This window comes from Coffea eugenioides, chromosome 9 (assembly GCF_003713205.1).
Source record: "Coffea eugenioides isolate CCC68of chromosome 9, Ceug_1.0, whole genome shotgun sequence".
NCBI classification, from domain to species: Eukaryota; Viridiplantae; Streptophyta; class Magnoliopsida; order Gentianales; family Rubiaceae; genus Coffea; species Coffea eugenioides.
Genome location: NC_040043.1, coordinates 1,275,612 through 1,347,700, shown reverse-complemented (window position 1 = coordinate 1,347,700; position 72,089 = coordinate 1,275,612). Strand labels below are relative to the sequence as shown.

The 72,089-nt window shown below is 36.0% G+C and overlaps 2 protein-coding genes, 2 non-coding genes and 1 pseudogene across 4 annotated transcripts in view; 2 read left to right on the top strand and 3 right to left on the bottom strand.

The window, feature by feature from the left end:
* LOC113783232 (probable LRR receptor-like serine/threonine-protein kinase At3g47570) overlaps window positions 1-4,142 on the top strand; it is a 6,630-nt gene extending 2,488 nt beyond the window's left edge. Inside the window, exons 2-6 of the mRNA XM_027329307.1 lie at window positions 174-959; window positions 1,242-1,535; window positions 2,079-2,150; window positions 2,226-4,078; window positions 4,125-4,142. Coding sequence (XP_027185108.1) covers window positions 174-959; window positions 1,242-1,535; window positions 2,079-2,150; window positions 2,226-4,078; window positions 4,125-4,142 — 3,023 coding nt within the window. The remainder of the gene's footprint in view (window positions 1-173; window positions 960-1,241; window positions 1,536-2,078; window positions 2,151-2,225; window positions 4,079-4,124) is intronic.
* A 17,746-nt stretch (window positions 4,143-21,888) lies between these two features.
* Window positions 21,889-26,592, top strand: LOC113783229 (probable LRR receptor-like serine/threonine-protein kinase At3g47570). Its single transcript, XM_027329303.1, has 4 exons — window positions 21,889-22,003; window positions 22,486-23,271; window positions 23,958-25,961; window positions 26,082-26,592. The coding sequence occupies exons 1-4, from the start codon at window positions 21,889-21,891 to the stop codon at window positions 26,438-26,440; spliced, it is 3,264 nt and encodes a 1,087-aa protein (XP_027185104.1). The 3' UTR covers window positions 26,441-26,592.
* Window positions 26,593-28,824: 2,232 nt separating this feature from the next.
* On the bottom strand, window positions 28,825-42,386 carry LOC113783285 (annotated as a pseudogene).
* LOC113748472 lies at window positions 33,844-33,950 on the bottom strand. The gene has a single exon (XR_003464330.1). It is a non-coding gene; the product is annotated as a small nucleolar RNA R71 (small nucleolar RNA).
* Window positions 42,387-57,588: 15,202 nt separating the features above from the next.
* Window positions 57,589-57,705, bottom strand: LOC113748513. Its single transcript, XR_003464368.1, has one exon. It is a non-coding gene; the product is annotated as a U5 spliceosomal RNA (small nuclear RNA).
* Window positions 57,706-72,089: the final 14,384 nt, after the last annotated feature.

Genomic DNA, 72,089 nt, shown 5'->3' with positions numbered 1-72,089 from the left:
TTACATCACTTAATCTGAAAACAGAAATCAAATTAACAAACATTATCCATAATATTACTGAGACTGCTATATATAATGCGACTCCTCACCCATCATATAGCAATCATTAGCCATGGAGAAATTTCACAACCTTTTCCCACTTGGACTACTTGTGTTGCTATGCTTTCTTTCAGCTTCCTTCGCCATGTTCCCGACCAATATTACCACTGATCAGTCATCTCTTCTTGCCTTCAGAGCTCACATTTCGGTTGACCCTCTACAAATCTTGGCCAAAAACTGGTCTGTCAGCTCTTCGGTCTGCGATTGGATTGGAGTCTCTTGTGGCTCTCGGCATCGTAGAGTGACTGCCTTGGACATTTCAAATATGAATCTTTCCGGCACCTTACCTCCACAACTGGGAAATCTATCATTTCTCGTCTCTCTTAACATGAGTATGAACAATTTCCATGGAGAGATGCCGCATGAAATTGCTCGTTTGCGCCGATTGAAAGTACTTATTTTGGCCATCAACAATCTCAAAGGAGAGTTACCCTGGTGGATTGGTTCATTTCATCAGCTTCGTCACTTGAATCTTAGAAACAATAGTTTCACTGGTCTAATCCCTTCTTCCATCTCGAACATGTCAAACCTACAGTATATAGTTCTTTCTAACAACCATCTGCTAGGAGACATTCCCACAGGGATTTTCAATATTTCCTCGCTTCAATTCATTGACCTTAGAAATAATGGCCTGTCTGGAGTTCTTCCAAGTGACATGTGTTACCATCTTCCTGGACTGAGTATCCTTTCCCTATCATTTAACAAGTTATATGGTGAATTACCATCAAGTAATTTAGCTCAATGTTCAGAACTTCGGGTGCTGTCTTTGTCTTACAACGAATTTGGAGGTTCCATACCAAAAGAAATTGGAGCACTGAAGAAGCTTGAGGAGCTATACTTGGGTTACAACTATTTAGAAGGTAAGACCCTTGTTAATTTGTAGTTAATTTGTGCAGATCCAGATCCAGAAGTTGGTTTGCTCTAAAAAAAAAATATAGCACTTGTCTTGTACAATTTTTTTCCGAATTCCAACTGAAACGGCAAAAGATACATGAAAAATTTTAGAGCTAAAGATTGTTTCTGGTGGATTGGTTCATTTCCTCAACTTCATCTCTTGTCTCTCAGTAACAATAGTTTCACATCTTCCATCTCTAACATGTCAAAGCTAGAGGAGATAAGTCTTTCGTACAACTATCTGGCAGGAAACATTCCTATAGGGATTTTCAACATTTCCTCGCTGCAAATCATTGACCTTACAAATAATGGCCTGTTCGGAGTTCTTCCAAGTGATATGTGTTACCATCTTCCTGGACTGAGTTTTGTTGGCCTATCAAATAACAAGTTAAATGGTCAATTACCATCAAGTAATTTAGCTCAATGTTCAGAACTTCGGGTGCTGTCTTTGTCTTACAACGAATTTGGAGGTTCCATACCAAAAGAAATTGGAGCACTGAAGAAGCTTGAGGAGCTGTACTTGGGTCACAACTATTTAGAAGGTAAGACCCTTGCTAATTAATTCTTTCACCATATATGGACAAAGCCAAATAGCACATGTCTTGCACAATTTTTACTCTATCTTTCCAGATTCCAACTCAAACGGCAAAAGATAAAAGAAAAATTTAGAGCTGAAGATTGTTTTCTGCTGAATGAATTCTCAAAATGCTGCCTCAAGGAAAGAATTGTTACCAAAGATTTTCAGAATTTTGGTTCCTTTACAGCTAGGAAGACAAGGGATATATGCAGTAGATAAGAATATGGTCCTGATAGACAAGTTAATGGCGAAAACATATTCATATTTTCTTAGGGCTCTACATAATAGCAAAAAAAAAAAAAAAAATTTGAAAAAAAAATTAATTTTGACATGCATTTAATTTAAAATATCTTTTTGATTCCGAAACGAGCCAATTTCAAAATGTTGAGGGGTGCCGGGATGTGGCCAATTTCTAGCTTTTGGCCCATTAATTTTTTCATTTACTTTTCTTCAGAACATCCATCAAAGATCTCAACTTGTTGATATTTATTCCATTTCATTTTTGCAGGTCAAATTCCAAAAGAGATTAGTAATTCAACTATGATTAAATGGCAACATTTTGGACACAACAACTTAACAGGTACCACAATTTTCTCAATGACAGAAATTAGACACTTATATGGTTTAATATATGTGCTCAATATTATTTTGGCAGGTGTCATACCAAGAGAGATTGGTAACTGGTACTTTCTCCAACAACTCAACTTACAATTCAATAGCTTAACTGGTTCCATACCAATGGAGATCTTCAACCTCTCAAAGTTGAGCGCGATGTCACTTTTACAAAATCAACTATCAGGCAATCTTCCATCAACATTCGGTTATAGGCTTCCCAGTTTAGAATACCTTGATCTCGGCATTAATCACCTTTCTGGAGCATTACCTAGTTCAATCTCAAATTCTTCTAATCTCCGTCGCATAGAATTGGGTGATAACAAGTTCACGGGTCCAATTCCCACTTCCGTGGGAGACCTGAGGTTACTTGAACTGCTGGAGCTAAGTGTCAACCTTTTAGGGAGCGACTCCTCATCTCCAGAGTTGAGCTTCATCACTTCACTGACAAAATGCAAATATTTGTCAATATTGGTCTTGGGTGGCAATCCATTGAATGGGATCATTCCAAACTCGGTCAGTAATCTTTCAACTTCCCTTGAACAACTAAATGCAACGAATTGTAAAATAAAGGGTAGCATTCCTGATGGAATAGGAAACTTGACAAGTTTGATCCTATTAGATCTATCAAACAATGACTTAACTGGGTCTTTGCCAGCTACAATAAAAGATTTGCAAAAGCTTCAATACATGGATCTCAGTATGAACAAACTAATTAGCAGAGTTCCCCTGCATTTTCTTTGTGCTCTCCACAACTTGGATACAATGAACCTTGGACAAAATCAATTTATGGCCTCAATTCCAAAGTGCTTCGGAAATCTTACTTCCCTAAGGCATCTTGACCTAAGTTACAACAAACTACATTCTGCTCCACCAGAGGAAATATGGAACCTAAAAGATCTCTTGATGCTTGACCTCTCCTCAAATCTGCTGAGTGGATCTTTGCCGTATGTTGTTACGAATATGAAGATGGCAAATTGGGTAGATTTCTCAACCAATCAGTTCTCAGGTGGCATTCCTGACTCAATTGGAGATATGCAGAACCTGCAAAATCTTTCTTTAGCACACAACAGATTGCAAGGATCAATCCCACAATCGATTGGTAAGGTGTTCAGCTTGGAATCATTGGATCTATCACATAACTTTCTCTCCGGATCAATTCCAATGTCGATGGAGAACCTTCGGTATCTTATATATATCAATCTCTCTTTTAACAATTTGAGTGGTGAAATTCCATCCAAAGGGCCATTTAAAAACTGCACTGCCGAATCCTTCACTTCAAATCAAGCCCTCTGTGGAGCTCGAAGGTTGCTTGTGCCTCCATGCCCAATTATTTCAGCTCACAGATCAAGAACAAAAAGAGTGCATCGAACCATTTTTATTTCACTCGGGGTAATAATAGCAGTGGGAGCCTTGTCCTTTGGATTTGTTTACCTGAGATATCGAAAGAAAGATGAATTTTCCAGTGGAGCAGATTTATCCTTAGTTGCAATGCCAGAAAGAATTTCATATTTTGAACTACTACAAGCAACTAATGGGTACAATGAAAGCAATTTGTTGGGTGCTGGAAGCTTTGGATCTGTTTATAGAGGTACTCTTGATAATGGAAGGGCTGTGGCTGTTAAAGTGTTCAATTTACAAGTCGATGGAGCATTCAAGAGTTTTGATGTAGAATGTGAGGTGTTGCGCAATCTTCGCCATCGAAACCTCACAAGAGTCATTAGTAGCTGCTCTACCCCTGAATTTAAGGCATTAGTGCTTGAGTTCATGCCGAATGGGAGTCTTGAGAAGTGGTTGTATTCGCACAACTATTTTCTGGATCTGATGCAGAGATTGGACATATTGATTGATGTGGCATGTGCATTGCAATATCTCCACTGTGAGTATTCAACTCCAGTAATTCACTGTGATTTGAAACCAAGTAATGTGCTGCTGGATCAAGACATGGTTGCCCTTCTAAGTGATTTTGGCCTTACAAAGTTGTTGGGCGAGGAGAACAGCATAACATACACCGAAACACTAGCCACACTTGGCTATCTCGCACCAGGTGAAGAATTTTCTCGTATAACTAAAGTACTATTTCCTCAGTTGTTTGCTGTTGCAAATTCCAAACTAAAAATATACAATCAATTTAAGAAGATATGATGAATTTATATGTGTTTTGCAGAGTATGGGTTGGAAGGATTGGTATCAGCAAAATGCGACATCTACAGTTTTGGAATTATGATGATGGAAGTCTTCACAAGAACAAATCCCAACAGTGAAATGTTTGGTGAAAAATTGAGCCTGAAGAGCTGGGTGGCTAATTCAATACCTGATGGATTAGCTAATGTCATCGATGCTAATTTGCTAAAGGAAAGTGATGAATACTTTGTTGAAAAGCTAAGCTGCATAGCCTCAATCATGAAAGTGGCTCTAGGCTGCACGATGGAGCCTCCAAGAGAGAGAAGCAGCATACAAGATGTTCTTGTTGCGCTGAAAAAGATCAAGCTTCAGTACATGAGTCCTCTTTGTTCAGGGACATAATGGTGCATGCATTTTCTCTAAGCAAGATTGCAACCTTCTTGATTGTCTCAGTTATAAATTTGCAGGGCGGAGAAAAATCTCAACACGATTAGGCCAAGTAAGAATAGCATTTAACCAGTAGACTAGGCAATTATGCCCTATATAATAATAGATTTGTTTAACTGGTGCCTATGGACACTCGTTAAGATGTATTTCGGGTATTATATTTAAAAATATATAAGATTAATTAAAAAAAGTGTATAAATGCAAGGAGATTAATTAGAGAAAGTGTATAAATACAAGAGAAAGTAGTAATTATTAGTGTGTGTATATACATAGTAAGTTGGATGAAATGTAAGTGTCTTAACGAGTGCCCATAGGACATCTGTTAAAAAAATCCTATAATAATTGTTTTCTTATTTCTTTTCTTTGCATCTGATTGATCGGCCTTAATTTGTAATAATAAAGTTATCTCACAATATTCACCAATCCCATTATGGGTACCTAAGGACTTGTAATCCTTTTCATAGTGAGTCATTACTGAATCCATGTCATGCACAATAAAACTACTTTTGAGCCATAGATGGAAAAAGAAATAATAAATAGTGTGTCAAAAAAGTTGCAATTAGTAGGTAAAGGGATAGGTTGCAATTAGGGCCATTCCTTTTTCCAAATTTTGAAACATTTAAATGACCAAGTTTGGGTCAAAAATATAACTCATTTTCATGTTTGGCTCAAAAGGGTAAACTAAGGTTGCAAACGAATCGAGTCACTTGTGATCGGAGTCTAAGTTCGACTCGAGCTCGGTCAACATCGAGGTCGAGTTGATCAAGTCGAATTCAAACTCAAACTCGAGTTCAAAAATATTAAACTTGTTAACTCACCAGCGGCTCGAACTCGATTATATATATTTTTTATTTTTTATTTTAATAATAAAATTACGTATATATCCCTAATATTTTATTATTTGTTAAAAAAATTATTATTTTATTTATTTTTTAAAAAATAAAATAATTATTTTTTTATTTTTTTAAACTCTAGCTCGAGCTTTATATTTTGAGGTCGTCGAGCTCGAGCTCGAGTTCAAATTTCATAAACTTAGGTTGAGGCTCGACTCAATTGAATCAAAACTCGATTCGATTCGACTCATTTACACCCTTAGAATAAACTATGAATATTTTGATATCACGTATCTATATTTCCCACGACCTTTTAGGCTTTGTTTAGGACTATAGTACTTTTGGTAAAAAGTATTTTTAGGTACTAAAAGTACTTTTAAAGTGTTTGGAAAATATCATCTCATAAAATTAGGAATAGAGCTTTTGGTGTTCAAAACACTTTTAGTAAAAACTCAAATTTGGTGCTTTTAGAGTAATTTTGTGATTTAAAAAATAAAACATCAAATTTAATCATCTTATCCTATATTATGAACCAAATAAAGAGATAAACACTTTTAAAAATTTTCAAATTACACATTATCTAATACAATAAGTACTTATTGAATTATGTCTCCAACAATATGTTTAAAAGCACTTAAGCAGTTGATAAATACTTTTATTAAAGCTCCAATACGAAAGTACTTTTCAATAAACTACAGTAACCCCAAACGGGCCTTTAATATCACTTATTGTGATAGAGGTTTACATTATTACAGCACTCAAAACATAAGAGGTGCTACGCAAAATTGTCAGAAACCTAAAGGGAGGTTTATAAAATTATCCCAACTACAAATTTTGCAACTTGGATTATGCACTATAACAGAAGTTGAAAATGTGCCAGATACAATATCATAGATTATATTACCACTTAATTAAGAGAATCTTCTTTAGAAGAAAAAAAATACAAACGGAGCAATTAGCCTCTTTTAGCATCTTGGATGACTTTATGATGTTTCCTAAGCCACAAAAAGGCCCTCCACAATCATCGATATGGTGACGCACCTGTTGCGGAAGCTCTACCATATTAAGGTATAACGAGTAAACTATTGTACCTAAAATTGCAAAATGGTAATTCCCAGGAAATATTTGGTGAGGCACACTGGCCTGCTTAAGTACCAATTTCCTAGACATAATCACCTATATATATGCAATTAATTGCACAATAACTCACTACAAATATACCTACAAATATAGCTACTAAATAGACAATAAATAGAACACCAGAATTTAACGAGGTTCGGCTAATTTGCCTACGTCCTCGGACACTACCGACAATTTAATATTTCACTAGAAGAAATATTACAAAGATAGAGAAGAAAGCAAGTTATTAGCTCTTGCTTGGTGTGATTTAATATGGGTTGTTTGAGGGCTATTTATAGCCTCAAACATCCTCTCAAATGCTAGGCTTACCGATGTGGGATTTAGAAACTTAGGCCAAAGTTTTCAAAGTCCACAATTTTGGCTTGGAGAAGTCATAAATTGCAGCTTTGAATTCAACAAATCTCCACCTTGGCATAATTTCTAATTCCACTAAAAAATACAAATCTTCTCCCAACAATATTCGGTGGTGTCTTCAAATGCGTTGTTAAGCGCCAATCTTCAAGTTGTGCACAACATTTATCAAATTCAAACAATGTTGGAATTTGATAGTTGTCACAACCTTCGTAAGCATATCAGCAGGATTTTCCTTGGTCTGAATCTTTTGAAGTAGTATCGTACTATCTTCCAAAATTTTCCTCACAAAATGATACCGTACATCAATATGCTTCGTCCTTGCATGATAAACCTGGTTCTTTGCTAAATGAATAGCACTTTGACTATCACAATGAACTTTGATAGACTTTTGTCCGATTCCCAATTCATCAAGCAATCCATGAAGCCAAATTGCTTCCTTAACAGCATCCGTAACTGCCATATACTCTGCCTCTGTAGTAGACAAAGCAACCGTTGACTGTAAGGTAGACCTCCAACTGACTGGTGCCTTAGCAAGTGTAAACACATACCCAGTCGTTGATCGACGTTTATCTTGATCACCTGCGTAGTCGGAATCACAATATCCAACTGTGTCTTGACCAATCTTCTCATCCTGCTCAAATACTAATCCAACATCTACGGTATTCAAAATGTACCGTAAAATCCATTTCACAGCTTGCCAATGCTCCTTTCCAGGATCATGCATGTACCTGCTCACAACTCCAACTGCTTGTGAAATGTCGGGTCTTGTACACACCATAGCATACATCAAACTACCCACAACATTTGCATATGGTACATTTGCCATGTATTCTCGTTCTGCATCATTCTTTGGAGATAACGATGCACTGAGTTTGAAATGAGGAGCAAGTGGAGTACTAACAGGTTTGGTCTTTTCATTCATGCCAAACCTCTTTAATACTTTACTAAGATACTCCTTTTGAGTCAAATAAAGCCTCCCCAGTCTTCTATCTCTGCGTATCTCCATACCAAGAATCTTCTTGGCTTCGCCGAGATCCTTCATTTCAAACTCCCGACTCAAATGAGATTTCAATTTTTCAATCTCACTTTGATCCTTGGAAGCTATCAACATATCATCAACATAAAAAAGAAGATATATATAGGATCCATCACGTAACTTGCGCAAATATACACAGTCATCATATTTGCTTCTCGTGTACCTCTGCTCCATCATAAACTTGTCAAATCGCTTGTACCACTGTCTTGGAGACTGCTTCAGTCCATACAATGATTTGTCAAGCTTGCACACCATCTTTTCTTTACCAGCAACTTTGAATCCTTCTGGCTGAGTCATATAGATTTCCTCTTCTAAGTCACCATGTAAAAACGCAGTTTTTACATCTAATTGGACAAGTTCCAGATCCAATTGTGCTACCAAAGCTAGTAAAATCCGGATGGAGGAATGTTTCACGACTGGAGAAAATACTTCATTATAATCAATTCCCTCCTTCTGAGCGTAGCCTTTAGCCACCAATCTTGCTTTGTAGCGAACACTGGACTTGTCAGAAAATCCTTCTTTCTTTGCATATACCCACTTGCACCCAATTGCCTTCTTTCCCTTTGACAGATTGACAAGTTGCCAAGTCTGATTTTTATAAAGGGACTGCATTTCTTCTTCCATGGCTGTCCTCCATTTCTCTTTCTCTGAACTTTGGACAGCTTCAAGATAAGTGGTAGGAACTTCATCTTTTATGGTTGGGGATGCATAAGCCACTATATCAGCAAAACGAGCAGGTTTTCTGATTGTCCTCTTTGGCCTACTGGTTGCAATTGATTCATGTTGCTGTGAAAATTTTTCAACTGGAACATCTTCTTCAGTTGATTCTTCTTCTATCATAGGAGTCCTTTCATCTGCTCCTATATCCACTGCTGGTCTGATAATGCTTCTTTCAAACTCCACCTGCTTAGGAGTGCTCTCCACCTGTTCCGGAGTACCATCATTCTGTTGTACATCTACCTTTGTTAACATGGTAGATTCATCAAAAGTGACATCCCTGCTAAAAACTATCTTCTTCGTCTCGGGACACCAAAGGCGATAACCTTTAATGCCTGTCGTGATCCCCATAAAGAGTGCCTTCTTCGCCCTTGGATCCAACTTTGATTCTTTAACATGATAATATGCAGTAGAACCAAACACATGTAAAGAATCATAATCTGTAGCAGGTTTTCCCGACCATTTCTCTAATGGCGTTTTGCCGCCAATAGCAGTTGATGGTAAGCGATTAACGAGGTGATTTGCATATGCTAAAGCCTCAGCCCAAAATTGTCTGCCCAACCCAGCATTGGACAACATACACCGAACTTTCTCCACCAATGTTCGGTTCATACGCTCTGCCACCCCGTTCTGCTGTGGTGTATCTCTGACTGTGAAGTGTCGAACAATACCTTCATTCTCACAGATCTCCATGAACGGATCACTAGTGTATTCACCTCCGTTGTCTGTTCGAAGGCGTTTGATTTTTCTTTCTGTTTGAGTTTCCACCATCTTTTTCCACTTGATGAAAATTTCCAATACTTCACTTTTTGCCTTCATAGTATACACCCATACTCTTCGAGAGAAATCATCGACAAAGGTAACAAAATAACTTTTGCCTCCCAGAGAAGTTGTTTTGGAAGGTTCCCACACATCAGAGTGCACATAATCCAAAATACCCTTGGTATCGTGGATTGCAGTGCCAAATTTTACCCTTGTCTGTTTCCCTTTGACACAATGCTCGCAAAAATCTAACTTGCAAACACTGGCTCCCTTCAATAGTCCTTGATTCATTAGAAGATTCAAGGATTTTTCTCCGGCATGCCCTAAGCGCATATGCCATAATCTGGTTATTTTCAATTCTCGATCATCACTAGAAGCCACTGCCGCTACTCCAATAACTGCATTACCTTGATAGTAATACAAGTTATTATTTTTTCGGATTCCTTTTACCAGCACCAATGCACCTGAAATGATTTTCATCACTCCATTATATGCCGACACCTTGTAGCCCATTGATTCTAGTACTCCCACAGAAATGAGGTTCTTTTTTTAATTCTGGCACATATCGGACATCAGTTAGAATCCTAATTGATCCATCCTGATTCCTCAGCCGAATTGAACCAACCCCATTTGTTGCTAATGTGGTCTCATCTGCCGTGTAGACAACTCCACCTTCTTGTTCCTTGAAGTCAAAGAACCATTCTCTATTGGACGTCATATGATGACTACAACCTGAATCCAATAACCATGTACTAGAATGACCAGTAGGCATGACAGCTAATGAAAAGTCTGAGTCTTGATCAATGCACTCAGTTATATTTGAATCCGCAACAGCTTTTCCCTTATCAGGTCTACCCTTCAGTTTTGGGCAGTCCTTCTTCCAGTGCCCTTTCTCTCTACAAAAGGCACACTCATCTTTGCTTAGTCTAGCTCTTGACTTGGATCTACCTCTTGTCCCCTTTCTCTGGTTTTGTGAGCGTCCTCTAGTTACCAGAGCTTCTGCTGCTCCATCTCTGCTACTTTGCTTGTCTTTTCTTCTGAGCTCGTAACTATACAGGGCAGAGCTAACTTCACTGAGGGACACCTCTGCTTTCCCATGGAGTAGAGTTGTTTCGAGATGCTCAAACTCCTCAGGAAGAGATCCCAACAACATGAGAGCCAAATCTTCATCTTCAAATGTCACATCTAAATTCATCAGATCAGTGATTAACTGATTGAAATTAGTGATGTGATCACTTAGAGTTGTGCCGGGAACATAAGTGAAGCGAAATAAACGCTTCTTCATATTGAGCCTGTTCTGACAATTTTTCTTCAAGAACTTCTCCTCCAATCCAGTCCACAATTTATTTGCAGAAGTTTCTTTTGAGAACACATATTTTTGTTCTCTTGAAAGACACGATCGAATTGTACCACACGCTAAACGATTTAGCGTCTTCCATTCCTTCTCTTCAATCTCTTCTGGTTTCTCTTTTTCGATGGCAATGTCTAGACCTTGATTAAAGAGCGCGTCTAGAATCTCACTTTGCCACATACCGAAATGACCGGTACCATTGAATGTCTCCACATTTATTTTTGCATTCATCATATCATTTCTCGCCATAATAGATGATGACGAGCTTGTTGATGCTTGCATTGTAGACGAAGATCTACTTTCGGCCATTTCTACAAATTATATTTAGTAGCTCCTAAATGTAGAGTAACAATAGCCCAAGAATTCTTTTCTGATGTGGAAGATCAGACTATGCTGCAACCACAGAGCATACTAAGAAACCTCGAGCTCTGATACCAATTGTTGCGGAAGCTCTACCATATTAAGGTATAACGAGTAAACTATTGTACCTAAAATTGCAAAATGGTAATTCCCAGGAAATATTTGGTGAGGCACACTGGCCTGCTTAAGTACCAATTTCCTAGACATAATCACCTATATATATGCAATTAATTGCACAATAACTCACTACAAATATACCTACAAATATAGCTACTAAATAGACAATAAATAGAACACCAGAATTTAACGAGGTTCGGCTAATTTGCCTACGTCCTCGGACACTACCGACAATTTAATATTTCACTAGAAGAAATATTACAAAGATAGAGAAGAAAGCAAGTTATTAGCTCTTGCTTGGTGTGATTTAATATGGGTTGTTTGAGGGCTATTTATAGCCTCAAACATCCTCTCAAATGCTAGGCTTACCGATGTGGGATTTAGAAACTTAGGCCAAAGTTTTCAAAGTCCACAATTTTGGCTTGGAGAAGTCATAAATTGCAGCTTTGAATTCAACAGCACCAAGCAGTGAGTCCAGGCCAGACAACTGACATTGAAGAAAACTGTAAACTGACTCAGTCAAACAATTTGTACAAATGCTAAATTTGCCTGACTTGATAATGACGATGCAGAGATGGAATTTTCACTACATCAACGTCAGAATAGAAATTTCAGAAGCATCTTACAGAAATATGTTACTGCAGTTTAAAAAATCTTTCTTTTACAATAAGTGCCCTCCATTCAAGGACGTCTTAAAGGTGCACGTTCTCTGTGAGATTTGTAGTTTTCCCAACTCTCCTAGCTTCTACTTAGTTGTCTTCTTCTTTTTTTTTTTTTTTTTTTTTTGCTCAAAAGCGGTAGCATTTCATTGATTAAAAATAGTCAAACATACAACTTATGGCAACTGCTCTTCAATATCAGTCTTCCAAACAGCTAAACTTAGTTGTTGAATACTATCTTTTATTATGCTGCAAATTTGAGCATCCTCCGCAGTTTCCTCGCCAAGTTTGTCAACCACCACTTTGCAATCTGTCTCGAATTCCACATTTCTCCAGCCTTCAATCCTTGCTCAAACCATTGCTGCTCTTAGTGCTAATGCTTCCTCCACTTTTGCTTTGCTGCATACTTTTGACGGGCATGCCCATGACCCAATCAGTTTGCCTTTCTTATCTCTTGCAATGATATATCCTCCAACCTGCTTTGTTCTGGTTGGGTAATTATTTTGTATTGGTGCCGTATCTGGTAGGCTTGGCTGGAACCGGGCCTTTCGGTCCAAGAAATTATGGGGTTTGAATTTCCTATGTGTTGGGCTGGGTTTGGGTTTCAAAATAGGTTCATTGTGATCATGCATCGAGTTGGGACAACACTAAAAGGGCTACAACTGGTATAATTACATGTAAGACCATATCTATACGGTAATCAATATTTATATCACTATTGTATTACATGCTACTTATTGTCTAAAAAATTATTATTGTCTAAGATGTTTGTGATACTAATTATAATTTCGTTACTTAAAATTTGATTTTGCAATTAACATATTATATCTTTGGTGAAGTATCACAGTCAGAAGTAAGAAAGGTAAAACATTTTAACTCTGATCCTTAACCATTTCAAGTCGAAAAGCTCAATTGCGCAAAATCACAAAAAAATTTGACCGTCATTTTTCTCTTAGCATTCTGTTGCCATGTTTACTCGCAGCTAAGTCCTTCCATTTCCAATTTTGCATTAAAAAACAGTAGCAATAACCAATGTGTGCTTCTTGCCTTGAGAGTTCACATTGCCAAAGACCCTCCACAAATCTTGGCCAAAAACTAGTTTGTTGATTCTTTTGTTTGGGCATTGCTCGGAGTCAGATGTAAACATGACTCTTACCAACAGTTTACAAACACCGGCGTGCAAGAGTAAAAATTGGTAAAAACAATGTGATGTAAAATTTGCTTCTTATTATTGTGTAGCAATAACAAAAATTTAAAAAAAATACTTTTACTTTGTGATTGATTGCAAAAGAGAAGGTGTCATGTTTGCAGTAAGTTAGCCTCTGAATGTACTAGCCTCACTTCAGATTTTAAAAATTCCACTAACCTCCCTTGAGATTTATTATCTTGTAACATTTGGGTCCAAACAACAATTAAAAAGTGATGTTAGGAGAGAGAAGATACTATGATTCCACCATTACTCCTCATCTGCTAAATTGTTTAATTAATTTAATACCAGCCCAAATATTAAATAAAATACTAGAATTTGCTGTTTATCATCATCAGGGATTAAATCACATATGCCATAAAAAATAGTATATCATTCTATATATTTTCACTTAGTATAAGATTCAAAATTACTCTTTTCAGTTACAAACTCATTGTCAAACACAATTAACAATAAATAATCAAAAAAATCTGTAACCAAAATACTATAAAGAGCAAACTTTAATACCATAAAAATCTTGGCAACTAACCTTAATGTGGTGACAAGAATATTTATGATATTAATGTTTGTTTTCTGTAATATTTTGGTTGCAAATTTTTTGACTATTTGTTGTTGATCGTGTTTGACAATAGATATGTAACTGAAAAAGGTAATTTGAATCTTATATTAAGTGAAAAACATAAAATGATATATATTTTTTGATGTTATATATGATTTAATTTCTAATGATAAACAATAAATTTTAGTGTTTTTCTTTAATGTGTGGGTTAGTATTAAATTTATTAAATAATGTAGCAGATGAGGGACAATGATGAAATCATATTATTTTGTTTCTCCTAATATAACTTTTTAATTATTGATTGGGTCTAAATGTTACAAGATAATTAACCTCAAGGGTTGTTAGTGTAATTTTCAAAACTTAGAGGGAGACCAGTAAAATAGTTAGAAACCTCATAGGAGGTTTCTGAAATTATCCCATGTATTATTTGTAAAGACAGAGCCTTGGTTAAGTGTTAAGCTGATCAATTTCCTCAACCAAACAAATAATAAAAAAAAAGTGTTCAGCTGATTAATGATACATATGCATGCCTCCCAATAACAAGTTGGCAAGGCTACTCTATTGGATTAAGGGTACGCTCATCATATTGCATATGAGCCCGTAATTGCCAACTATTTGAGGAACTGCCACATTCATTTTAATTGTAGTAATTTTGCCTTAACATTAACTTGAGCGTGGGAGTGGTTGAGGACAGAAACCCTGGAAAGTCATTTCAGTACTCAATGTCCACGAGTTCCCCCAACAATGAAAGATTTCGTGTTAGTTGCAGGTACTGCAGTTGGTTTCTTGACAGAATTATTATGGCATCAATTTTCCATGGCCCGCTAAGTCTACGATAAACCAAAGAAGACAAGGCATTATAAGAAAAATCAAATGCTTTGACAAACAAGTAGTGGAATTATGGTAATAAAACTAATGCGTTTGGTACCCCATAGAATTGGGGTTTAGAATTAGAATTGGAACCCCAATTCCAATTCTTGTGTTTGGATGCTGCCTTTTCCATAGAATTAGCATTGAATTCTAATTCCAAGAGGTTTCAATTCCATGAGTTGAATTCCTTATCAGACCAAAAGAATTCTGATTCCAATTCCACATCTAAACCCTAAAAAACGGGTCTACACGCGGATCCAATGTGGGTAAAAAATAAAAATCGGGTCTAGGTTATTCGTGTCCCTCTCTCTGTCTAATTCATCGCTTTTGCTTGGCACAATGGCTCTTGCTCTCCACCGCCCCTTCCATCTCAACTTTAACATTTTGCCTCTCGCACCACCATTACCCCCATTGCCCTTCGCTCCTCCGACCATCCCTCTACCCTTCACCACTCCTGCCACCCCTCCGAGTGCTTTCTTCTTTGGAGATTCGTATATTTTGGGGAGGTGAAAGCGAATTCATCCGCTTTTCTCCGTTTGAGCTTGAATTTTGTGACGGAATTGTGGTCGAACTTGACTATGATACTGGCAAATTGGCCACCAAATTTGTTCAAAGACGGAGAGTTTATTGTCATGCGTGGATAAAGTTGGTTTCAGTTTCCTTTTCTTCTTCTTCTTTTTTCTTTTTCCCCTCTTGTTATTTTTACTATCATTGTGTCTATATTTCGGGTTTTACTTGGTGTAGATACTGGATTCCTGATTTCGGGATTAAAGAGAGGATTGATCATATCCTTTCAGCTCTGGTAAGAATTTCTTCTTTTTCTCCATTAGCTCATTTTTTGTATTATTTTAATTTGACCGACTCCTTGTTACTTGGTTAATGGGGTTAATTTACTTGATTTCAGTTCCTTGTATCTCTGTTTCTTGATTTCTCTTTAATTTGATCAATGAACTCATGATAAACCTTTTCTTCAATTCAAGGTAATGAATAGTTTCTGATGTTAGAATCATATGTTTATGGATGAGTTCGTTATCTCAGTGCTCCACAATTTACTTAGTTTCTGCAAAGTTGTTTGTGGAATTATGATGTGTAGTTGATTGTGGAAGATGAATTCTATTAACTGATGAGTGATGACCGCTGTTTTATTACTTCCTTAACTTGGATTTGCTCCTGGATGATTATTCTTTTTGGTGATTTTAGTACAATTGCTTAAGTTTGCAGGTGGCTGTTGAGCGTGTCCTTGTTCTGCATACTGTGAGATCCAAGCTGCCTTTCGTAGTTACTACTACAGATGATGCCAAAGAATTTGTAAAGGAGGAAATTCGCTTGAGGTGAAAACTTTCTGAAATTTTTTGACCATGGGCTTATGTTTTGCTTATCTCTGCAGATTGCTGTTAGTTATCTTGATAATTGATATTTTGACCTTTCTGGTCAAGTTGTGCATTTCTTAATGATTGAAGGTCTGCTTTTGTTTCTGCTTCCTCTCACTAATTTGTGGTGCTGTGAATGGAGTGGGTTTGAGTTCAATTATTTAAATCAAAAGCCTGTGGTATGCTACATAATTTTCTTTAGAATTGCATAAGTTAACTACTTGAGATAATTGATGTTACATTTTTTTTCACCCCTCTTTTTTGACATCGAAGTCCAATTAACCATAGAATGAGAAGATGAATTTGACCATGAAGTTCAGTCGCTGAACCATATAGTCAAATCTAGCTGAAAATTTGTGTATAGCCTCAGTAAATGTCATCACAAGTTCTGGTGTGAACCCTTGATGGAAAGCAAGTTAACTTGGTTTCAACTGATGTTCATTATTTTATTTTCGTGCAGAATGAGTCTCAGGACCATATAAAGAGGTAGCAGCTTCATGAACTAGCCATGCTAAACTCAAATGTTAGAGAAGAGAGTCCAAGACCAAGTGGCAGCGTGTCACCTTTCAATACTAGTGGAATGAAACGTCCCAAAACTGGGCAGTGAAATGTTGTATCTGCTACTTCATTGAAGTAATTTCTCTTGACCTTTGATCTGCAGAGTTATGCCTGAACATAAACAATTCGTGGCTATCAACTCTCCTTACGGCTCAATGCGCAGCTACCTAAGTGAAGAATTGATATGAACAGACAAAGGGGTATTTGGAGATATGCGTTTTTGGCTGGATTTTTTTTTTGTTTTTAAGTTTCTATTTATTTAGTGAAGAACATAAAACAGAGACAGAAGCAGGACGAGGCGGTTGGAGTAGGGGTGGAAACGGGAGAAACAGAAATTGGTTTATACAGTTGGCCTCTTGAGTTAGGATTTATTTGTAACTGATAGTTTTTAGCTTTTTGGTTTATACACTTGAAGCGTTTGATCAAGTGTTTTTGTTACATATGTAGGATTTATTCGTAACTGATTGTTTTCTTATCTTTTTTTTCATGAAATATTGCTTCTTGATTTTGTAGTTATTGTCACATGAGTGAAAAATTGCTTCAAACTTTTCCTCTCTTATAGTTTTATCATGCCATTGGTACTTAATGGAGGAGTTTGAGTTTTAGTTGTGCATAGCTATTATGATTGATGAAATCTTTTTTGAATTTTGCTTAAGTATTAGAAATAAGAAAGAATTTTGCTTTATTATAATATATCAAAACACAGTTGAAAATACCACGGCTGAGATGGGGAAATATTTCTTCACAAAAAGGGGTAATGGATCAAAACATGCTAAAGGAAATGCTCACCAAAGAAATTGATATGAGAGTGAGAAAAAATAAATTATTAAAGGCACAAATTGGTTTTTTCTTTTAAATCTTTAGTAAAAATTAGCTAAATGTAAGAAAAAAAGAAATTATTATATAGAAAAAAGAAAAAAGAAAAATTTTATGTAAGCAAATTTTCTTGAAAACAATTCTAATTCCTAATGAATTCTTCTCTCATGCAAACAAAGAATTTGGAATTCTAAATAAATTCCGTATCAATTCTATGTATTTCCCAAACGAAAGAATTGGAATGACTTGGAATTCCAATTCATAGAATTCCAATTCTATAGAATTTCGATTCTAATTCAATTCTAATTCTATAGAAGCAAACGCACCCTAAAGCATTCAACGACAATGAGAGGGACGGAAGGTGACTAAAAGCTAATCAATCATCATACCGATTTATTAATTTACTCAAGAGGCAGCAAGGGCGAAAAGGACAAATCAATTTGCTAATTTCCTTTCTAAGAAACTATTAAAGCATCGTTCCAAATCAACATTATACCGAAAATTCAATTTTTGCATCAACTTCCAAATCATTTTGTTAGAAAAATAAATTCTTGCCTAGTATAATGGTAAACAGGTAAGACTACAGATAATTATACTTTTGTACTCAGCATTACTGTTAAATGTTATTCTGTTTGAATAGTTTGAGCGAGACAACATTTACCACCCAAAAAGAAACAAGAGCAAAATACTAGGAAACTGCAAATTTTTTCAAATTAATAAACAGTTGATCTAACGAAATGGGCACTTGTTACTAACCAGTGCCCACTGTATACCTGTTAGAAATATCCATTCATAGAAGATGTTATTTATGTAAATTCACTAATCATTATATGGATTCTTCTATTAAAATGCTTTGTAGACATATTTGTCATCTATTAATTGCAAATTGACGTGGATGAGTAGAAGTCCAGTTCCGTTGCTCGGTAGTATTGATTGTACTGACTTTTTCTTTCGTGGTAGCACCAACATTATTAATCACAAATTCGATTATTCTTCCATTTGTGGGGCTGGAGCGTCATTGATTTTCTAGCTTTTCCTGCACGATAAGATGAAGTTCTATATCACAAATGTCTATACAAAGTCACCGTTCAGAATAGACAAGGAACAATCACTTTAGTTTCTTGCATAATCACCATGACCTTTAGTATTTGAAGGTGACAAATAACTTTGTCCTCGAAAAGTTTCAATCATGTGCACCACTTATTGGGTCTTCCTATTTGTTAGAAATTATGTACTCTTCAAGATTGCTCAACTTCCAAATCATCGATGGGATAAAAATAATTATTTTGCAGAGTTGGACTTCATATATTTATAATATTCGGATCAAGATGAAAGTTTCTAAAATTTTTTGCACGGACATAAGGTTTAATTTGTAACTAAAGTGTTTAAAATCTTTCCAAATTTCGAAGGGAGAAAAACATGAATTTTGAAGACTTTGGAATGGTGGTTCCTAACCCCCATTTTCGTCCTTGTTCTAGGTTTAACTTTCTTGACTTCTTGAAGTACTAACTAATTCTTTATTTATGACTCTTGAACTATAGAAACAACCTTTTTGCCAATGTTTTTCTAAAACAACCTTTGCTAATTACTGAGAACTTGCAGGTTTTCCAAATTCATAGAAGATGCTACTTGTATAATTTCCAGACGTATCGCTCATCTATTAATTGCAAAATTAATGTGGACGAGTAGAAGTCACGTCTATTGCTCGGTAGTACTGATGTTACTTGTTTTCTGGTTCCCTACTTTTGTGAACCTCACCAACGTTATTAACCTCGAATCCCATCACAAATTTTTTTGTCCAAAGTCGTCGTTCAGAATAGTTGAGGAACAATCAGTTTTGCCTCTCTGGCATAATGACCAAGACTTCGTATTTGCAGGTCACCTCGCTGTATTCCAGTATGGAATCTAGGAGGAATTTTGATTATTAGATCAATGTCTTATTAGCGACAAATAAAGTTAATTACTAGAAAACAATGGAATTAAAAATTTTAGAGGAAAAAGAAACAACTTTTAGATTGACAGGTTGTCAGCCTGTGTAATAATAAAACCTGCTCAAATTAAAAGTAATTTCTGTAGATAGCGGTGAGCAGGGTCGAATCCACAGGGATTGGGAGTAATTGTTTCTTTTCAAATTCACAGTGACAAGGGGGTGTTTTTATATCAGGGGTGGCAATTTAAGCAATTCAACTAAAAATAAAATAATAAAAATAAAACAGCCAACTAGAAATTAAATAACAATTTACTAAAATCAAATGAATGATAATTAAGGATCTAGCCAAGAAATAACTTCAGCAATGGTTCACCCAATTGATCATCGATGCACAAGCAATTCCAATTATTTATTATAACTGCCAAACAAGCGATGACAGTCAACCCCTCCTTACTGTGTCGGTGATTAAGGAACGCCCGTTAACTACTACTCTAATTGAGAAATAACCTTAGGTACGCCCGTAAGATTTAATTCCCCAATTGCCTTACATATTAGAGGAGCCCTATTCTAACCAAATAACGCACTACCAGGGTTATTTCAGATTAGCTCGCGTATCCCCCTGACACGAATCTAATCGTGCCAGTTGTCACTATTTCAAGGCAATTAAACAATTATGGATTTAATGCCTTAATTGACAATAGATTATCAAGTTAACTAATTATCCGAATCCAAGACAATCAATTAATTAAATAATCATGAACACTGCAATCAAGGGATATGCGAATACCAATAAATAAAAGAAAAAGATAAAATTAAATCAATCTCACAAGTTTAGACGAACCAAAGCCTCCGTTGCTCCTTGACTAGAGTGGAGAAATTAGTTCATGTTTAATGAGAACAAAACATACGAAACTGAAGCAAAAGCTGCGGCCATCTTCTGTGTTTGGGGGAAAAGCCACGGGAAAATCATTCAATTATACCTAATTGCTCCTGACATCCCAGGAGACAAAAACTACTAAGAAGCCTCCAAGGAAAACATTAAAAACTAAGCTTCAGTAGTGCCCAAAAGAAAAGTCAAAACTGAAACTACTAAGCAGTCCTGCCATGCGTGAGAAAGAAAAACCAAAGGAACACTAAAGCCTTGTTTGGATTGCTTGTTTCCGTCGGAAAATATTGTCGTTTTCCGTGATCACATTTCCTTATCACCTTTTTCTCTCACATCTATCAAATCGCTACAGTATGCAATCCAAACACAACCTAAGCTAATGGAGATAATGATCCCCCGCTACTCAATCCAATTCCTATCTAATGGTCTTCCTTTGTACGGCGGCTCCCAGGAAAAGAAGACTTCGGCCAAATGACCAAAAAGGGCTTGCGTCTTTTTGTTCCAAAAATGCCCCTGCAAGCGTTCTATTTGAATTCTTTCCGATGACTGTCAAATTGGCATTGATTGTGGTGCTTTCGATCTACTCCCTGAAATAACTGTAAATTATGAAAAGTGAGTAGAATCCAATAATAAATCCACATCAGGTCAAGTAATAGGAAAAATTAATAATAAAATAAATGATAAAATCGCACATAATATAAAAAATTACCATTTACTCCATGGAGAGAGGAGTTTCGACTCTAGTCGTTGTCCCATACAAACTTTTTATTTTCTTGCTGTTTATCATAATGTAACGGGCGAAGAGAACAATAATGGCCAAGTTTCCCAAGAAGTAACAAGAGAAGATTTTTTTTTTATTATTATTGATTTTGACAAACTTTTCTTTCTTCGTTTTGACAATTTTTTTTTTGTTCAATATGGAGGACATGAACAAGAAAGCTAAATAATAAATAAGTAAAATTAAAACTAGTACTAATTTGCATGAAAGATTTGCCAAATTTCCAAGTTTACTTTTCTTTGTTTCTTAAGGTAAAACTAATTCTTTACTAATGACTCTTGAACTATAAAAGCAACTTTCGCCATTGTTTTTGAAAAAATAACATGGTTACTTATCCAGGCAAATTCACTGCATAGAAGCAACATTTGTAAACACGTAGTTAATCGGTGTAAATGCCATTGGACAACCACATAAAAAGGAAAAGCTATATCGAGCAAAGACTGATTATCTTAACTTTCGATTTGGATAATGTGCTCAATGCACTCATCATGAGGGGTTTAGGTGTAAAATTTTCAAATAGCGTACTTAATCTGGGAAAGTGTCTAAATTGCAAGCAGTGCAAAAATTGTAATTAATGCTTGTATTTACAAGATATATTTTAGGAGTGCTAATGAATACTCCTTGGGCACACCTTGGAAAAATCCCTCAACAACTTTACCAATCATCTGGGCAAAGATCGATACATATCATTTTTTCTGCTAATAAAGATTGATACATACCAGTCAAAGTTTACTGCTAGTAATATATATAAACTATGTGATTGGTTGGTTTGTATTTTCCTAAAGTTTACTAAGTTTTGTGAGGAACATTTATTTTTAGAGTTTCTTTCATAATGCCCAAGTCTTTAGTAATTGAAGGTCAACTCACCGGAGTCCAGGCATGGAATCTTGGAGGTGTTTCTCCAGCCTTCCCACGCATGAAGAGGCCCAATCTTGAGTACTACTTGGGTAGTTCTTCTTTTTGTTAGAAAGCTTACACTTTTTACTTCCGTAAAAACCACGCTCAATTCCTTGTTCAAAGCATCCGCATTTGTAGAATTCAAGTTAGGATTGGTACTTGTAATATATATTATGTGGTTAACTAATTATATTGCATTACTGCCAACAATGAACATTATCAAATGCAGTTTCGTCAACGCAACGTAAATTCTACTCTTTACATAAAGCAAATGGTGACATGACTTGACTGTAAAATTCCCTAGAATAGTAGTCAAAAGAATTCCAATCAGCATCACAATTACATCACTGGTCAATGTCATCAATTGGAACTTAATCTGAAAACAGAAATCAAATTAACAAACATTAGCCATAATATTACTGAGACCAATATATAATGCAATCCCTCTCCCTCCTTCATGTAGCAACATTGGCCATGGAGAAATTTCACCACCTTTCCCCACTTGGACTTGTGTTGCTATGTTTTCTTTCAGCTTCCTTCGCCATGTTCCCGACCAATATTACCACTGATAAGTCATCTCTTCTTGCCTTGAGAGCTCACATTTCAGTTGACCCTCTACAAATCTTGGCCAAAAACTGGTCCGTTGGCTCCTCTGTCTGTGATTGGATTGGAGTCTCTTGTGGCTCTCGTCATCGCAGAGTGACTGCCTTGGACATTTCAAACATGGGCCTTACCGGCATCATCCCTCCACAACTGGGAAATCTATCATTTCTTGTTTCTCTTGACATGAGTGCGAATAACTTCCATGGAGAACTACCACATGAGTTTGTTGGATTGCGCCGATTAAAGCTACTTAATTTGAGCTTCAACAATCTTGAAGGAGAGTTCCCCTGGTGGATTGGTTCATTTCCTCAACTTCGTCGCCTGTCTCTTAGAAATAATAGTTTCACTGGTCTTATCCCATCTTCCATCTCTAACTTGTCAAAGCTAGAGGAGATAAGTCTTTCGTACAACCTTCTGCAAGGAAACATTCCTATAGGGATTTTCAATATTTCCTCGCTGCAAGTGATTAACCTTAGAAATAATGGCCTGTCCGGAGTTCTTCCAAGTGACATGTGTTACCATCTTCCTGGACTGAGTATACTTAACCTATCAGTTAACAAGTTATATGGTCAATTACCATCAAGTAATTTAGCTCAATGTTCAGAACTTCGGGGGCTGTCTTTGTCTTACAACGAATTTGGAGGGTCCCTACCAAAAGAAATTGGAGCACTGAAGAAGCTTGAGGTGCTATACTTGGGTTTCAACCATTTAGAAGGTAAGACCCTTTCTAATTAATTCTTTCACCATATATGGACAAAGCCAAATAGCGCATGTCTTGCACAATTTTTACTCTATCTTTCCAGATTCCAACTCAAACGGCAAAAGATAAAAGAAAAATTTAGAGCTGAAGATTGTTTTCTGCCGAATGAATTCTCAAAATGCTGCCTCAAGGAAAGAATTGTTACCAAAGATTTTCAGAATTTTTGGTTCCTTTACAGCTAGGAAGACAAGGGATATATGCAGTAGATAAGAATATGGTCCTGATAGACAAGTTAATGGCGAAAACATATTCATATTTTCTTAGGGCTCTACATAATAGCAAAAAAAAAATTGAAAACAAAATTAATTTTCACATGCATTTAATTTAGAATGTCTTTTTTTAATTCCGAAACAAGCCAATTTCAAAATATTGAGAGGTGCTAGGTTGTGGCCAATTTTCTGCTTTTGACCCATCAATTTTCTCATTCGCTTTTCTTCAAAATGCCCATCAAAGATCTCAACTTCTTGATATTTATTCCATTTCATATTTAGCAGGTCAAATTCCAAAAGAGATTGGTAATTCAACTATGATTAAAATCCAAAATTTTGAATCCAACAATTTAATAGGTATGACAATTTTCTCAATGGCAGAAATTAGAGATATATATGGTTTAATATATATACTCAATATTATTCTGGCAGGTGTAATACCACGAGAGATTGGTAACTGGTACTTTCTCCAAAAACTCGACTTACAATTCAATAGCTTAACTGGTTCCATACCAATAGAGATCTTCAACCTCTCAAAGTTGAGTGTTATGTCAGTTACACAAAATCAACTTTCAGGCAATCTTCCATCAACATTCGGTTATAGGCTTCCCAATTTAGAATACCTTTATCTCGGCGCTAATTACTTTTCTGGAGCATTACCTAGTTCAATCTCAAATTCTTCTAAACTTCGTAAGGTAGATTTTAGTAATAACAAGTTCACGGGTCCAATTCCTATTTCCCTGGGGGACCTAAGTCTCCTAGAACTGCTGAATCTATCTGACAACAATTTAACGAGCGAATCCTCATCTCAAGAGTTGAGTTTCATCACTTCATTGACAAAATGCCAAAATTTGTCAGTATTGGACTTGAGTGACAATCCATTGAATGGGATAATTCCAAACTCGATTAGTAATCTTTCAACTTCCCTTAAAAGATTATATGCAGCAGGTTGCAAAATCAAGGGCAGCATTCCAGATGGAATTGGAAACTTTAGTAGTTTGTTCCTCTTAGATCTATCCAACAATGAGCTAAGTGGGTCGTTGCCAGCTAGGATAACAGATTTGCAAAAGCTTCAAAGAATGGATCTTAGTATGAACAAACTAATTAGCAGAGTCCCCCTGCATTTGCTTTGTGCTCTCCACAACTTGGATACAATGAACCTTGGACAAAATCAATTTATGGCCTCAATTCCAAAGTGCTTCGGAAATCTTACTTCCCTGAGGCATCTCAACCTAAGTCACAACAGACTATATTCTGCTCCACCTGAGGAAATATGGAACCTAAAAGATCTCTTGGAGCTTGACCTCTCCTCAAATCTGCTGAGTGGATCTTTGCCGTATGCTATTACGAATATGAAGATGGCAAATTGGGTAGATTTGTCAACCAATCAGTTCTCAGGTGGCATTCCTAACTCAATTGGAGATACGCAGAACCTGCAAAATCTTTCTCTGGCACACAACAAATTGCAAGGATCAATCCCAGAATCGATTGGCAAGATGTTAAGCTTGGAGTCATTGGATCTATCACATAACTTTCTCTCTGGATCAATTCCAATGTCAATGGAGAACCTTCGGTATCTTAGACATTTCAATGCCTCTTTTAACAATTTAAGTGGTGAAGTTCCTTCCAGAGGGCCTTTTATCAACTTCACTGCCGAATCCTTCGCTTCAAATCAAGCCCTCTGTGGAGCTCAAAGGTTTCATGTGCCCCCATGTCCAAATAATTCAGCTCACAAATTGAGAACAAAAAAGCTGCATCGAACAATTTTTATTGTACTGGGGGTGATAATAGCAGCGGGAGCCTTGTCCTTTGGATTTGTTTACCTAAGATGTCGAAAGAAAGATACACTTTCCAGTGGAGCAAATTTATCCTTAGTTGCAATGCCAGAAAGAATTTCATATTTTGAACTTCTACGAGCAACTAACGGGTTCAATGAAAGCAATTTGCTGGGGGCTGGAAGCTTTGGATATGTTTATAGAGGTACTCTTGATGATGGCAGGGTTGTGGCTGTTAAAGTGTTCAATTTACAAGTCGATGGAGCGTTCAAGAGTTTTGACGTAGAATGTGAGGTGTTGTGCAATCTTCGCCATCGAAACCTCACACGAGTCATTAGTAGCTGCTCTACCCCTGAATTTAAGGCATTAGTGCTTGAGTTCATGCCTAATGGGAGTCTTGAGAAGTGGTTGTATTCGCACAACTATTTTCTGGATCTGATGCAGAGATTGGACATATTGATTGATGTGGCAGGTGCATTGCAATATCTCCACTGTGAATATGCAACCCCAGTAATTCACTGTGATCTGAAGCCAAGTAATGTGCTGCTGGATCAAGACATGGTTCCCCATCTAAGTGATTTTGGCCTTACAAAGTTGTTGGGCGAGGAGAACAGCATCACATACACCGAAACACTAGCCACACTTGGCTATCTCGCACCAGGTGAAGAATTTTCTCGTACAACTAAAGTACTATTTCCTCAGTTGTTTGCTGTTGCAAATTCCAAACTAAAAAAATACAATCAATTTACGAACATATGATGAATTTATATGCGTCTTGCAGAGTATGGGTTGGAAGGATTGGTATCAGCAAAATGCGACATCTACAGTTTTGGAATTATGATGATGGAAGTCTTCACGAGAACAAATCCCAACAGTGAAATGTTTGGTGAAAAATTGAGCCTGAAGAGCTGGGTTGCTAATTCAATACCTGATGGATTAGCTAATGTCATCGATGCTAATTTGCTAAAGGAAAGTGATGAATACTTTGTTGAAAAGCTAAGCTGCATAGCCTCAATCATGAAAGTGGCTCTGGGCTGCACGATGGAGTCTCCAAGAGAAAGAAGCAGCATACAAGATGTTCTTGTTGCACTGAAAAAGATCAAGCTTCAGTACACGAGTCCCCCGTGTTCGGGGACTTAGTGGTGCATGCATGTTCTCTAAGCAAGATTGCAACCTTCTTCTTGATTGTCTCATTAGGTTATAAATTTGTAGTGGTATTCATAGAGTACATGTTAGAAAAACCCTATAATAATTAACAGTGTAAGTTGATTATCTCACTCTGTCTTTTCTTATTTCTTTTCTTTGCACCTGTTTAATCGCCCTTAATTTGTAATAATAAAGTTATCTCACAATATTCACCAATCCCATTTTGGGTACCTAAGGACCTATAATCCTTTTCATAGTGAGTCTTTACTGAATCCATGTGATGCATAATAAAACTACTTTTGAGCCATAGATGGAAAAAGAAAATAATAAATAGTGTGTCAAAAAAGTTGCAATTAGTAGGTAAATGGATAGGTTGTGGAGGTGGGCAATGATTTGGATAAATTAATTAAGATTATTTATCTAGCAAACTGTGATTTGGGTTTCTAAAAATCCTCAAATCAGAATAGTTCTCAGGTACTATCAAGTTTAACCCACCACACCTTGTAAATCCTAGAGTTTTGAATTAAAATTCATGCACATAAAATTTTAAACATCACCTTTTTAAGGGCTTCTTTTTTTCTTTTTTTTTTTGAAGAGGGGGGCTCACAGAATAAGTATACGAAAAGAGTGAAGGTGACCCACAACAAAAATTTTAATATTATTACCAATATTTCAACTTTAATGGTGAGAATTTGAATTTTTACAGGCAAAATTAAATAAGGCTCAATTCTTATTAATGGCATAAATATAAGATGCCATTAAAATTGATTTTTCTAGTCTCTGACTCCCTGCCCTAATGGCTAGATAAAAGGCAGGTTTGGCACATGTTTACAAAGATTGAAAATTTTAATGCTAAGCTATCCACAAGAGGGGTACAAGAGCGTTTGGATAAAATATTATTTGAAATATTATTTGAAATAATTATTATAATACTTTTTACGATATGATGTATGTGAGATAAAAAGATAGTTAAAAATATAAAAATATGGGTAAAAAATTATATTTATAATGCAAGTGAAATATTTTTTAGCAAAACTGAGCTATCCAAATTGTGTTTATCCTGTGCATTTAGAGACTTAATATCTCTTCTAGCTGTTCTTAAAAGACTATTTTTCCTTTGCCTTCTTTACATATTCTTATTTTATGCGTCAACAGTTGCCATTTTGTCTTGTTCTTTCACCAAAAACAAAACAGTGGTCACGTGGGAGCTACCAATCAAATGAACAATTTTAGATCTTTTGCTTTCAAGCTGATGAGGGCCATTCCTTTTTCCAAATTATGAAACATTTAAATGCCCAATTTTGGGTCACAAATATAACTCATTTTCGTGTATGGTTCAAAAGGGTAAACTTGGGCTGCAAATGAAGTTCGAGTCCGAACTCGGTCAACATCGAGTTCGAGCTAACCAAATCGAATTCGAGCTCAAAGTCGAATTCAAAAATATTAAACTCGTTAACTCACAAGCAGCTCGAACTCGATTATATATATATATTTTTTATTTTTTATTTTAATAGTAAAATTATATATATCTCTCTAATATTTTATTATTTGTTAAGAAAAATTATTATTTTATTTATTTTTTTAAGTTCGAGCTCGAGTTTTATATTTTGAGCTCGTCGATTTCAAGCTTCATAAACTTAGATTGAGGCTCAACTCGATCAAGTCAAAACTCGAGTCGACTCGACTCGTTTACACCGCTAGGATAAACTATGAATACTTTGAGATCACTTTCCTACATTTTCCATGACCTTTTAGGCTTCATTTGGGACTGCAATACTTTTGGTAAAAAAGTATTTTTATGTGCTAAAAATACTTTTTTGGTATTTGGTGAACATCATCCTATAAAATTAGGAATAGAGTTTTTGGTGTTAAAAACACTTTTAGTAAAAGCTCAAATTTGGTGTTTTTAGAGTAAATTTTGTGATTTAAAAAAACATCAATTTTAATCATCTTATCCTATATTATGAACTAAATAAAGAAATAAACACTTTTAAAAATTTTCAAATTATACATTATTCAATACAATAAGTACTTATTGAATTATGTCTCCAAATAATATATTTAAAAGCATTTAAACAGTTGATAAGTACTTTTATTAAAAGCTCCACTAAGAAAGTACTTTTCAATAAACCACCGCAACCCCAAACGGGCTCTTAATATCACTTATTGTGATAGGAGTTTACATTATTACAGCACTCAAAACATAAGAGGTGCTTCGCAAAATTGTCAGAAACCTAAAGGGGGGTTTATAAAATTATCCCAACTACAAATTTTGCAATCAGGATTAGGCGCCATAACAGAAGTTGAAAATGTGCCAGATACAATATCATAGATTATATTACCACTTAATTAAGAGAATCTTCTTTAGAGGAAAAAAAATACAAACAGAGCAATTAGCCTCTTTCAGCATCTTGGATGACTTTATGATATTTCCTAAGCCACAAAAAGGCCCTCCACAATCACCGATATGGCGACACACCAAGCAGTGAGTCCAGGCCAGACAACTGACATTGAAGAAAATTGTAAACTGACTCAGTCGTCATTGAAGCAATTCGAACCACAACACCTCTGCCCTGCAGAAAACAAGGAGGAGTTGGCATGTCTTCAAATGAAGAAAGTAACACGTATATTTAGTTAAACAAAATTTGACTTATGAAACAATTTGTACAAATGCTAAAATTTCCCTGACTTGACAATGCAGAGATGGAATTTTCACTACATCAATGTCAGAATAGAGGACGCAGAAATTTCAGAAGCTATGCCAAACATTCTTACAGAAAATGTTACTTCGGTTTAAGAAAAGAAGCATTTTTTACAATAAGGAGTTCAAGAGAAGGCATGACCGCAAGGTGGAAAGCTTGTCAATCTTCAAGTCTAACCCTCTGTGCATGTAATGGAGACAGGCAAAATTTTGGCGAGGCAGATTTAGGCTATACATTAATCAAGCTTCCACAAGGCATACCATGATCCATGAAAGATTAACATATAAAAGGAAAAAAAAAAATACCACAATGCCTAATAGTAAAATCATGTAATATACTTGCTCATGTCGTGTAACCCACTGATTAGCATAAGATTCTCAAAGAGCTATCCAAAGACATTAAAAATTCCATGAGGATCTTCAAGCATATATGACACGACTAGTAGAAGACCCTGACTGCAATTGTAGATGTAAAGCCTTGCAGATTAGTCAATGGTATTAAACAAGCACTAAAATAAAATTTCCTTGCAACAGAACCTATTGAATATTGACTGTAAAAAGAGCCTACCATTACAAGAAAACTAATACCCATGTGAAAAAAATCTACCTTTTGACCAAAGACGCTGCAGGAGGCCAAAAAGCTGGGTCTGGTCAAGAAAGGATTGTCATTGATATCTCCATATCGTCCAGAGCTACCTGAAGGAATACAAAATTGTTGAGACATCAAGTTTTTCACATTTCCCTGAATTTGGTCTTGAATGAACTTCAGCTTTGGCCTAAAATTAAAAAGATTTGTAGTCTCTCAGTTAACCAAAATTAAGTAGTGGAAAGGAAATAATCATATAAAGAATAAAAGTACTGGTAAAATTAATTCATCGAGTCAACGCATACCCCAAAAGTATAACCATCACAATTACTTGATAATCTTGCATCCGTTCAGCAATACTGCTTTACCTTCCCTGCTCTAGCAATATCTGTGATCAAAGTAAAACAATCTGAGCCATTTAAATGAGAAGGATAACCATCATCTAGATACAACAGAGTCAATCTTGTAGAAGGAAAAACTTCAGAGAAGAGAACTGAATTAAAGGTAACCATTCTTGGATCAACATTCTCTAATTAGTTCAGATGTAAAGAAACAAAATGAGTTTGTTTTAGAGTCGGATGTATAGAAAATACTGAAAGCAAGAGTCTCCCAACACAAGGGAGTCAAGAAACCCAAATGCAGAGAGCATTCTGAGACTTCCCCAACAACTAATGATTATTCATGTGTGAAAAAGGAAAACAAAAGATTCCTGATAGAGGAAAAAAATTAGCTAAATGATCTCCATGTTGAAGACAATAGAAGCCTGGGTAACATAACACCTGTCCATGCCAAAGTGCTAGATGATCTTTAAGCAACCCAAAGTTCAAAAAGTGCACCAAAGTTCCAAGTAAATCAGTTTGAAGATCTGAAGCTTATAAATCCATGAGATGTTTGCATTTGATTATTTCAACTAATACCAACATTAATTGCCATGGAGAAACACATTCTCCAGGCTCAGTCCATCAGAATAAAGCAATTTCATCCAAAAGATCTTTTTTTTTTTCTTTTTTGGGAATTCATCTCAAAGATGTTTCCTATCATTAAGGCATCTAATCAACATTTACAATATTCTATTATCCAACATGACATATATTCCCAAGATTAAGGCCTGTATATGCATAAATTAACCAAAAGGACATTAAATATCCACAGGTTGAAAGCTCGAAAGCAATTAAAACAAAAAAAAATACAACATTCTACAAAAATCTAAAGATATTCAAGATTGACATAAATCTATTTCAAGCAATAGTTCAAAAAATAAAAATTTCTTATAAGATTAAAATACTTCAGTTTCACCACTCTCTTCAATATCACACGCTTAGTATACAGTGATGCTAGCATAGTTAAAAAACATGGCTTGAGGATGACAATACCGTGTCAAGAAACAAAGGCTCATCAGCTTCTAGAAAAATGTTTTTAGTGCTCTTATAAAGTTCAAAGTCCCACTTTTCACCTCTTCCATAATGGCCACTAGTTATCCAATCAACATGAGCAAGCTGGAGCTGGGAAAGACTTTGAATACTTGAGTTTCAGAATACTTTGCAGTTGAAAAGCATTAACTGGATCTGGAATCATAGCCAAAAGTGCATCACTTCCAATTCTTGCCTACTGTGCGGCACAAAAAAGCTGCTATTACCAATAGCTTTAAAATTCAGGAAAGATATTGTATAAGTGGGATACTAGATTATACAAACTTGGCTTGAGAAGCTAAAGTACTCTTCCCCAATAACACTATTTTTTTGAAGCAGCAGAATGAAACACCCAGGTTTTTACAACCATAATATCTTTATTTTTTTGGTCCAAAACAAGAACAAGCCAAGATGAAAATTCCGTCACTATGTCAGCACAGACAATTCATAGCCATGCACAGTACCTTTTTTTTTTGGTCTCGGACTGATAGAGCAATTATTTGGCACGTTTTGCATTGTCATCTTGTCCTAATTTTGGCTATTCATGGTGCTAAGAAATGGAATTTCACTCATCTTTGATATTTGTGTGAATTGTAGGTGGTTAGCATTAAAAATGATATCTTGAGGTGAATTTCCAGAAGACTTCTCATTTCAGGGCGTGGCCACGCCTTAAAAGGTAGACGTTACCGAAAGCCGGACTCCGGTCCACGTGAACCGCGAGAAGCATGGGATAAAAACTCCAAAAGGCTAGCTTTGCTTTTTTTTTCAATCAATTGGGTCACGTTTGAGAAGCTCCTGACGGCGGCTATATAAAGAATAAAAAGGGAGATTCAGAGGCATCAATACCTTAGCTTTAGTTTTCTTTTCCCAGATCTGTCAGACGCTTTTTTCCTTTTTCTTTCTTCTCTTCGGTAGCAATTAGAATAGGCCAGACGGCTATTTTCCTTTTGATTTTTACGCTTGCTCTGGACAATTTCGGTTAGCCTTTTGCTTCGTACACTTGTGGCTCCAAAATGAAGACGAAGGCAGGGCCTTTTCTGTTGTTACTGCAATTAATTCCCATTCCCCAATTCTTCAGCAAATAATTGAATGAACTCAATTAAACCACGCGGGACTGACACGATGAGGAGCGACTAATTTTCTCCTCTACCCAAAGGTTGACGCGAAGGCGCGGTCCATAATATCTGTGAGATCTAATCGAATTTTCATTATTTCTCCCAATTTATTGCTATTCGTGCGTTTCCTGAATTAATTGTTCATGGGTATTTTATTAATTGAATATCAACGGCTGGGTATTTGATTTAATTTAATAGTCTACTGCCACGTTAATTAAATAGAATCCGTAATTGTTCATTTAGTTAACATCTCGTGGCAACCACCATAATTGGTTTTATGATGGGAAAACGCAAGATCTATCTTAAATAAACCCTCTTAGCGTGTTTATTGGTTAGGGTTGGGTTCTTCTAACTTTAATGCAATTGGGTAATTAAATTTCTACGATCGTACCTAGGGTTGTTATCTGGTTAGAGAAGCAGTCAATGGTCGTACCTTGACTGTCGAAAAGGTAAGGAAGAACTGGTTGTCAGAGCTTGTTGATAGCTATAACCAACCTAGTGATGAATGGACGAAATATCTTTGCATCGATGATCATTTAACTGGATCGTGCCTGAGCAGTTGATCCTTTGGGTAGAACTTTTATTAATTGCTATTCTTAGTGAATTGTGCTTTGTGAGTTAGTTTTGAATTTAGTTCGCTTTATTTTTATTTTACTTTTGTTTTATTTATTTCTCTCCCATTGAGAATCCCCCAATTTTGTTCTACTAATTTGGAAAGAAATAATTTCCTATCCGCTCCCTGCGGAATCGACCCTACTTGCCATTGTATGCAAAATTAATATTTTTATAGATAAATCCGGTATATCGGATCAAGCAAACTCTTCGGGAACAGGGTGAATCAAGTAACCCATTGCACACCTAGGGTCCCTGCTCCAGTACTTGGATTTGCTTTATAATTATTTAATTGAGATGGTAATTAAGACTTTTTAGTAATTATTATTGCACAGGTTCGGCACCTGTCAATTTTTGGCGCCGTTGCCGGGGAGCTGGCGTTTGGATTATTTGTTTCTTTTCAAATTCAGTTTTTATTTTATTTTATTTTATTCTATTCTTCTTGGTATTTTTGCTAGTTTATGCCCCGTTTTTCTCGTACAGGTGAATTGGTATACGATCCTGAGGTTGAGAAGGCAGCACGTAGGCGGAGGCAAGAGACCAAGAGACAAAAAGGAGGGCACTTAGTTGCTACAAACGAGTCAGTGGAAGACGAAATAAGCATGGCCAACACCCAAACATTAAGGGAGTTGGCTGCTCCGGAACTGACTCACCAGCCCTTATGCATCACATTCCCCACTTTGGCTGAGAATACTGCTTTCGAACTGAAGTCGGGGCTGATTCATCTCTTACCTTCTTTCCATGGTTTCTCTGGCGAAGAACCCCACAAGCACGTTAAAGAGTTCGAGGTGGTTTGCTCTAATATGAAACCCCCTGGGGTCACTGAAGAGCAAATTAGACTGAGAGTTTTTCCTTTCTCTCTCAAGGATGCGACTAAAGATTGGCTGTACTACCTACCAGCAGGTAGTATTACCACATGGGCACAGTTGAAAAAGAAGTTTCTGGAAAAATTCTTCCCTGCATCCCGGGCTGCGAGTTTGAGGAAGGAAATCTGCAGCATTAAGCAGCATCCTGGAGAATCCCTATATGATTATTGGGAAAGGTTCAATAAGTTGTGCACTAGATGCCCACAGTATCAAATTAGTGAACAATTATTGATCCAGTACTTCTATGAGGGACTCCAACCGTCAGACAGGAGTATCATAGATGCTGCGAGCGGGGGAGCATTGGCAAATAAGACCCCGAGGGAAGCATGGCTGCTCATTGAGTCGATGGCAGAGAATTCTCAACAGTTTGGTTTCCGTGAGAGTAACCCTACCAGTAGGATCAACGAGGTGGAGACGTCGTCCATTCAGCAGCAGATATCGGAGCTGACATCTTTTGTTCGACAATTAGCTGTGGGGAACATGCATCAAGCGAAAGCTTGTGGAATTCGCACAAATGTGGGCCACCATACTGACTCGTGCCCTTTGTTGCAAGAGGATGGGGCCGAACAAGTGAACATGACTGGAGGCGTGCCCGCGCCTCGTAGACCGTACGACCCATACTCCAACACGTATAATCCGGGTTGGAGAGATCACCCGAATTTCAGCTATGGTAATAGACCGCAAAATGCATTCTCCAATCGTCCACCAGGATTTCAGCAACCGTGGCAACCAAAGGCTCAACCCTCGTCCTCTAACTCAGGAAATTCATTGGAGGAGATTGTCAAGAGTTTGGCCACGATCACTGCTCAACTCCAGCAAGAGACTAGGTCCTTAGTCGCGAGCACCACCCAGTTCCAACAAAATACCAAGGCAGGCATGAAAGACATGGAGACTCGCATGAGTCAAATGGCAACTGCCATAAATCGCCTGGAGTCTCACTTTTATGGAAAATTGCCATCGCAACCTGAGGTAAATCCCAGAAATGTGAGTGCCATGACACTGAGGAGTGGCAAAGAGGTGGAGGGACCTAAGTTGGTAAATTCGAAAGGCAAAAGTGAGGAGGAGATAGAAAAGGAGATTGAAGAGGAAGGGCGCATTCGCGAAGACCCTAAGGTAACATCTATTCTTTCGATCCCTATTAAATCTAATCTAACTCCTTTTTCTTACAGGTTGAAAAAGACAAAGAGGGCTGAAAAGGAAAAAGAAATCCTGGATGTGTTCCGCAAAGTTCAAGTAAACATCCCCCTATTGGACGTGATCAAGCAGGTACCCAAATACGCAAAGTTCTTGAAAGACTTGTGCGTTAACAAAAGAAAGCTAAGGGGTGATGAGAGAGTGATGGTAGGAGAGAATGTATCAGCTGTACTTCAAAGGAAACTCCCACCCAAATGCGGAGATCCAGGTATGTTTACTATCCCCTGTAAGATTGGCCATTCTAGTATCAAAAATGTCATGATAGATTTAGGAGTTTCTATTAATGTGATGCCTAAGTCAATTTATGATTCCCTAAATTTAGGACCTTTAAAAGAAACGGGGATAATAATTCAATTGGCTGATCGTACATGTGCTTATCCGGATGGAATAGTTGAGGATGTTTTAGTGCAAGTAGATGGATTAATTTTTCCTGCTGATTTTTATGTGCTTTACATGGATGATAGAAGTGCCCCAAATCCATCACCCATTATATTACGAAGACCATTTTTGAGTACTGTTCAGACTAAAATTGATGTTAGTAAGGGTACTCTCACGATGGAATTTGATGGAGAAATAGTCCACTTTAATATTTTTGATATAATGAAACATCCTGTTAACTCTCATTCTGTGTTTGTTATGTATACCACTAATCCCTCTGTGCAAGAATTTTCTAAATTTGCTTATAGGGGTAAATTCAAGGTTGCTGCGAACAAGTCCTATAGGATGAAAGCAATTCATGAGGTGAAAATGGAGAGAAAATTTTGGAAAAAGGTTGCACTCAATGGCCACGTGAATCCCGGAGGAGGGCCACCAATTACAAGAAAAATTCAATTACATCCCGACTAAAGAGTGGTGCTATGTCTAGCCAAAGACATTAAAAAAAGGCGCTGTTTGGGAGGCAACCCAAGGATTACAGTATTAGTGGTGATCATTCTTCATTACTCCGCGATTTTTCAGTTTTGATTGTTTTTATAGTGACAGACAGAAGAATAGGTGTTCCAAAACGTGCCCAGGCCTTGAAAAAAAAAAAAACTCTTTTGAGTATCGTTAGGATGCGATGGTCAGAAGACTATGAGCTCCAAGGCGTGCCCGCGCCTTGACAAAAAATTCGTTTGAGTATCCTTAGGATGCGATGGACAGAAGACCAGGTCCTCCAAGGCGTGCCCACGCCTTCCAACCCTTCCGATAGCGAAAGTAAAAAAAAAAAAAATTTGACCAGGACCCTACTTCTTCCACTTTTCCTTCTTCTTTGACCGGTCTTGGCCTCTTTCTTGCAAATTTCTTTTGGCTACGCTTCAACAACTCCTTTTTCCTGTTTTGGTCAAGCCGTCGCCGCTGCCGTCTGCCGCCGCCGCCGTCGTGCACCTCTGCTCTCTTCAGCGCCGCGCAGCCCCCATCTCGCATCGCACCACCACCCGCCTGCGCAGCCCAGCAGAGCGCGAATCTCCTCTCGCACGCCCACCCGTGCGATAGCCGCGCGACCCGCGCCTCTACACCCAGCGTCTGCGCGCACGCCTAGCAGCAGTCCCCGAGCCAGCTGCCTGTGCGCGAGCCCTGCCCTCTTCAGCACGCAGATCCAGTCCGCGCGTCCAGCAGCGCGCGGCCAGAACCTCCAAGATTCCGTTGATGAGCTAGCCACCCAGGTGTCGAGATTAGAAAGCCGTCTTGCGGCGCTACAGGTATTCGCTCGTATTCAAACACAAAATCAAGCAGCTTTCTAGGCTCACATTGGATTCCAGCCGCCACATCCTCCGCCTCCTTATGGTCTCGGCTAGGGGTGCAAACGAGCCGAGCTCGAGTCGAGCTTTGGCTAAACGAGCCGAGCTCGAGTTAATTTTGTGAAGTTCGAGTTCGAGCTCGAGCTCGACGAGCTCAAAATATCAAGCTCGAGCTCGAGCTCGAGTCAAATTCGAGTCGAGTTCGAGCTTAAAAAATAAAAAAATAATAATTATTTTTTTTTAAAAAAAATAAAAAATAAATATTTATTTTTAAAAATGAATAAAATAATAATTTTTTAACAAATAATAAAATATTAGGGATATATATGTAATTTTACTATTAAATAAAAAATAAAAAAATAAAAAATAAATATATAATTGAGCTCGCGAGCCGCTCGCGAGCCAATGAGCTTAATGTTTTTGAGCTCGAGATCGACTTAATTGGCTCGAGCTCGACTCGAACTCGATATTGACGAGCTCGAGTCGAGCTCGTATTCGAGCCGCTCGCGATCGGCTCGCGAGCGGCTCGATTCGCGAAACACCCCTAGTCTCGGCGCACCTCCGGTAGTCAGGGAAGTTTCTCTTCTTTTCTCCTAATATTTCATTTGTCTTTTCTACATTGAGGACAATGTAGGTTTTAGATGTGGGGGAGTGGCTTCCATTATTTCTTTTTGCTTTGTTACTCAAAAAAATAAAAAAAATAAAAAAAACAAAAAAAAATGGAAAAATAAAAAAATGAAAACATTGTAGTTAGTCGGCTTTTTATTTATTTCTATGCTTGTTAATGCTGGAGTATGTTGCTGTGATGAATGACACAATCAAGGTGCATGGGTATGTGGGTAAATATACTAGTTATGCATTTTATTTTCCCTTGGCAGTGTTGTTGAGTGTTGAATACACTGGATTTGACCTATTCTTGAAACTTTTGGGAGCTTTTGAGCCTTGCTTGAGCATATTATTCTTGTTTGCTCTATTTTGTTTGATTGAGTGGGTATCGCACATGGTATGAACATTCTAGAACTTGCTATTTTGTGCATGTCAAGACCACATTCTGTTGAATTGGATGCATGTGAAATGATAAGGGCATTTAGGATTTGACCTCCTTTAGCTTTCGAAAGAAAATCATGCATTCACCTTGTTTTTCAATAGTGAACCAATTTGAGCTTTTATCCTTCATTTTTTTTGTTTGATTAGCCGTGTTTGATAACCCATGACCTTTTTAGACTTTCTTGTTTAACCTTGTGTCGTCAAGAGATGTCTGAATTTCGTTGTTTGTGCAAGGCAAATGAATCTAAGGTGGCAAGTGTTGTCGGAATAGAAGTTGTATGGTGCTCTGTGCATCTGAGAAAAAAAAAGGGGGAAGAAGTCGGCAATGAGCTGGTGGGCAGAAGACTCCAGCCTGCAAGGCGTGCCCACGCCTTGCAAGACATCTGCTCCATTAAAAAAAAAAAAAAAAACTCGTGAGCAGATGACTCCGGCCTACATGGCGTGCCCATGCCTTTCGAGCTGCTTGTTTAAAAAAAAAAAAAGAAAAAAAAAAGAGAAAAGGGGAAGAGTTTCGACACTTGCACAGTGGAAATGGCAAATGAAAATGCCTTGCTCGTGAAATTTCTCTGATGAAGCGTTGTGGTTATGTGGTGGATATCGGACATTCTCTTGACACATTACACCTTATTTTCACCTTCTTATCCCGCCTTTTACCTAAACCCTATTACAACCCTATTAAAGTCCCTTTGATTTGTGTATATAGTTCACTTTTCAGTGGTGGAGATGTGATAAATGTGCAAGCCTATGGTAATGTCATTCCCTGATGTTGATTTGAGCGTTCCTAATATTCATACATTTTCTTGACGGTGACGAGTATTACTGCTTATATTCTTCGGATCACCACTTGTCCAGTGTGTTCTAATTTTGGCGATATTGTCAGGAATATGGGATGCTTGTGTTAGTATAGCTTATTGCATGACCTTTGCTCTTTCGGTTGCACTTCTAAGCTCTGAAATGCTTGAGGGCAAGCATTGTCTAGGTGTGGGGAGATTTGATAGAGCAATTATTTGGCACGTTTTGCATTGTCATCTTGTCCTAATTTTGGCTATTCATGGTGCTAAGAAATGGAATTTCACTTATCTTTGATATTTGTGTGAATTGTAGGTGGTTAGCATTAAAAATGATATCTTGAGGTGAATTTCCAGAAGACTTCTCATTTCAGGGCGTGGCCACGCCTTAAAAGGTAGACGTTACCGAAAGTCAGACTCCGGTCCACGTGAACCGCGAGAAGCATGGGATAAAAACTCCAAAAGGCTAGCTTTGTTTTTTTTTTCAATCAATTGGGTCACGTTTGAGAAGTTCCTGACGGCGGCTATTTAAAGAATAAAAAGGGAGATTCAGAGGCATCAATACCTTAGCTTTAGTTTTCTTTTCCCAGATCTGTCAGACGCTTTTTCCCTTTTTCTTTCTTCTCTTCGGTAGCAATTAGAATAGGCCAGACGGCTATTTTCCTTTTGATTTTTACGCTTGCTCTGGACAATTTCGGTTAGCCTTTTGCTTCGTACACTTGTGGCTCCAAAACGAAGACGAAGGCAGGGCCTTTTCTGTTGTTACTGCAATTAATTCCCATTCCCCAATTCTTCAGCAAATAATTGAATGAACTCAATTAAACCACGCGGGACTGACACGATGAGGAGCGGCTAATTTTCTCCTCTACCCAAAGGTTGACGCGAAGGCGCGGTCCATAATATCTGTGAGATCTAATCGAATCTTCATTATTTCTCCCAATTTATTTCTATTCGTGCGTTTCCTGAATTAATTGTTCATGGGTATTTTATTAATTGAATATCAACGGCCGGGTATTTGATTTAATTTAATAGTCTACTGCCACGTTAATTAAATAGAATTCGTAATTGTTCATTTAGTTAACATCTCGTGGCAACCACCATAATTGGTTTTATGATGGGAAAACGCAAGATCTAGCTTAAATAAACTCTCTTAGCGTGTTTATTGGTTAGGGTTGGGTTCTTCTAACTTTAATGCAATTGGGTAATTAAATTCCTACGGTCGTACCTAGGGTTGTTATCTGGTTAGAGAAGCAGTCAATGGTCGTACCTTGACTGTCGAAAAGGTAAGGAAGAACTGGTTGTCAGAGCTTGTTGATAGCTATAACCAACCTAGTGATGAATGGACGAAATATCTTTGCATCGATGATCATTTAGTTGGACCGTGCCTGAGCAGTTGATCCTTTGGGTAGAACTTTTATTAATTGCTATTCTTAGTGAATTGTGCTTTGTGAGTTAGTTTTGAATTTAGTTCGCTTTATTTTTATTTTACTTTTATTTTATTTATTTCTCTCCCATTGAGAATCCCCCAATTTTGTTCTACTAATTTGGAAAGAAATAATTTCCTACCCGCTCCCTGCGGAATCGACCCTACTTGCCATTGTATGCAAAATTAATATTTTTATAGATAAATCCGGTATATCGGATCAAGCAAACTCTTCGGGAACATGGTGAATCAAGTAACCCATTGCACACCTAGGGTCCCTGCTCCAGTACTTGGATTTGCTTTATAATTATTTAATTGAGATGGTAATTAGGACTTTTTAATAATTATTATTGCACAGGTTTGGCACCTATCACGGACCCATCTTACTTCCACCTGTTGCCTATCAGAAAAATTTGCTTGCATAAAGTAGTAAATTTTTGTATTTCAGATCCAATGGTAAATCCCCGAGGTGATTTAAAGATAACAAGGGGCTATGAGAGTCTATTAAAGGTTCATGAAAAGTAATACAAAGAAAATGAAGGAAGCAGTTTAGAGAATGGTTTTACTACTAACTTTCTATTAGAATTTTGATATTGTTGATCAAATTAAGCTAGGATGAATCTTATTACTTCAGAGTCAGACATCCTCATACTACTTATTTGCAATGAATCTAGATTCCAGATTTCCAGCAGGTAGCTCATTTCATGAGGTGAAGTTTTAGGTGTTCCTTTAGGAATGGTAGAAAAGCGTTGTAGAATAATCTAGCAAGTTTTTGTATCAGGGTCCTTATCTATAGATTAGCTTTTAATAGTTTTAATGCTGTGTGACTCATGTGCTCTTTCAATAACTTGCAAAAGGGATTCATGTGGCCCTTGAATGCTTGACCTAAACTTGTCTTGGAACATAAATGCATCCTAGGATTTCTTCTTATTGACCAACTTCTCTTCTAAACTGTACAGCTCCAATCAAAATCCTTATTCTAGCTGTCTTCTAGCCTGCACGTCCTCTCTTTTCCACAAGTTCAGATTATTCCGTCCCAACCTCTTACACTTCAAAATCAAACCATCCCCTCCATCCCAAGATCTTCCTCGAGTAGATCTACTTCATGATGTCCAAAGAAATAGACCATTCAGGACTGGAAACCTTTTCTGGTGAACAAATCTAATAGGAACTATGAAGTGTATCCCAATAAACAAGTGAGACAACTGGACAACTTGAGTGTGTCCATAATTTCTATAAAAACAAATTGGCCATCTCATGAATCAGGTTTCCCACATCAACATTTTTAAGTAAACATAATATGATTTAAGAAAATAGCACTTTCCCCTCTAGCACTTTATTGATTAAAAAGATGCAAAAGTTGGCTTCAGAATAATGTTGGCAACATAATGCTAGTAACAAATATGTTGGTAACATAATGGTACTAGCAAATTCTCAAAAGAAAATCAAGTGCACATAAAACTTGTACAATGCTGCAATCATCAGGAACAGCTGAAGAAACTTTGAAGGCAATCAAAAGCAAACACCATCTGGCAAAGCATTTCATGTACAAGATCATTGAAAACGTTTCTTGATAATTACTGCCTTTAATTAGGTGACAGACATGTTCAACTCCAATCCCAAATTAACATGTCAAATGCAGCCTAGGTCCAATTTTCCTTTACACTTTTTGACCAATCTAGACTCCACGGGGTGACAGACAAATCACTGTCGCGGGGAAACTGTTAAAAGTTGTACCAGACATTATCAAACACAAACACCAATAAATGCTGAATTAGCTTATTCATCAAGCAAAATGGTGATTACCTCCAGGACTTGTTCAGAGCACTTTGATTCCACAGATTTGTAGACCTATATACCAATAGTGTATACCAAATTAACCAAGCATCATAAAAAACGAACAAAAAATAAAGCATTACAGAGTCGAACAATACTTAATAGCAAATGCAAAACAAAAACAATAAGATGGAACATAGCATCAAAGATTTGACCTTTGTTGAAGCTTGAGTGGTTAACACTGTGGTGCACCCATCACCAACTGAAATATCACACTTTATAGAATCACCCTATTTATACATACAACAAATTTAATCACTCAAACCAAAACATAGAACTATTGCAGATTATTCAAGTATTAACAAAAAATAGAAATGCACAAAAACCATACACATCTCTTTATGCAGGGAAATGGAGAGTGTGCATACCGACACAATTCCACCACCATAAGTGATAGTGTAAATCCAAATAGCGTCAGTTTGAGAAGGACCCACCTGCCAAAACCACCATAAAAATGAAAACCCATATCAAGAATTAAACGTTCTTTCTTGTATGCCAATATAATTACTTCAGAATGTTGGTTTCCGCCATAGGCATGAATGGAACCTTATTGGGGATGATGAATTTAAGAGGATACTTTGAGTAGCAGTGATTAGCAGTTGACTTTCCCCCACCTCTCTCCACTACCACCTTTCCTGTTTCCATCTCTGTCCCGGATTCTGTCAAAGGCTCAAAGTCCAATTCCTATTGGGAATTTTAAGGTGGACTTTTTGCAATTTCTTTCTTGTAATTTTAAGGTGGGAAAGAATTGGTTAATTTAAACTGCATCCCCTTTATTTTTCGAAGAACTATCCTTAGACCCTAAAAGTTTCGAAGAAAATCTGCTGTACACCATTGATTTGACATTTCTAACTATTGGACAACATAGCCCCCTGAGTTTAAGGGCTCATTTTGTTCAATGGAATCATGTTTGGATTGCTAATTTAATGTCCATGTAAAATAGTTATCCAGTGACTACGGGAGAATCTTTGAACCATATAATAAAGGATTAATTTTTTACATACCTATAATATATTTGCATTACTTTTGTTGGATGTATGATACTTGATCAAAATTTAAATTTTGTATAATATACTATACATCTAACCATGACTCTGTATACACTGTCACTATAATATAAAATTAACTCTATAATAAAATTCCAATTAAAACTCACTTACACTGTCAATATGTATAAAATTAACTCTATAATAAAACTTCAATTACAACTCACTTATTTTTGTATTGACAATGTCAGCCCACTGATTAATTCTACTATGAAATAAGCTTCCACAAGGCCTCAATTAACTCAAATCTACTCTACCTATCTTTACTTCCTTATCCACCACAATGTTGGATCTTTACTCTACCTATCTTTACTTGCTTATCCACCACAATGTTGGATCATTATAAACCAATCCAAACTAAACTCAACACAAGGATGTTTACCTTCTCCAATATATAACTAGGATAAGTGTTTTAAACGAACTTATATCTTTGTACTCTATTTGTGTGTTTGTAAAAACGCAAGGGTGAGGAGGGCTTCTCCGCCTTTGCAGTAGTTTTGAAAATAAATAAAGAAGATGAGGAGGATTCATCTCATTTTCTTGAAGTTGTGAACTTAAAAGTTTAGCTCCATTTAGATTATTATTTTTTAGGATGTTTTAAAAAATTTAACTATAGCTGTGTTTGGTTGCTATTTACGTATTATGAAAGTTTAAATTTTGATGTACGAGTTTTTGATCAAAACATGTTAGAGAAATCAAAACTGAAGTACAAGTTCTAGGCCTCTCTTCATAGAAGAAATCAAGAAGAGGCAATAAACTACACATAGTGGATGTGGACCGTCATAGCTCTACAAGACAAGTTTTATGTACTTCAATTTTCAATTTACTATTAATATCTTATTTTTCTCGTATTATCGCAAAGTAATCACCAAATTCATAATCTATTCGACTTATTTGTTTTGTTGGATTTTTATTTGAAGAAGACCCCATTTCTGTTGAAGTAAATAGTCCTAATCAAGAGGAATAAGGTATATATTCCAGGTAATTATGTTCTGTCTTTTATCTTTACATGTGAATAAAATAATACTAGTGCTATTAGCATACTCTATGGGGATGTGTTACAAAATAGACATGTTATTATTGTAAGTTTTTTTTTCTTTCTTAATGTAATATTTATTATATTAAATGTCAAAATAGAGGATACAAGTATTGCTAAAACTAACAAAAGTGTGTATACACATACACACACATATATAAAACCATTGGGATTAGTCTAGTAGTCTAGAAAGAGTTCTTAGAATCTTATTCACTGTCAGGTTTAAGGTTCAAATCTTGTGCTTGAGAGTTTGGAGGAAAACATGGCTAAGTTGCATAGATTTATTCACGTATAAATGTTTATGCCTTTATTTTCTTGGACTTTATGCAATAAGAAGATGTTATTTTTTTTATTTTTTTTAAATTAAATTTTGGTCTTTTATTGGTAAAGCAAAATAAAACACAGGAGGGGGACATGGACCTTACCTCCAAATAATACCAAGAAGCAAATGCTAGGAAAGGAGTAGGGGAAGTATTCCCTTTACATCATTTGCTCTTACATTTTCTAATTGAAGGCAGACCTATTTTATCTAACCGAAATGCTCCACGAGCTGTAATAGGGAGGTCTAAAAACTGAAGATATGTTGTATCAAAACCTTGATCACACCCCACGTTAGATAAACAATCAGCAACTTGATTAGTTTCTCGAAAGCAATGAGAAATTTCAACAAAATTAGACGATAACCTTAGAAGGTGCTTAACCTCTGTAAGAACACTCCATGGACAACTAGATATCTGTTTTAGGATGTGAACAAGAAGCAAAGAATCCACTTCAATGTGCAAGTTACTATAACCACGAGAAAGACACAGCTTAACTCCAAAGAGAAGAGCGCGCGTCTCAGCTTGAATGCTGGTTCCATTTCCAAAAAATGAGGAAAAAGCGAGCAGAAAATTGCCTTCATCATCACGCAAAATCCCACCACCACCTACCCTCCCTGGGTTACCTCTTGAGCAGCCATCAGTATTAAGCTTAAATACACCCAAAGGTGGCCGACACCACCTTACAATCTTAAATGTAGCTGTCCGATTAAGAGAAGAGAGAGAAGAATAAAACTGCATCCATGTTGAGGAAAGGAAGGGGTGCTCAGGGAATTGCAGCCTAAATAGGTTTTTCACATCTTCAAAAACAAACTCACAAATAGCAACGTGAGAAAGAATTTTCCCTTCAAAACGAGCTAAATTTCTGGATTTCCAAATATTCCAGCAAATCAGAGAAGGTATAATAAATTGTACAAATGCAAGAAAACCATTCCTGCTTGCGCTATACCACCAACCCGCAATATATGCACGAACCGAACAGCCCAAATTCAGCACGCCTGAAGCAGAGCCAAAGAAATTCCAAACATATACCGCTACCTGTCCATTACAAAAAATATGGTCCAGAGATTCAACATTTGCCTGAACACAACAGAAACACTTCGATGGTCCAGAAATACCGAATTTGCATATTGTCGAATCCAGTGGTAAGCGATTTCTCAACAAGCGTAGGAGAAAAACAGACACCTTAAGAGGAATTCATGGATGCCAAATTTTCGTAAACATAAATGACCGTTGCATATGTGATCGCACCAGGTTAAACGCTGAGCATAGTGTGAAAATTCCAGATTGAGAAGGAGCCCAAATCATCAAATCTTCCACTCCATGCTCAATTTGAGGGAAAGAAAGCGTTCGTATCTCATTGATGATTGATAAGAATATATTTTACGTATTTTTTAGTGTGTTTTATTAGTTAATTTTGGTTTGATTATTTAGTTTTATAACTAAAATAACTAAGGTTTTGGTAAAAAACTACATTTTATGTTAAAATGGCTAAACATTGCATTTTATTGATTTTTATGGTAAAAACTTCATATTTTGTAGGTTTAATGATTCAATCATCAAATGAAGTGCATTGAGAAGATATTTAGATGATTGAAGGTGAATTAAGGTGGTGAAAATAAAATATGAAGTGTAAAAGAAGAAATGCAATTTGAATCAAGAAATGTCAGCTTTGACAATTCAGATACATTTTTGTATTTTGACTATATCTGGAGCTATGCATATTGGATTGAGATGATCTTTATACCATTTTGAAGCTAAGAGATAGATCTACATTTGGTATGAAGACATCAAAGTCCAATTTAGCCGTTTTCATAGTCCAAAAATTGAAATACCCAAATTCAACTCTGCTGTCCAAAGTGGAAAACAGAGTTCTGACCAGTCTTTAGTATTTTGGTCATATCTCAGGCTACAAAGCTCCGATTTGGAGGATTTTTAGAGTATTGGAAAGCCAACTCAAAGGTCTACAACTTTGGTGTTTTGCATAAAAGCCAGTTCGGCCTTTATGATAGAGAAAATCGCAGATGAAGTAAGGCCAAAGTGAATACGCGAGTACACAAAACGTGACTTGTAACCGCGTTTTGTATAGGCGCGTTTTCTGGTCGCAATTCTGCAATTTGCTCAGTCAATTCTCTTATGTTCAAACTACTTTCCAGCTACAATCTGCAAGAGAATTCGGTGCACATGCCACAGAAGACAAAAGGGCAATAAAGATGGCTTATTTTCAAGTCAAAAACATTTGTTATTGACTATCTTAACAATTTCAGATTTGAGAATCCTTAGAGCAGCAAATTTGGACTAGAGAGGAGCTTTTCATCAGCTTATATGCAGAGATATTTGGGAGGTCTAAGGACATTGAGGATCATACGGGAGAAGCTTGAAGAGTGCAGAAATGTAGTTCTTCCATTTCCTTAAGTGTAGGATAGTTTAGCTAGTGTAGTTCATCCACTCTTGTATATTGCTAGACTAGGATTAAGATGAAGATGAAGAAGGCAAGGTGATGAGCTCAAGTGACATGGGTTACATTCCTTTCCAACTCTTTATCTTTTGTACTTGATTCCAAATTTAGTTAATATGCAAGTTCTGGATTTTGTGTTCATTATGTGTCTTTAAAGTTTATACCTTGGGTTTGGTTGAACTTTCTATAATTGTTAGTGTTTATTATTTGGTTATTTGATTGCTATGATTTGAGCAAGTTATTTATCACTTTGGCTCTTGAAATCATGATTAATCTGGTACCATTAATTGTGATTATCTAAGGTGTTATTTCTGCAATGGAAATTGAGATTTAACACTAGTTCAAGAAGTGCTAAACATAGGGAGTAAACTCACGAAAGTAGAGGTGCACCTATGTGGTTTTTAGTGATTCATTTCATGTAATTTCACTGGAGAAATGAACTTGTAGCTAATTTCATAACCATGAGAATATGTATGGATTAGTTATAAGTATAATTGATTCACTACGAAAGTAGGATTCAAATGCATAAGAAAATTACACCATAATTAGCCTAGATGTAGTACTAAATGATCCAAATATAGTACTTGCATGAGTAGTTAGGGATACCACAACCTAAGGAGCTTTTATTTGTTATTTTGTATAATTTCAGTTGGTTAAATTTGTTATAATTCATTGATAGTCTAAATAATAGAGAAGTTTTAGTAATACCAGTAATTGTTCACTCTTCTCTGTGGGATCGACCCGATATATACCCTAAACTACTAGTTGACCTGTATACTTGCAGTGAACGGGTGTAATTCGGTATTTTTTAACTTGTACGTATGTAAAATACCCGTCAAGTTTTTGGCGCCGTTGCCGGGAAAGATTTGGCAATATCGATATAAAGAGCAACTTTATTAATTTAGACAATTTTTCTTATTTTTGTTATTTTTGTTGTATCTTATGTGTTTTATGTCATTTTTTTGAGTCAACTTTTATTATTATTTTTTTTCTGTTTTAGTTTGTGTTTTGGAATCTATCCTTCTTAACTAATCTTACTTTTGAGATTGTTTAAAAGTAATTTTAGATAATGAGGAGGGTACGTGAATTGGGAGGACAAAACTTGAGAAATGAAAGATTGGCAATGGATGGTTACCTAGTGCAAAGCTCCTTCAACAGAGGTAACCAAGAAATTACTGAAGGTATGTCTTTTGAAAATGGTTTGAAGTGCTTAAAGGCAAAATTTGATGTAATTATGTTACAAGTTCAAATGGACACAATTATACATGAAATTGATCAAGGGAGGAATGTTAATACTTTTAATTCTTATCATGTGATTTGTGACTTGTGTGGAGATTATCATGCTACTAATACATGTATACAAGTACAAAATGTGGATTATTATGATGAATTAGAGCATTACAATCCTTGTTTTGATCAATATAGTGCTAATTGGAACAATTCTCCTGTGTATGGTTGGGATAATCAATGTACTTATAATAATTCCTCATATTTTTACTATTACCAACTTGAATGTGTCCAATATGAATCAAAATCATCTTGGGAGTTGGCAATTGAAATGGTAGCTAATGATTCTAAGCCATCTTGGGAGTTAGCTTTAGAAAAATTAGCTAATGCAACTTCCGACCGTTTTGATAGGGTTGAAGAAAGAATAGATGAACTGACTTCTCACTTTAGTAGAATACAAGAGAAATTGCATGCATTGTGTGAAGTTATTTCTTCTAATGATATGAATAATGACCCTAGCATAAATGTTAGGAATGTTGTATGTGAAAATGGATTGCATTTGAATGAAAATGATGAATTTCAAGTGTGTCTTAATGAGCAAATATCCATTTCACATGATAATATCTTTGGAACTAACTTTGAGCCTCAAGAGGTGAGTTTTAATGACTCAATTTTCACCCCTCTTGAGGAGTGTATTGAAGGTATAGGTTCTAAGGGTATTGCTGCCCAAGATATTCTAATGGACGTTCCTTTGGTAAGTTTTCAAGTGATACACATTCAAGGTAATTCCTATGAATCACTTGAGATAGGTAAGTCACTTCCATCTCTCACATCATTAGAACATGTGACTTTTACTATAAAGTCACCTTTTAATGATCCACCACGACCTAAAATGGTGGATTATTCTTTAACCAAGCCTCCTTGAAAAATGAGGTTCAATAGTCGAGCCAACGACTATAAATAAAAGCGCTTATTGGGAGGCAACCCAATGTTTTGGTTATTTATGTTATTTTTGTGTGATTTTATGTTTAAAATATGAGTTGAGTTATTTCGTTATTTTTCATTTATAGGTATTGTAAATGAAAGTAAAAGTGACCAAATGAGATGAAAAAGACGAAGTTTGATCAAGGAATTCTACCCCTCGATTTGAGTAATTGTTGTTTTTGATTCGTTAGAAGGGGTTAAAATGCATGTTTTGATCATTTTACATGTGCATGTATTGAGTATTTTAGCAAACAAATGATCTATGATGCATTTTTGGGAAATTGGGGTATCATTTGTAATTATTCAAAAGTTGAATTTCTGCTAAATTTCGCAGCAGAAAACGCATTTTTTAAGGAAACACGCCACTGAATCGCGTTTTCGTAGAAACGCGTTTTCAATTCTGCGCCCATAATGAATAAAACGCGCTTCAAAACGCGACATAAAGTCGCGTTTTCTACCAAGTCGCGTTTTCCAGCCTGTTTAGAAAATAGAAACGCGCCTTCGAATACGCGACCTGAAGTCGCGTTTTCTAAAGTAGTCGCGTTTTCGATCCTGCAAGATTGGTGAAGGAAACGCGACTTGAAAAACGCAGCTTGATGGCGCGTTTTGTTAAGCCACGTTTTCTGAGCACTTTTTTTTTTTTGAAAAAAAAAATGCAGTTTCCTTGATTCTTTTTTTTTCTTCTTTTCCTCATATATTTTCTTGTACCTTGAGTTGCTTATTGTACATTTTCTATAGGTACACCATCAAAACAAAGGATTGAAGTCACGGATCGCCGTTATATGTTTATTAAGCCTTTGTTATCACCTTTGTTTCTCATTTTCCATTTTTAGGTTTATATCACTAATGGTTATCAAATGGAACTCATGAAGTGATGAAGACAGGCGAACAACATATCTTGAAACTTCATATTCAATCACAACAATAGGGAAGTATTAATTTCTTTATCTTGATTTTTCTTTTTACACATTGAGGACAATGTGTATGTTAAGTGTGGGGGGAGAATTGAGATTATATACATTGTATGTGATTGACTTATTAGTTGCAAATATTGGACTTGTGTTAAAATTCAAAATTTTTCTAAAATCTTGTCCAAAATTGCAAACTTGCCCAAAAAATTTTTAAATTTTATCCAAGGGGTAACAAGTTTCATACCATTAGTAGTTCAAATTTCTTCTATATTTGAGATAAATATATGTGATTTGAAAACTTCTTTTCTCATTTAATTTGGAAATGACTATTATGTGATTATAATTTGTGTACTTATAGGAAAATATATCTTGTAAGGTGGAGAAAATTATGCCTATTTTTTTTTTTGCATATTTAATGAAATTTCTTCTCTTTATTTGATTTTAGAAGTTAAGTGATAAATATGGTCACTAAGTGCAATACTTTTCTCATGATTATTCTTTTGAGGAAATTATTATTATCTGTGCTGTTAAAAAAAAAAGGTAAAAAAAAAAAAAAGAAAAAAATGAAAAAAAGAAGAAAAAAGAAAATAAGATTTGTTCTACTCCAATGATTTTTGTACTTAGTAACCGGGGGTCTTCATCTAAAAATGTCGACTTTCGCGTAAAACGGTACTTGAATTAAGAGTATGCAAAACAACTTGAGTATGTGAAGTGTTGAGTAACCGGTGATTTTCATCTAAAAATGTCGATCATCGCGTAAAAAGATACTTTCACAATTTAAGTAATATTTAACTATATTATATGAATAAATTTCTCTTTAAATTTGAATAAGAAATGATCATGAGTTTAGGAAGCATATTATTGACCATATGAGTTACTTGCGTATGAAATTGGGTAAAGATGAGAGATTGACTTGAATTTGTTATAATGGTAGTATAATTGGCTCTCCTTTACTTGATATTATGAGTACTTGAGGATTAATAAAAGATTGCATAATTGTTATTTACCTTGTTTTGAGAAAATGAAGTTGAAATGCTACATATGTTTATTTTCAAATTTTGGATCATTGTTGGTTTGTATTTCTTATTGCTTGAGGACAAGCAATGATTCAAGTGTGGGGGTATTTGATAAGAATATATTTTACGTATTTTTTAGTGTGTTTTATTAGTTAATTTTGGTTTGATTATTTAGTTTTATAACTAAAATAACTAAGGTTTTGGTAAAAAACTACATTTTATATTAAAATGGCTAAACATTGCATTTTATTGATTTTTATGGTAAAAACTTCATATTTTGTAGGTTTAATGATTCAATCATCAAATGAAGTGCATTGAGAAGATATTTGGATGATTGAAGGTGAATTAAGGTGGTGAAAATAAAATATGAAGTGTAAAAGAAGAAATGCAATTTGAATCAAGAAATGTCAGCTTTGACAATTCAGATACATTTTCGTATTTTGACTATATCTGGAGTTATGCATATTGGATTGAGATGATCTTTATACCATTTTGAAGCTAAGAGATAGATCTACATTTGGTATGAAGACATCAAAGTCCAATTCAGCCGTTTTCATAGTCCAAAAGTTGAAATACCGAAATTCAACTCAGCTGTCCAAAGTGGAAAACAGAGTTCTGACCAGTCTTTAGTATTTTGGTCATATCTCAGGCTACAAAGCTCCGATTTGGATGAGTTTTAGAGTATTGGAAAGCCAACTCAAAGGGCTACAACTTTGGTGTTTTGCACAAAAGCCAGTTCGGCCTTTATGATATAGAAAATCGCAGATGAAATAAGGCCAAAGTGAATACGCTAGTACACAAAACGTGACTTGTAACCGCGTTTTGTATAGGCGCGTTTTCTGGCCGCAATTCTGCAATTTGCTCAGTCAATTCTCTTATGTTCAAACTACTTTCCAGCTACAATCTGCAAGAGAATTCGGTGCACATGCCTCAGAAGACAAAAGGGCAATAAAGATGGCTTATTTTCAAGTCAAAAACATTTGTTATTGACTATCTTAACAATTTCAGATTTGAGAATCCTTAGAGCAGCAAATTTGGACTAGAGAGGAGCTTTTCATCAGCTTATATGCAGAGACATTTGGGAGGTCTAAGGACATTGAGGATCATACGGGAGAAGCTTGAAGAGTACAGAAATGTAGTTCTTCCATTTCCTTAAGTGTAGGATAGTTTAGCTAGTGTAGTTCATCCACTCTTGTATATTGCTAGACTAGGATTAAGATGAAGATGAAGAAGGCAAGGTGATGAGCTTAAGTGACATGGGTTACATTCCTTTCCAACTCTTTATCTTTTGTACTTGATTCCAAATTTAGTTAATATGCAAGTTCTGGATTTTGTGTTCATTATGTGTCTTTAAAGTTTATACCTTGGGTTTGGTTGAACTTTCTATAATTGTTAGTGTTTATTATTTGGTTATTTGATTGCTATGATTTGAGCAAGTTATTTATCACTTTGGCTCTTGAAATCATGATTAATCTGGTACCATTAATTGTGATTATCTAAGGTGTTATTTCTGCAATGGAAATTGAGATTTAACACTAGTTCAAGAAGTGCTAAACATAGGGAGTACACTCACGAAAGTAGAGGTGCACCTATGTGGTTTTTAGTGATTCATTTCATGTAATTTCACTAGAGAAATGAACTTGTAGCTAATTTCATAACCATGAGAATAGGTATGGATTAGTTATAAGTATAATTGATTCACTACGAAAGTAGGATTCAAATGCATAAGGAAATTACACCATAATTAGCCTAGATGTAGTACTAAATGATCCAAATATAGCACTTGCATGAGTAGTTAGAGATACCACAACCTAAGGAGCTTTTATTTGTTATTTTGTATAATTTCAGTTGGTTAAATTTGTTATAATTCATTGATAGTCTAAATAATAGAGAAGCTTTAGTAATACCAGTAATTGTTCACTCTTCCCTGTGGGATCGACCCGATATATACCCTAAACTACTAGTTGACCTGTATACTTGCAGTGAACGGGTGTAATTCGGTATTTTTTAACTTGTACGTATGTAAAATACCCGTCAATGATAGATGAAGGGACCCACAAACTCAGTAACCGAAAATTCCACCCACCATCAATTAAAAAATCAGACACTTTATGATCCGAAACACTCCCTAATCGCAAAGCCAGAGGTCCTGATCCTAACCAATTATCGAACTAGAAATTGGAGCTCCCAGAATGAACAATGAAGGTTATATGTTGTTCTCGCACATGTAACATCCTGTGCCACGTATAAGAGGCCCCTGCCGAGTTAACAACCATACTTGGGTGCGCATTTGAACAATATTTGGCCATCATAAAATTAGCCCAAAGAGACGCATTTTGTCGGAACCTCCACCATAACTTAATGGAAAAGGCATGAAAAACATCCTCAAGCGACCAATAAGAAGATGTTAAATGCTGCGCTGTATCAAATTTTTTGTTTTAACTTTTTTACTTGATTAACAAATGGAGAAGAAGAAAAAGAATTCAACCTTACCAAAGAGAATTCGATCATTAAAATTGACAGTTTTGATCCATTATCTATAAAATCACATAACCAATCAAGCTAATTTATTGAATTGTGATTTTATTATGATATATTAACAAACTAATATTGTTTTGTGTTTATCAACGAGTATATAAAATTGGTTTTGAATTATCCAGATGTTACATGAGTTTTTTGTTTGTAGGGTTTTTTACAATCAGAATTTTGGTACATATTCTATACAATACACTATTTATATATTAAAGAGCAAAGGTTTTTGGAAGGTTGTTTTAAAGTTAACCATAAATTATCAACTGCATAAAATTAATGTTTGCCACTTTGTTGATTTAAGTTGGCAATTGTAGTAAACATTCAATATCATGTATGAAGAAATCAAGTAGATACAATCAACACTATATGTCGTATACTCGTATTTTTCTTGCTTGAGTGAAAACAAATTTTGTTCAATGCCTTCGACAAAATAGTGTAAGCCTACAGTACCATGAGTAAAACAATTACCTCAGACAAAATTAAAAACACGTGGTTCAGTAGATTTACCTCTATTCTACCACATACATGAAATCAAGTGTAAAGAAAAACCATGCAATAAATTTGGCATGTTATATTAGATTATCATTTTTTAAAGTACTTTAAGTTTTACTAAGTATATTTCTATTCCCAAATTTGTAGTACATCTCTTAATAGTGTCAATATAATGTGCCTATCATTGAAAAATTGTTGATTTTAAGCTCTAAACTCTCAATTATATTGTAATGTTAAAGGCACTTATATTTATGTTTCCTTTGAACATGATGCAGAAAGCAAAAGAATTATTCCAAGAAAATATATGCAAAGTTGGAGTGCAGCATCAATTCAAAGTCTAAACAGAGAAAAGGAAAAGATATACTGCCAATTGGAAAAAATGGTGCAAAGAAACAAGAAAGGAAGATTACTTAAAGAGACAGCACAACGAAGCAAGTATTGCATTTGAGTTCTATTAACTTTGCTCATGTGTTGAGTATTAAAGCTAGATTATTGACTTGAAGACATATCTCTTATATTGCAATTTCGAATTCTAGATTTACAATTATGTTGATTATTTTGTAAAAATTATTTCCAATTATATATTGTCTTCTTAAATTTCATTTGGTGGTGGTTGTTTACCACATATCTATATTGCAGATTCAGATTTAATGTTTGAATCCTATATTGAACATATTGTTTGCTGGTTAGGATATGCGATATTAAGAAAGGAAAAGTTACATGTACTAGAACAACTATTATACACTTCCACTTTACTACCCTACCTTCATAAATAGCTATCACCATGAATTGTCTTTACTAAAAAAATGTGAAATAAAAAGGAATATTAGTTTATTGTAAGAGTAATTTCTATTGGATTAGTTTATTTTAGCAAGAGATATACTATGACACTATTATTTGCAACAAAAATTTATTTAAACATATTAGTAATTAAATTACTAGTGACACCTTCTACGTAAACTTAAGATTTTTTGTTCTTCGTGTATTATATTATCTACACGTTTCAAATGTATTATTTCATTATCCAATTCATGCTAAATCATCCATTGCTTTATGCATTAATATGTAGAGGAAATGTAGGATATTTTTCTAATTTACCGGTAAAATGAGGATACATAAAGAAGATAGTAACTACTTTTACACCACTTTCCTACAATTTTCCTATTGACAAAAACATTACCAACTATTATTACATAATGTCTTTTTAATCCATGCCTAAACAAGCTTAACATATTATTATACGGTTGTGTATGTAAAATAACATCCAACAAGCTTTAAAAAACTTAATTGGACATCTTAAAATATTTAGCTGGGGCTCATATAATTTATAGATCAATCTTTTATATGTTGTCAGTATATACACTAGTGGACCCAAATGCATGTTATATATGTAAAATTTGAATTTCAAATTAAAACTCAAATTATGATCTAGACATGATTGTATATACATTGACAGTATATAAAAAATTAATCCACATTTTATGATAAATTTTTAATTTAAAGAAATGAAAGGCCTAAGAAAAATGATGGATGAGATTGTATGTAAAAATGTGGCATATAGCTCTAATATGGGAAAGCTGTCATTGGATTATGGATAATATGGAAAAAAGATGAAACTTGTCTCGCTTAGCATAATATTTGAAATTTAGATGTATCAGATTCAACCAATCTAGGATCGATTAAACGAGCCAAATTTAAGCATAATTTCAAACTTTTAGAAAAGACATGTAAGCTTGAATATTAGATTGCTTGATTCAATTAGGCTCATTTTACACCCTTGTTGCTAAATAAGATTTTTTTGAAACTTTTGTGGGGGCAAACGTAAAAATATTTCCAAACAATACCAAATTCTCAAGCTAAGGAAAGAGGCAAATAATTAATATCATAATAATTTCTTAGAAAATTAAAAAAAGGTAATGGCAAGAATAGATATTCATAAGGAGTGTTCAATTTTTACTTAATTTGGTTTCAGGGTATGCGTTATTGTCTATAAATAGGAAATCATTTAAAGATAAATTTACTGCCTATTTTAATTCCAAAATCAAAATACCTAAAAGTTACACCCTACTTATGAAATTCATTTCTTTCCAAGAAAGATTCTAATCGTAGCCCATATGGTCCCAAGAAAGATTCTCGCTATCTTCAGCTCCATACCGTTAGTTCTTTTTTTTTTTTTTTTTTGAGGGACTCCATACCGGTAGTTAATAGCATTTTGTATATGGTTGAAATTTAAAAGGATAGCAAGAGGCTAATCAGAACGTCAAAAGGAAAAGAAGAAAAAGAAAAAAAGAAGAGGAACTAAAGAGCTTATTACCAGCAGAAACATCTTTCTCCTACTCTTAGTTGTAAATAGGCACCCCTAGTTTGCCCATTTTTATTCGTCATTTTTATCAAAGTGACTCCAAAATAGTTGATTCGTATCCTAAATTTGGGATAGACATTCATTTAATAGTATAACTTCTGGAAAAAAAGATTAAACTATTTAAGGGCTACGTACCTAGAAATTAGAAAAGGTCCAATTGGAAATGGCTTTGAAGCGTTGAAAATTACCCAAATCAAAGGCTGCCTAATGGGCATCCTTAATTAATTCATCATAATTGATAAAAGCTCCATGAATCCTTGCCAAACTCTGCACCCACTTGCACACGTTTGTTTGCCAAACTCTATGAATTCATGCCAAACTCTACACTCTACACCCGCTTGTCAAACTCTTATCTGTGTATTAGTCAGACTTTAACGGTTAAATGATCAATGTTATGGCTTCCACTCTTATTAAGCTGATAGAGCCGATTTGATGCAGCAGCAGCACAGGAAGAGAAGATGAAGAAAAGAGCTGAAACAGTGCGAATTGAAGGAGAAAATCGCAGAACACAGAATCATGAATGAGATACTATAGTAAGGGTGTATTTACTGAAATTAATTGGATACAAGTCCCACATTTGTTGTTATTCAGAACCCTGACTCCAGAGAATTAGTCCTCAAGTTCATGCATAACGGGAAGTCTAAATAAACGGTGGTATTTCCTCAATATCAGGCAAAGATTAGACAAATTGAATGATGAACTGATGTGGCATGTGCATTGCAGTATCTCCATGTCGAATATTCGACCGTAGCGATTTATTGTAATATTCGGCTGTAGCGATTCACACGAGTAATTAGTCTTTAACCTAAAATTACTTAAATATGGTAGGAAACGTCGAGAAAGTTATTATGATTCCTAAAGCCCTAGCTATATTACTTTCTTTTCTTCTTACTTTTTTATTCTCTTTTTTTTTTCTTTTATACTACTTTCTTTTTTTTCCGCTTTTTTCTTTTTGCCCTTTTTGTCTTGTCACTATTTCCTCTCTTTCCTTCTCATGCCCTTTTGTATGCCTATAATAATAGTTTAACTTCTACTTATAATTTTATTCTAGTTGTAATTTATTTATTTCTTTATTTTTACTATTGTGAAAAATTACATGACGTGAGAAAACCTATATGATTATCACAATGAAATGCATATATAATCTAGCAACTAATTATTTACACATAAAGACCAACTAAAGTTTATAATTACACATAAAACCCTAGCTATATTATTGTGATCTTATTACTTTACACTTCATTATTAATAGTTGAGTAGTTTTAGGCTGATTAATTTAGATTTAGCTAACACACATACGCCATTATATTGTAGAGCTTTTGATTACTATTACAATTAACACATACAAGAACAAAAAACAAAAAACGACACATATTATTACTTATTTTGAACTATTCAATATAAGACAAAGATACAAAAAATAAGTTTATATTTATTTGTTATAATATTTAAACTTAAAACTGTAGGGCCTTTTTGGCAAAAGCACCCTCCAAAAATAGGCGTATGCTACTTTTTGTGGCGAGCACACGGTATTCTTTAGTAAAAGGCGAAAGAATAGTTCGCTTTGTGCTCACCACGCAGCTCCGTGAGGTTTTTGTGATAGGCCTGCGTCCTTTTATAGCGTTCCCACCTCCTTCACCTTCATCAAATTGGCGATGTGGGACTTCTTATAAGCCCAAGACAGCTTCCAATCAACTTAGCAACTGATGGAGGCATCCATCAACATTGGAGTACCTCTCTTCTTCTTCTTCTTCTTCTTTTTTTTTAATTTTAATCAAAATCTTCTCACCTTTTTCTCAAACATATGTATCTATCACAAAACTATGCTTTCATGAGGTTAGATAGCACCAAAAGCTTGAAGAAATTTCTCTAAACAAAACTATTGCATCTTGCTGCTGCTCTAGTTTTCACTTGCTGAACGTGTCTTTAATTCAAGAAATTATGGGACATTGACTACTAAATCGTCTCGCGAGTTGCAATGGCTGAGAAACTCATTCTAATTCATAATTTTTTGCCCTATTAAATATAGGGTTGATTTACACCAATGTAAGCCTTAGCATCAGTTTTTTCTTTTTCCTTGAAGCATTCAGAGAAATGTTAACCCTGTTTTGGGGTGAACATAAATTCTTCTATTTTGTTTTGTTTGGGGGGGGGGGGCATCAATGTTTATGCATGTTCAAGATTAAATGAATTGAACTATGGATTGATGTGGCGTGTGCAATAATGCAGTATCTGTATGTTGATTATTCAACCGCAGTTATTCATTGAGATCTACAGCTTAGAAATATTCTGCTAGTCAAGATATGGTTGCTCATTTAAGTGATTTGCAATTTCAAAATGTTGGCCTATATATTAATCCAAGCCTAAAAAGCCTAATAATCCTATAACTATTATTGTTAAGCAGCTTTTGGGTATAATGGATCTTATTTCCTATCTCTGTTCCATCTTTTATGCTCATCTTCTATTATATTGCAATTTTGTCCTTCATAAATCCTAATTTAATTTTTTCGTTCCTTAAGTTCTAATTCTCTCTAACTACTAGTAAGGTAAAAGCAAAAATACAATGGATAAAAAGAAAACCATATAACACAGAAATGAAAAGTACAACAAAAATGGTTTGTATTGGTTTTTCTTTTATTTTTTAATATGTTGAATTTCAGCATTTTATTCTATCATTAATTTTTAGAACTTGTGAATGATAGTTTGAGTTGAAATGGAATGTTTATGACGGATACCTAATAACAGAATAAGAGTGGGATAGCAAATGTGATAAAAAAAATGGGATAGAAATCCATTACATTTTTCAAATAAGTTTAGTTTCTTGGTAGTCATTCTATGAATTAATTACATTTATGTCTCTTGAAATTTATTCAAACTACAAATTTTGTCCCTGAGATTCTTTCAAATTACACTTACCCCGGTTAAGTCCAATACAAAAAAAGTGAACAAAATTACAAAGATGGCCTTCATATGATTTACTTTTGGAAAAAGGGTAAATGATATATAACTCTTGTAATTTCACTAATTGCAACATAACCCTCTTAACATGTTAAGTTTTCCACTTAACCTCTTATAGTTTCATGCAAAAGTGAAAATTTGATGAAAAATAGCCTCTATAAGGTTGTTAGTTATCATACTAGTATTGCTCTTATTTCAGCACTAAAATTGAATAATGGTCTAACCACCAACAACTGTAAACAACACATACACCCAGAACCTAAGCCAAACCCACAACCCAACCCAAAAGGCATGCTGACTTTCGGGCTACACTGAGGAACTTAAGTTTGTCAAGAATCTTAAATAATGCGACGTAGTTTTGGTGATTTTGGAGTACTACGGCGTCGTTTTGGGAATGGCCAAGGCAGAATAAGTTGTGCGACGTAGTTTAGGCGTAAGTTCATATCCTGGCGGGAAACGGTGTCGTTGCACTGAATGTTAGTTAGGAAATCTGTTATAATTGTTCAGTTAGTTACAAAGTTGGTTAGCTCTGATGTAGTGGAAACAATGCTATAAATAGCAAAAGGGTGTAGGAAGGCGGCAGTAAGATTCATAACAAGAATTTTCCAAATGGAAATATCTCCCTTTCCCTCTCAATTCTCTCTCTGTTCATGATCATCCTTCCCTTCTTTCTCTCTTCTGCAAATTATCAGGTTGAATCCTGACAAGTGGTAATCAGAGCCTTCAATCCTCGGTGGGAATTTGCATACCTTCGATGGCAGATGGTACTAGACTCAAGAATTTGGATGAACAGCTCAGGAAACTTGAGACTAGGGTTCAGATTCAAGTTGATTCCATGCACGTAGAGCTACAGGAAACTCGCACGCACGTAGATACAAGAATGGAGGAGCTCGATAAGAAAATTGATGCATTAATGGTAGGAATGGAGACGAAGTTGACTTCATTTCTTCAAGCTCTCAATAGAGACAGAGCCGCGGCACCAGGGGAATCTCCTCCACCAGAGAAGACTCCTTTATTGTCAAATCCACATGTAAGATGCAAGGAATGGAATGATCAGTTAGCAGCGAACAAGGAGCGCAGGTTTACAATTCCGAATCCTCCGAAGGTAGATCTTCCTTTCTTTGAAGGGGATAGACCTCAGGAATGGATCAGGAAATGTGAAAAATATTTTCTCATTCATCAACTCCCTGAGGACTAGAGATTGGAAGTAATGGAGATGTATCTGGTAGGGAAAGCAGAAATATGGTTTCAAGGAGTCAAGAGGAGCAAGGGAAGAATCTCTTGGGAAGAATTCTGTGAACTATTGAAGAGGAGGTTTGGAGATCGAGGAAGAAGAGATGAGGTGGAGGAGTTCAATAAACTCCACCAAACCAGTACTGTCAAGAACTATCAGGAAAAATTTGAGGAACTGAGTTCCTTGATGTTAGTAAGGGATCCTCACCTTTCTGAATCTTATTTTGTCTCCAGTTTCATCAGTGGCATTAAAGAGGAAATCAGGCCTATGGTTAAGATGTTGAAGCCTAATACTTTAATTGAGGCTTTTGAGATTGCAGAATGGCAGGAACAATCACTGGCATTAAATGGAAGGTATGCCAAAAATACTAGGAACTGGGAGCCTGGGGAAAATTTAAGGTCCTCCAGTGCCTTGTCAACAGCCAACACAGGAGGGAAGGTTTCAGAACCATTCGGTCAAAAGAAGGTGAATTCTGAGAGCACTAACATGGAGAGTAGGAGGATCTCTCCTCAAGAGATATTGCGCAGAAAGAACAATCATCTGTGCTTTAAGTGTGGGGAGAGGTTTAGTCCTGGTCACCAATGCAAATATGGGCATTTGAATTTCATCTTAGAAGAAGATGAGGAACCTGAATTTCTTGATGCAATTGGAGAACAGGATGAGCAGACTGGCCACCCAAGGGAATCAGGTATAGCTTTAGTTTTCCCTTGGTAATCATGGAACTAGGAGCATGGGATATGATACTTGGAGTAGATTGGATGGTGCAGTACAGCCCTATTACATTTGACTTCAAACAGTTGCTAGTCAAACTATCAGAAGAGGATGGGGAAATGGTGTTGGAAGGAGCAGCTGAGCAACCTTCAATGAAGCTGGTCAGAGGGAAAGCAATAAAGAAGTTCATGCAACAGAAACATAGAAACTTGGCATCAATCTGTTCCGTGCCTGAGGATGGCAACTCAGATGATGTAAGTCCACTTCCAAGTGAAATCTTAGAATTACTGCACCAGTTCTCTGATGTGTTTGATGAACCTACACAGTTACCACCTGAAAGAGCACATGACCACACCATACCTTTGAAACCAGGGGCTCAACCTTTTAAACTCAGACCCTATAGGTATCCACATTCTCAAAAAACAGAAATTGAAAACCAAGTGTCCAACATGCTTCAAACTGGGATCATTAAGCCTAGTACTAGCCCTTTCTCTTCACCTGTCCTCCTAGTTAAAAAAAAAGAAGGTACCTGGCGTTTCTGTGTAGATTACAGGTACCTAAATGACCTCACCATCAAGGATAAATATCCTATTCCCAATATTGAAGAGCTCTTAGATGAACTATTTGGCTCTAAATTCTTCAGCAAGATTGACCTCAGATCTGGTTATCACCAAATCAGAGTCAAGTCTTGTGATATCCATAAAACAGCATTCCAAACTCACCAAGGCCATTATGAATTCCTAGTCATGCCTTTTGGCCTCACTAATGCCCCTGCCTCTTTCCAATCCCTCATGAATGAAATCTTCCAACCTTACCTCAGAAAATTTATACTTGTCTTTTTTGATGACATACTCATCTACAGTCCAGACCTGCAATCCCATGTAAACCACCTGAGAACTGTGTTGGAAACTCTGAGATCTCACCAGTTGTATGCAAAGATGTCCAAATGCATGTTTGCTCAGCTGAGAGTGGAGTACTTGGGCCATATCATATCCTACAATGGGGTTGAAATGGATGCTGCTAAAGTTGAGTGCATAAGAGCCTGGCCAGTGCCTGAAACTGTTAAGGCTTTGAGGGGATTTCTGGGCCTTACAGGTTATTACAGGAGGTTCGTGCAAGGTTATGGGCAGATTTGCAAGCCTCTGACTGAGTTGTTGAGGAAGGACTCTTTTGGTTGGAATGAATCAGCAGCCACAGCCTTCCAGCGCCTGAAGGACATCATGAGTACTACTCCTGTGTTGAGAATGCCAGATTTTTCTAAGTCTTTTGTTCTGGAGACTGATGCTTGTAGCAATGATATAGGAGCTGTGTTGATGCAAGAAGGACAACCCATAGCTTACCTCAGCAAGGCATTGAGTCCTAAGAATTTGGGACTTTCTATATATGAGAAGGAGTTGTTAGCCGTGGTGATGGCAGTGACAAAGTGGAAGCACTACCTGCTGGGATACCATTTCATTATCAGAACTGATCACCAGAGCTTGAGATTTTTGTTGGAGCAAAGGCTGAATACCCCACTGCAGCATAAGTGTTTAACAAAACTCTTAGGCTTGGACTATGAAATTCAATACAAGAAGGGAGCTGAGAACAAAGCTGCTGATGCATTGTCCAGAAAAGGATTTCAGGAGGAGGATTCTGCAGGAGAAGCCTGTGTCCGAGGGGATTCTACAGGGATAGTATGTGCCATCTCTTGCATAAAGCCCCAATGGTTGGTAGATGTATCTGAGAGTTATGAGGGGGATTCATCGTGCCAAGAAAAAATTGCTCAATTGCTGATAAATCCCACTTCTGTTACTGACTATGAGTATGCAGATGGGATTTTAAGGTTCAGAAGGAAAATTTATGTTGGGGATCATGGTAACTTGAGGAACCAAATCATCCAACATTTACATTCTTCTGCAGTAGGGGGCCATTCTGGGCAGTTGGGGTGCCTGAAGAGACTAGGTATGGTATTCTACTGGCCCAGGATGAAGAAGGATGTAGTTGAATTCGTCAAACAATGTGATGTCTGCCAGAGGAATAAGCATGAGAATGTTCCTTACCCTGGCCTATTGCAGCCTCTGCCAGTGCCCAACCAAGCATGGTCACAGATCAGTATGGATTTCATTGAGAGTTTGCCAAATTCAGAAGATTCGGACACTATACTGGTGGTTGTAGACAGGTTCACAAAATTCTCCCATTTCATTCCCCCCAAACATCCTTTCTCAGCAGTGGAAGTTGCCAAGCTATTTCTCACACATGTTTTCAGACTCCATGGGTTGCCAGATGTGATAGTCTCGGATAGGGACAAGCTCTTCACCAGTCTTTTCTGGCAAGAGCTGTTTAGACTGGTTGGTACTAGTAGGGCTGTCAACGGGCCGGGTCCGGGCCGGAATTCATTATTCCGGACCCGGACCCGAATTACTATACCGGACCCGGATCCGACCCGTTTACCCGACGGGTCCTTTATTCTATGTTCCGGATCCGGATCCGGGTCGGGTCTACCCCGAACAAATTTAGGGAAATTTATAATTTCTAATAAAAATGAGAAAAAAATATATTTGTAAACTAATTTTTAACTAATGCAAAGAAAAAACCAAATAAGAAAAGAAATCAAATTGACTTTACTCAAATACATCACCCTAATCAAATTATATTGATAAATATATATTTTTTAAATTATTAATTCATTTATATCCGGATCCGGGTCTAATACGGGTCGGAATACTATATTCCGTATCCGACCCATTTTTTTGTTTGACAAAACGGATCCGGATCCGGATCCGGGAAACGGAATTAAATCCCTACCCATACCCGCAATAATTTCACGGATCCGGTCCGGATCCGGGTCTAGACCCGACCCGTTGACAGGCCTAGGTACTAGATTAAACCTCAGCTCAGCCTACCATCCACAAACAGATGGCCAAAGTGAACGTGTTAATCAGTGTGTGGAGACATACTTAAGGTGCATGAGTAGTGACAGACCTCAGAAGTGGAAGTCATGGTTGCCTTTGGCTGAGTGGTGGTACAATACTAACTACCACACTAGCCTTAAAATGACCCCATTTGAGGCCCTCTATGGTTACAAACCTAACCAGCTACCCCTGGGGTGCATTGCTGACACTAACGTGCCTGCAGCCAGAGATCTTGTTCGAGATAGGCAGACTATGTTGCAAATTCTGCGTCAGAACCTAACTCAAGCACAACAGCGAATGAAATTTTTTGCAGATAAGAAGAGGAGTGAAAGAGCCTTGGAAGTTGGTGACATGGTTTATTTGAAGCTTCAACCTTACCGCCAACAGTCCGTGGAAGTGAGGGGTTCCTTGAAGCTTGCTTCTAAGTATTATGGTCCCTTCCCTGTCCTTGCTCGAGTGGGAGACGTAGCTTACAGATTGGGGCTACCTCAGGGTTCCAGAATTCACCCTGTGTTCCACATTTCCATGTTAAAAAAACAATTGGGTGGTTCTCACGTGATCATGCCTGCATTGCCATTAGTTGGTCCTGATGATCAAATTCAGGTTGCTCCTGAAATGGTACTTAAGCGAAGAGCTATATTGCGAAACCACCAACCAGTGTCACAAGTCTTGATCAAATGGATCAATCTGGGATTCGAAGAAGCTACTTGGGAGGATCTTGATTTCATCAAACACCAGTTTCCAGGTTTCCATCCTTGAGGACAAGGATGTTCTGAAGGCGAGGGAATTGTCAAGAATCTTAAATAATGCGACGTAGTTTTGGTGATTTTGGAGTACTACGGCGTCGTTTTGGGAATGGCCAAGGCAGAATAAGTTGTGCGACGTAGTTTAGGCGTAAGTTCATATCCTGGCGGGAAACGGTGTCGTTGCACTGAATGTTAGTTAGGAAATCTATTATAATTGTTCAGTTAGTTACAAAGTTGGTTAGCTCTGATGTAGTGGAAACAATGCTATAAATAGCAAAAGGGTGTAGGAAGGCAGCAGTAAGATTCATAACAAGAATTTTCCAAATGGAAATATCTCCCTTTCCCTCTCAATTCTCTCTCTGTTCATGATCATCCTTCCCTTCTTTCTCTCTTCTGCAAATTATCAGGTTGAATCCTGACAAAGTTCTACGCACACACACCACTCACAATCGATGTGGGATAGAGGGAAAGGGGGAGAGGAAACACCAAGACTATTGCCAAAGGCTCACCAACGGCTTTTACCACTCCATGATTTTCCTTATCCACCAACAACCGTAAACAACACACACACCCAGAACCTAAGCTAAACCCACAGCCCAACCCAAAAGGCATGCTGACTTTCGGCCTACACTGAGGAACTTAAGTTCTACGCACACACACATAGGGGGGTTATGTTGATAAATAATGGTCTAACCATCTTACATAAAATCATGGGGGGTTATGTTGATAAATATAAATACTACAAGGGGATAAAGTAGATATTCAAGTAAACCATGAGAGTGTTAAGTGGATATTATGATTAAATCACATGCATTTTTGGAACGCATTTGATTCAATTACCATAACTAATCGTCCTTTTTGTACATTTTTTACTTTACATAAAATTATAGGGGAGGGTTATATTACTATTTTGAAACCTTAGGGAGGTCATGTGGTATTATGTAATATCACATGGGTATTAAATGTAATTTACCCAAAAAGAAAATGAATGTCTAAGAACTCTAACTAAAAGAAAATGGCTGGCAGACTTGTAACAAGCTTATTCCTTCCAAGGAAGAACAAACTTACATTCACAAGTTTCTACAAAAGACTAGCAAAAATATATGAAATAAAGGACAAAAATTTTCTTGCTACGGCAAGAATAATATAGTCTTTTAACAAATAAAGGGTTACAATTGGCAATGTCAGGACATCTTTACTTGGACATAAATGAACATTTCAAAATTTTAAGGGGCTCCTAAAAGATTTTTAATATCTTGGGGGTGTGGCTGCCCTCCCCGCCCCACTTTCAATCCGCCAGAGAATGACAAATCTAAAATGTTCCCTTTCAGAGAATGACTAAACGTTTCAAATATTTTTTTTGGTATTGTTGCAATGGAGAGGCTTTAAAAAATTTCTACATTGTTACGTAATGAAGAACGTGTATTGAACGGTGCACCTTTTTTTAGTGTTGGTGTTGGGTTTTTTTTGGGGGGGGGGGGGGTTGTGGAAAGATTTAGATGAGTATCCAATACTGCTCGCCAAGAAATTTACTTTATTTTGTTTTCAAATGAATCCTCTGCTAGATGAATCATATCTTCAAAGGTTCCTTGCCTACTCTATATGGTGGATAGTGGCGGAACTAGGACCCCTATTTATATATTAGTGCCATAATATTAGTTTTACTTATAATGCGTGGTTTATGAATTCTGGATAGATTAAACGTAATCAGAATTCTGTTAAAATTAAAACTGTTCATATGAGTACTTAGTAGTCGCTAGAGATTGTACTTGTGGTTGCTACTAACATTAGTAATCACTATCAGTATAAGCAATGGTACTAATTACTAGAATATTAGTAATATCAGTGGTTACTAGTAATTAAGAGTATATTACTAATTACTAATAATAATAGTAATAAGCACCAAACTAATGTGGATTATGAGTTGAAGCTGTACCAACATTATTAACCAGTAGGAATTTTAGCAAATGTTGAGGCATCATTTTCTAGCAATTTATGCACAGTTGAGATGAAGCTACAACACAAAATTTCTGTCCAATGTCACCGTTTAGAATATTTAACAAATAATGCGGTTTCTTGCATGACCAAGTCTTAGCATTTGAAGTCACTCACCAGAGTGGAAGCATGGAATTAATCTTAGATCGCTGTTACCCACTAGGAATTTTCCAGTCTTCCACTCACATAAACAATGATTGAATGACGACTTTGTCGATGAAGAGGTTCGTGGTACATCCACTTTGTTGGAATTTTCTGTACTCTGCAAACTTTTTCAACTTAGAGATCGATGTCCACGAAGGCCATCTAACTTCCAATTGTCAAAACTCATCATTTTGATTTAAGCTCGAACTTTGGAAATTTTGGTTTTAAGTGGTTCTTATATCCTAGTTGATCCAACTGAGATCCCACCCAAGGCTAAAAAAGAAAGATGCCTCCAATTGCAATGAATCTGTCTGCAAAATGCATTTCATGAAACCTTTTCGCTTACTAGTTAAAACTTTTTATGTGGTTTCTAAGGTTACTTTCTCTGTTTTTTTTTTTTCTTAATTGGACACCGACTAATTTTTCTTGATCAATCTTGAACTATTGGATCTTTTTGCCAGTGTTTTTGCAAAACTAATACGGCTACTTAATTATTTAGGCAAGCTCTCTACGTAAGTATTTAGGTCAAGAAAGCATGGCTTGAATGGTGATGGATCTTCCAACTATTTCAGATGCATTAGATAATCTGTTACTTACACTTCCTCCTCCTAAACCACTCAATCCATGAGTCCCTCTTGGAGACTTGCTAGTCAAATAACTGATAAAGAAAACCAAGCATACTTATTCTGATTGCATTACTCAAATAAAAAAAGAAAACTATAGCATTAGTCTATAAGTTAGTAGAATATTCTACATTGATATTCCAAAAATTTCCAACTCATTATCCATTGATTTTGAAATGGAAGTCCAAATTCTTTATTATGGTATCGGAGTTGAGTTTTGGATTTGCTTGTTATCCCATTTATAGTTTCATCCATGACTTGGTTCTTTCTCTATTAGCTTAAGAGTTAAGCCCCCGTTGTTGGTTCTTTTTCTACTAGTTTAAACCTATTTGCCAAGTCACGTCTCATTGCCAATTAGTTTTGAAATTGAAATCCAAGTTGTTTATCACCAAACACGAATTAATTTCTTTTTCCCCACTTTTCAACTTGAAGTTCCAGATGCCAGCCGATTTAGTCTTATAGACCTGTGAAGTGGATGGAAAATGCTGATGCATCTTCAGTCTGAATTTGCTCAAGATGCTTCTTTTTCAAAACGATTGCACTGGTAAACATACTTATTCCTTTCCCCACTTTACAAGGCTAAATCCACCTTGCACCCTTGAACTTTTCATTAGTTTTCATTTTGTAATTTTAACTCTGTTTTGGCCGTTTAATACTTTAAAGTTTAAAAGAATGCTTCAAATCAATCCACACGTTCACAAAAAACATAAAAAAAAAAACCAGTCACTTATTCATCATTGAGGAGAAAGACTGCAATTGTTACAGGAACATATACTCATATAGTTTCATAGATTTTGTGCAAAGACTATAGCAATTGCGAATGCGTCGTTAACTTAACGCTGCAATACGTCGAAAATAAAAACATCAATGTGCAATATAGCAATGTAAGGGTGTTAAGTGTAAAAAAAACTGTTCAAGGTACAAAATGGCATTTTTTTCTTTACAAATTTGGGGTGCAAATTGAAATCAGTTCATACTTTAGGTTAAAAAAAAAAGACATAGAGGACAATTATTAATAACTCTGAAAAGTGAGAATTTGCAATTTTGCATCACAAATTAATTTCTCTGGGACTATATTGTTGATATGTCTGCATTCAGCTTCTTTAGCAATGACCACGACCAACGTTATTCCTGATCAACCATCTTTTCCTTGGAATTCTGATCTAACAAACCTAGCTTCTTACGAAGAAGAGGAATTAATTTGCTAAATTGTGGTGTTATCTTGACTTCGTAAACCACTACAATGACCGTAATTGACCGATGATGCGCCTTCCTTCAGAACCAACGTGCCGGGTGGGGCTGTGTTTTCTCCATGATTTACAAGTTAAAGCCGTGCTTGTTGGTGCATATAATAGAATGATAATTTGCTGGTAAAGACTCTTCTATTACACATTTTCTATTACAATGCATGGGTGATACAAGTTCTGCAATATTCTGTGTATCTTTCCACTAGATTAATATACACCATATTTGGTGCAAGTCTTGACTTACACTAATCAAATAAAAAAAATTAACCAAATATTACAAGATTTGCACCAAACCAAAAATGTACAGCAGGCACTTCAGTGGCAAAAGATCTTTTGCCCTCTATAATTCTTTGGGCTTTTATTTGTGGCTCGTACTTGGATCGACTCAATTTTCAAAATTCAATGATTTAGATCGTACTGCATTATTTCTCCAAATGGTGTGCCACAACTTTGATCGTTGAATTTTTAAAAATCGAATCTACTCAAATTTTGATCTTTACTTTTAAGCTATAATTGTAGACAAATTGTAATCCACTTTGGTCAGTGGCTCGGATTCGCATTCTCATTTATCCTCACCCGGGCTTCGAGGTGACTCTTGGCCCAATAGCTTACACTCCCCAATGTACTAATGTCCTGATTCATGATCGCTCTAATACTAACTATAATATTTTCAATCATGAGTTGTCCAATAATTTTTGAGCAAAATAAGAGGTTCAAAACATTAAAATTAAATTATTAGTAATCGATGATTCTGGAGCTTATGTTCGTATTCTTTCCTTTTTTCCGACCCATGTGGGATTTTGGGGTATCACAATGTCACCGTCCAATCAGTAACAGATTAATTGATTTAATTCTCATTGCAGTTTCTTGCATGACAATGTTCCAGTGATCAATATTATTGGTTTTGCAAGAGCTCCCTAGACGCTTTTTCTTCTGCTACAAAGGGCTCAATCTGTAGTAACATATATTAGTCCAAGCAGAAATTCTCCATTACAATCTCTAACATATGTACATCACTTACAAAGTTCCGTATAAATAGTTGTTTAAAGGAGTCATTGAGACCCTGGACATTCTAGCAAATCAGTTTCATGTGAAACGAGTATCTGTTCTGTTCCTGGCACCCCTTCCTAGCCTCTCAACTTTAGCATCGGTTTCCGTTTTTTCCAACGGCACCCTTTCCAACTCAAAAGAAGATAGTGCACTCTAACTATTCTTGGTTAGAAGAGGATTACTTGCTACTGGGCTAGCCTTCAAGCCACTCTTCCTTCCTGTCCTAGGAAAGGCAAACACAGCTTCTTTACCTGCATCCCCACTAGAGCCGGAAAGGGTGATTATATTGCCATAAATGAGTTTGCTGACTCCTCATAGGTATTAAATTATAGAAATTGTGATATGTAGACAATTGCTATTCTATGTATAACCAGGAAGATTTGTTGGTATCGTTATCCAAACTTTCAAACTTTACAAAAATTTTAAAAAAATCAAAATTTATAATATGACAAAATTTTATTAATATTTTATAAGTTTATGTGAAAAGTAAAAATATTTTATAGTATTTTAAAAATGTATAAAACACAGAGGATTTTTAAATGAAACATACAATCACGTATTAAATAGGTATATTATGAGTATTTACTAACTATAATACTAAGTTTTGATCATTAATAAAAATTCTTAGCATTATTTCAAATAAACTTCCTAATGGTAACTTGATCTAAGTTTTTTAAGTAAAATAGTAAATTTGTGCTATTTATCTATAAAAACTTACTATTATTTGAACTAGACTGACTCTCTAGAAAGTAAGTTTGGGAAATAAAGTAGTAATTCATTCCCAAAAAAGAGTAAGTTTCTTATTTATTTCAATCTACTTTTTGACACACAAACGCTACTAATTTATTACGTTATCTTACTAGTTTAAATAAGAAATTTACTACAAATTTTTAGGCATTAGCCTATTTAGATGGATAGATTCAATGGTAATCAAATAGTCGACTAAAAGTGTGATAACGTGCAATATCAGGTAAAAACTACTTCATTACTATAATGATCATCACCGGAGCATTTTCCTGTAATATAATATATATTACATGGTTAACTAATTATATTGCATTAGTGCCACGAATGTACATCATGAAATGTAGTTTCATCAACACTATAGTTTTGGTTCAGTTTAATTTTTATATTTAATTTCTAGTTGTCAAACTTAATATTTTTATTTAAGAGTATAAAATATTTGGTTTAGAAGGTCCAATAAAAATGGTTAATTTGTTTGTTGCCGGAAAATAGTACTTGAAGAAAAATGTGACATGGTCATGGTTCTATTGTATGGTAAAAAAAATAAAAAATGATAGCTTCGACAGGATTTTCATGTTATGGAGTATAATAGTGCATAGATATGGCAAAGTAAGGACATATATTTGGCTATAGGATAGAGCATTTTACAAGTTTGATCAATATGCTAAATCACAAAGTTGGCAAGTGATTATATGTAACAATGGCAAAAAATTGTGCTAAAGACAAACCAATTTCCTAAGGGTCCGTTTGGTTCATGGGATGACACATAATTGGATTAATCATACTGTGTCATCCCATGTTTGGTTGCATTTTATACATGGGATGACACATCCTACCTAAGCAAATTAATCCCCTATTCATGGGATAAAATAATCCCATAGGGGAGATGGGATTAATAGGTAGGATGATAAAATTTTAGACTAATTTATCATTACAAAAAATATAAATTTATACTCTTATAATTATATAATCCTACTCTCACATGATAATATACTATGAATGGACTAATTGGCCCCTACTATTTAATTTTAAAATTTTTTGACTAATTTGCCCCTGCTACCAATATAACAACATTTGGACTAATTTATCCTTATGAATGATTCAAATTCAAATTAGCTATTATATAACCATACTCTCACATAATAATATCATAATAAATAGACCAATTAGCCCCTACTAATTCTATTAAAATTTTTGACTAATTTGCCCCTATTCATTATTTTAAAAGTTTTGACTTACTCCTATTAATTGATTTAAAATTTTTGACTAATTTGCCATAGTAACATAATAACAGAAGGACTATATTGCCCTTGGACTAAATTACCCCTACTAACCTTATTTTCTAAACAAAATTTATATAAATATATAATCTTATTAATTGGACTTTGTGGATGAGAACTTCAAAAAGCTCAAACTCGATCCAAAGAAAAATCTTCTATATTAGCCTGAGTTTGGCTCATTGAAAGCTCTTAAATGAGTTAGGTTTTAATCGATTTAATCTTAATTTAATTTAGCCAAAACTTGGCCTATTATTTAATTGAATTTCAAATTTAGTTTCAAAAGCTTGGTCAAAATCGATTTTTAAGGGCCCGAATGGGCTAAATTTGAATGAATACGAATTTTT

Bases quoted from the DNA above. Each gene is read 5' to 3' on its own strand.
- LOC113783229 (XM_027329303.1), top strand. From the start codon at position 21,889: ATGCCCAAGTCTTTAGTAATTGAAGGTCAACTCACCGGAGTCCAGGCA. The intron at 23,272-23,957 runs GTAAGACCCTTT...TTATTCTGGCAG, and splicing joins GGGTTTCAACCATTTAGAAG to GTGTAATACCACGAGAGATT. The intron at 25,962-26,081 runs GTGAAGAATTTT...TGCGTCTTGCAG, and splicing joins ACTTGGCTATCTCGCACCAG to AGTATGGGTTGGAAGGATTG.